Here is a 60,948-nt window from a genome sequence, read left to right as displayed (position 1 = left end):
CATTCTTTGCTAATATCGTTGGTTATCTCATAGAAAATAAATTTAGCGTCAAAAATGGTGACTTATACAGTTGGACAATATTTATTTGTGGACTGTTATCCTCATTTTCGTAGCTGTTGTTTCATCACACTTTGACTAACTATTTCTCTAGCCTTCTTTAGATGTTTAACCACAATGATAACATTCTCAATTGGTTCTATTATCCTTAATGCAATGCCTCTGTCTATGCTCTGCTTCACTTTCTTCTTCCAGTAATGAGGACCAGGCATTGGTATGTGAATTACTGTTGGTGTTACACTTGGGATGGACTTTATCTCTAAGGATTTATCTTTCACTGTTTGCAGTGGTTGATGTAGATATGTGTCGAACGCATTTGATTTAGAATGTTCCATTAGCTATAGTTTCAGTTCATGTCTGTTGGCTTCTGTTAGTTTGAATGGGATAGTTTCTGGTTTCTTCAGGAAAGACATTCTGTGTGGACATCCACAAAGGGCCAATTCCTTTATCTTTCTCAAGGAGCTATTCCACAATAGCAAGGTCAGGGAATTGGAAGGCAATAAGTGCATCCCCATCAAGGCTGCTTGTGACACATAAAACCCAGAGGTGTTTTCTAGCACATATATGACCTGTCATGTCTCTTTTGTTCCCACTGATATGTGTGCATAGTTGTCTGTTATGCACAATATCTGATGGGTAGTTGACATAAGGTACCCCTTTGGGTATCCAAGGAGTTTTTGAATTTCATGCCCACTCAAATAAGTTTGTGTCCTGTATCTGCAAAAGTAATAATCTGATTACTGCGCTGGCTCACTGTTTTTTTCAGTACGTGTTCAAATTTTGCACGAGTTTCAGGTATCATAGTCACCTCCACTGTCATTGAGGGGAGTAGCTCTGGGGTGCACACCTGAAATTTCCTCTCCATCCCACTCAAGGTGAGGTACGTTCACTGGCTGTATCTTGTGTTTGCGAGCAGAAAAATTATCTGGAATACTGCTAGTTAATATAAATCACTTCTCGATACTTTGCGTGTGGCTTCTGTTCTGGGCCTTTCAAATTTATGGCATACCTTTTTAAGGTGCCCCACCACTCCACAAAAGTGGCACTTGTTCAGCTGCTGTAACATCCTTTTGACTCATCGACCCTCTAATGTGTGATGTCTTTCCACACCTGTTACAACATTTGATGTATCATGGAGTCAAAGGAGGCTTGGTATCTTGGTTGTGCTGTTCTTAGTTTGACCTTTGTTTTCCAGATAGCACAAGAGAGTATGTGGAATCGTTAAAGTGAAGTGTTGACTTGTTTATTGCCTTTAGGCAAACCAACTGTGTAAACTTCTGCGTCAATGTAGCAAGTGAAGCTACCTCTGCCAGTACCCTCCTTTAGTGTTCTGTGTTTCTAAGTCCTTTTGTCATCTGCCTGGCAACCATGTCGTCTTAATAGCCTGCTTGCTACTGGCAAGTTTGTTCGTCCACAAAATTTGGCTTGGCTACATAGTCTTGACAAGCAATGCATTATTGACTCATCTTCATTCCACCTCATGGAGTGGAACTTCTTTGTGAAATCCTTTCACTGCCACCAGTCATATCGGGTCCATGTCCAAAAACAATGCTCATTTTCCGTCAGTGGTATCTAGTCCTATTAAGACCCATTCCATTTTTTTCACCCGCTACATGTTGAGATATGAAGCATCTCTTTTCTTAACTCAATGTTTTCTTTTTGAAGCTGCTTCAATAGATGCATGCTTTCTTGCTCCATGGTGTTTGGTAATGTGTATGTTCAATGTTTGCTATGGTGTTTACAAATTTCCATGCTTTACAATAGAGATTCTGTTCTTCGTGCCATGTACAGTGGAAAAATATGTTATTCTAGTTCGTTGGCAAGATCTACACCAAAAGCTAATGGCTACACCTATCTGTCTTCTATATATAGCTATCAGGGGAGATAACTCTTTTACTTGTACAGGTATAATGCGAATAACACTATGTTTTAAATCATTTTATTGTTCTAAGCAAAGAAAGGTTAGTTGGAGATGATTTATGTAAAATTCATCAAATATGATATTTTGGTAATCGTTCCTTAGCATGTACCTGTGTTTCGTGTTATATCTGGTTTCAACGTTATATAATAATATGACAAAATAAGCCGAGTGGGATGCGTAACAAAAGAAGGTTTATTAGTACTTCGTAATAATACAAATACAAAATGGCTACTTGCTTTTGAAGTTAGATAAATGTCAATGAAAGTAAAGAAAAGGAACTTAGCATGTGAGAGCTAAGCGCTCGTCCCTGAGAAGCTTGGTTAACTGGAGTACACTTGTAGAGTGTCCGACGAGAGACTGCAAAACAAAACAAGACGCCCCCACCTTAAAATGGTAGCTCTTTTATATTCTGTTTAATATCCGGTTCGATACGTAGTTATGTCCCTTATAACAGTAGCTATGTGCAAAAATGGTGGTAGCTTATACAGAGACAATGCTCATAAAAATTGACTTATCATAATTTTTGTATTAGTTTCAGGTTAATGTTTTGATTGTATTTGAAAGACAAAAGCCTAAAATTAATCTCTGCAAAGAAAAATTGTATTTTTACCTGTGAAAAAAAAGTTATAATAATTACATTTTGTACATACTTAGTATTTGGTGTCCATTTGTTTAGAGTTGCATCTGTGTGTGTGTGTGTGTGTGTGTGTGTGTGTTTACTTTTTTTGCTATCTCGTTATTTATTTATTGCTGAGGACCCATCTCCCCCCCCCCGCCTCATTTTCTATACAATACTTGATTAAAATTTTATATAAAGAATGGAGGTATATCCTTAAAATAATGTAGCATGAAGCCAAAAAGGAATGGGGTGGGGGGGCGTCGGAGGTCATCCACTTTGTCTATTTCCTAAGCTAGTTTTTCACTCACCTTAATACCTTATACATTCTGTGAGCCTCCTAAGCTATTTAAAATGTCCCCCACACGAACGAATGCTTTTACAAAACAGAACAAAATATTTTTATTTACAAACAAAAGAGACAAATTAAAAAATATTTTTTGCGATAGTTGTAACAGTAGTAATAGCAAGAGTAGTAATAGTCGTTAAGCTTCAATCTATGGTCCTTCCACGTAAAATATTTACAGCAAATACTCGCCTAGCTAAAACAACCGCCAACAATTTTCCTCACATCCTATCCGTGCTCCAAACTAAACGAAAATCTCATGAGAAGAGTTTCTGTCCCAGAACTCTCCGTCTTTGGAATGCAATACCGCTTGTCTACTTCCTAGCTGATTATAACATGGTTGTCTTTAAGTCTAATATGAATAATTCTTATTAAATCACTCATTTAGATTATATTATCTGACTCAAGTTTCCACCATGACTGATATTGTCACAACTTGTGTAGCCTCCAGGTAAAAAAAAGGGTTCTTCATAGAGGGATAAGTAGACATTCTTTGTTGCATCTTCTACCTTTATAGAGCATGTTGCTGTTCACTGTTTTTTTTTTTTTTTTTTTTTTTTTGCAGCATTTTGTCAAAGTAATGGTGACATGGATGTGTCAATCTATAAAAAAAATGAAACTCACTTTTTGGTTAATAAACGGCTGTTTGTAGTGTAACCAGCTGGATCTTCGAGGACTACAAACAGGCTGTTTCAAACAAGCGGAACTCATTTGCACCCATATATAAGCTAGTGTTCATTTCAGCTATTGTTGCTGTGATTGTGTTGATGCAGCACAGAGCAGTTGATTTAAGAATGTTTCATTTGCACCTGGGACAGAAAATGAAAAAATTTAAAAAGAAAGCAGAGAAAGGAATAAGGTGAACAAATGGAGAATGAAAGAGAGCAGCTTATACAAGCTAGTATCTCTTTCATATTTGCTTGTGTTTCGTGCTGATTTAGTAATATACCTCTTCCCTCTGTACATAATGAAACAGGTAAAAGCATAAAATGAGTCGGGTATAATAATACAGATGAGGGGAGGGTCAACAGTGTAAAACAATCTTTTTCTACTTTGCTGGTTCTAGTCGCTTACGCCCCACCCAACTCCCAAATGTTAGAAAATGACCTGGACAGTGCCGAATTTTGTGAGTTGCACGGCACTGGAAATCAAAGAAAAAGAAGAATTCAAGTAACGGAAAATACTGGAAAAATACCAGGTTCCCAGGAGTAGCAAATGGAACAAAAGAACAGGCCTGTGATACAAATATGTACCAGAATTTGACCAAGGTGCTGACGTCAGACGCTAGACAAAGAAATAAAAGAATTGGGTCAATATAAACAACAAGCGAGGGATACAAAGATAGGTTAAAGAGAGAAAGACAATCACACGAGTCACCTGCTAACCCCAATCCAAATCTCTCTCTCTCTCTCTCTCTCTCTCTCTCTCTCTCTCTCTCCACCAACATAAGCTTGGTTGTCAAAAATGTTTTCATATCAGCTAAATGATTTGTTCATTGTTATTAAACAAATATACATCCGAATGCATTTGAAAAAGTGAAGCTGATACATCTATACATACATTCTCTACATTCACTCATAATACAACACAATAAGTGCTCTCAGATTTGCTGAATATGAGAAGCAGCGATATCTAGCCCTGACATCTTTACTGCAAATGACAAAGTAGTGCCCATATTTTTCATTTACCTTGCTCTAGTCAGTAATATTTCATACTGTCTCATTCATCATTGTCATATGGTAAACAAAACTAAATAATCTGTTCAAACAGCATATATTCACAAAAGAGATATTCCATACATGTTTAAAATGGAAGTTTACAGCAATAAGAACAACATAGAATGTTCACGGACATTTTTAGAGTTCTTGTAAAAACAAGAGGGATTCATTAGCTGAGACATTGAAAAATCTGAATCGATTGATTAAGAGCCGTGAGTTTCAGGAGTTAGGAAAACATATTCAAAACTTCTCTGCTCATTTTTATGAATTATAATTCATTGAAAGTTGTTTATAAGAGTCAATGTTCATTTGATTTCGTTTTAGTAAGATAGTCAGTGAGAATGAATAAAGTTTATACAGATTGACAGATGATAATGTCGATAAGTTGTGTTTGTTTGTGCATGGGTGGAGAGATATTGCTGAGGGAAGTCCCCTTAGTGAGGCGCCTAATGACACCAATCAGTAGACTCGGGTCAACTGGATTTCATTGGTTTATTGAAAAAAAAAAAAACTTTTTAAAGGATTTAAGTGGCTCACAGAAAGACCGTTTTAAATAAATTCAGAATTATTATTAATAATTAAATTTTGGACCAATCAGAGGTCCAAAATTTAATTATTTGTTTTTATTCATGATAGTGTATGCACAGATGACGTGCGCACAAATGTGTTTACGCATTTTGATTTTGTACATCGATGTGTAAACATCAACTACTACACTTTATACTCTCTCGTTCAGATTGTCTTTTAACTTGATTAACTGCTGACAACTTTTTCATAAACTCTCGCTTCTATTTTGTCCCTCAGTCCTTATTTACAATAAGTAATGTTTCTGGCAAAGGGAGAAAAAACAGCTACATACTAGACTGGCAGTCTTTTTATTGAGCAGTCACTCAAAGTGCCTAGAAGTAAAAGTTTTAATTGGGCTGATGTTAACCGCCTGATAGTCAAGCACCTAATCCTTGGATGTTAATCCAAGGAGACCATCTTATCAGTTATCAGTAGGTGCAAAGTACTCGGGCTGCTGTATTGCCATTTGATAAATGGATTCTGGACCATACAGTAGTTTCTGATGGAAGCTCTCAATACCATATTAATGGGTAATGCTACGGATTGTCTTGTACATCATCTGCAAAAATCATTCTTCATTCCTTTTTTTCCTGTCTCTTCTCTGCTCTAACAATTCTGCTGATCTCTTCCACATATCACTATACTCAAAAATGAAAAACCTCAAAAACAATATTTTTTAACCTTTATCCTTGAGTGGCCTCCAGGCCTTAATAAGTATTAATTTTCTTACACCTGAGATTATTTTCTATTTCTATCTCTATGAATCTACCATCAGAACAAGTATATATTAGTATTCCTGTATATGGATTTTCGCTACTTTTTTGATATTCTGTTTGCATGGGTAAAATCCGAACCTAAACAGGTAATTTAGTCAACAGGGCTAATAAACGAAGAAAATCACAAAGATAAAAGTCCTGTACGCATCTTGATTTTCTCGTTTCAGTTTCCTTTGGTTATTCACAGAAACTATAGCATGAAACAATACTTTCTCCACATCATCTTGCATTAAGGAAATGTAATTTTACCCAGCACCATCTGATCATCCAGTAGTGATGAGGGATGACAAGTGCTGAATTGTGGAGCAAGGGTTGCACAATTCCTAGCCACTATTATCCTCAACCAGCACCGCTTGATTTCAATGGAAAGGAGAAGTGCTAAACAATGCCAAGATAAGCGGAGAGCACATACAGCACCTGGTATTCTCACATGGTCACCCATTTTAGCACTGACCAAGCTCAACAATGCTTAACTTCGATGATCTAACAGGAACCGGTGTGTCAATATGATTATGCCATATATAAATGATAATAAACTCCCCAAAAGAGGGGTGTAATGTCTGAGGGGAGAGATAACATCCACTAACTAAGCAGGTACTGCGCTTGTTTGTAGTGTAATGTTGTCCAGGAACCAACACATTGTAGCCTCAGTTGCAAAGTAGACAAATCTTGCTTTTTCCCATCGTAAAAACAACATTCATTTCCCCATTCTCTTGCCATGCATGACTTCTCATTATGGCTGTGACATCTCTAACATGATCGTCTTCACAAACATGCTCTCTCCTTTTTATACTCTTCTTTTTCCTTACCATGACGTCATGTCGCTAACAGCTCTGTATTTGCACATAGCCGTCTGCACTATGTTACAGAATAAATCGCTCTATTTTCCTTCGTATGTCTTTTTCACTCTGTTTTTAATCTTTTATCTATGAAGGTCGTTCCAAACCCAATCACAAAACCATTGAAGAGGTACAAAGACGGGAATGCGACAATTAAAACAGTCGACCTGTTGTGCCCTGGAATTTATTTTTCTACATAGTTATCACCATTCTCAATCCACTTTTGAACAATGGCTGTGCATGAGCGTCTGAAGAACGTTGGTTGTGCTTAAAAAAAAAAAAAAAAAAAATCCGCCTATTTTTAGTCAAAAAAAAATAAAAACATTGAATGTGACTGGTTAATTTTAATGCATCTAAAACCAAGCTTCTCTCTTTTCATCATAATCGCTCTGACCCCCATCTGGCTCTAACTGAAATGAATGAAAGACAAATGCAAGAAGTAGTATCTTCATATTAACATGAACCTGTATTTTGCTTTTATGGATCTGGAGAAAGCATTTGACAGAGTGCCATGAGAGATTGCCTGGTGGGCCTTGCATAAATTACTACTACTACTACTACTACTACTACTACTACTACTACTGCATGGTTTGACATCTTCTTTTCCCATCTACTGACGTTGGACGCCTTCTTATCATGTTACTATCAGAGTTGATGGCTGCTCTCCAGATTCAGATGCTCTCATTGGCCAGATGCTTTATGCTGTTAAGAACGTGGAGGTCAGGTATGATGTTGTCCAGTCATCGCTTCTTTGACCATTCTGTGTTGCCAAAGCCTGTCATCTATTCTTTTCACATGTTATTGTATTTGTACGGCAGGTTGAACCGGCTTGAAGGTGGAAATGTCAAGGGAATATCAAATTCACAGCCAGTCCTCAGTCGCCTGTAATGTTTGATGCTTTTTGGTCAGGAAACCTGTATCTTCAGACAGCCTGATCTGGTAGCACCAGATACCCTTAGAGGTATTACTAATCTGAGCCAAAGTGGACCTGAGAGCAATGGTAACTAAAGGGCAACTCTACATTCCCCCACAGTCTGCAAATTTCATCACTTGATATCTTTTAAAGTCATACTAAGGACCAATTGACAAACAATCTCAATATTCCATGCCCCCGGGTAACTTCCAAACTGAGGACAAATGAGTGGTTGGTGAAGGTGTTTTGAAGTAATGCTCCAAGCCAAGTGAAGATGAATAGTACATTTAGTGACTGCATTCATGTTACGATAGGAATGCATCACAGTTTTGTATTCAATGTGTTGCTTTTGATTTGTGCTTTTGAATTGAAAGCCATTTTGGGTTCCAAAAGACAAGAAAAAAAAAATCTTGTTCCAAACAAAATGGCAGTCATCAATCAGAGAAGCTTTGAATTGTAAAAGCCAAGATGACAACGAAGAATAGGGTTTTTTTGTTGGGTAGTTATACTGTACAAGTGTCAGATTGTAAAAGTTTGCAAACGGAGAGCAGATTCTTTCTCGTGATCTGCATGAAAAATAATGTGTGGGAATTATAAAATATCCCACATATTTCATTGAGTGAATCGTTTCAACAGATTATTACAAAAACATTGCATAATAATTGAACAATGATAAATTGCACAAAACTAATAATCAGACGAACTAATTAATCATGAATTATATTCAAACCATATTATCGCGTCATGTACACTTTGGCATTATAGTTATGTTGACGGATGCTGTAAGATATTCATCCATGTTGGTATGACGCTTAATTTTTGTGTGCATCTATTTTATTGTGATTTCATTGACGCGAGGTATTATTCACGCATCAACAGCAGCATACAAAAAAGCGTATATATATATATATATATATATATATATATATATGTGTGTGTGTGTGTGTGTGTGTGTGTGTCAGTAAGCACTAACTCTATTCAGGTTTAACTGGCTTCCTCCAAAGGAGGAAGCTTCATGGGAGTATGAAATTCACAAGTGATCCCCAGTCACATGTATATCTCCGGTCAGAGGAGATGACAGCGTTAGGTTTTTGCAACTCTTTCTCGGAGGTGTTGACGTCTTCCTACATACAGCGCCTGGAATTCCTAAATTGGTCACCTATTTTAGTAATAACCAGGCTCAACGTTGGTTAACTTCAGTGATCTAATAGGAACCGGTGTGTCAATGTGATTATGCTGTACACTATATATATAGTGCATAAACCTGAAGAATCCTAGAGTGGATGAAACGCGGAATATTCAGTGTAGCTTAATCGCCATATATATTTTATAACTAACTAGCTCTACCTACGTATTGAGCACTTTTGATGTAAATACTTAAAGTTTACGCATAAATTTATACTTTCGTATATTAATTTTATGTGAGTAAATGAAGTAGTTACGTATATATATATATATATAAGTCAACTGCTTCATTGCAAATTAGTAAAATATCAATATTTCACTAAATATATGTCAAAAAAGATAAAAATTGTATAATCAAATGACTACTTTAAGGTTAGTTATTTCCCAAAATTTTATTCAAATTCATGCGATATTCACAAAGTTATGACATTTTATTCTTTATCAAGGAATTTCCACTGTCCATCGTTTTATTGCAGGTCTTTTAAAATGCGAAAAAAAGAGGCGATTAATGGTTATTGAAAAGGAAAGGATTGTTGCTTGACTTGCAGAAGGATTGTTCATCAAAGATTTAGCTGTGGAGCTTCATTTGTGAACAATCCCAATTCCAAATCCAGAAAGGATAAGGGCACCAAGAGAAACCTTTCACATCATGATATTCGGAAAATTTGTAGAGAAGTCAACCAAAACCCAAACAGCACTAGTGCTTCCATTTTTCCAAGAGCTGGAATCACTCCAAGATCCAGGCAGACCAGATGTAATGTGTTGAACGAGATGGCAAGGAACATCAAAACTATTCCAAATCCTCCATTGAGCAAACAACATAGGGAAAAACAAATGGCTTGGGCACAGAATTACATGAAAATGGATTTCCAACATGTCCTATTTACAAATGAGACCCGTGCTACTTTTGACAGTCCAGATGGATGGGCCAAAGTTTGGAACTCGAACAGAACTCCAACCCCTTACAGAGTTCATCACCAACAAGGTGGAGGCATCATGTTTTGGGTGGGAATCATTGGGGATAAGTTGGTTGGATCATTCTGAGTTCCAGAGGGTATAAAACTTACCAGCAATGTGTACACGGCCATTTTGGATAAACATTTGTCACCATGGCTAGATGACGTACCATTGTTCACATCACTTTCAGATGATTTTTATACATGACAATGTACCATCCCACTCTGCTTGGGCGACTGCAGCCTTCCTTGAATCTATGGGCTTCTTTGGAGAAACCCTCATGAGCTGGCCACCATGTTCTCCGGATCTTAACCCCATTGAAGATCTCTGGCCAATATTTAAAGGAGGTGTTTATGAGGGAGGAGAGCAATTTACTTCCAAGGATGCCCTGTGGAGAAAAGTAGTTGATGTCACTGGAACCATAACTCCTTTCCAGACCAAACAATTGACTTCTTTAGTGGACAAGAGGTTGTTTAAAGTTATTTAAAAAATGATGGATAGGGCGATAAATAATTATTAATAATTAATAGGATGTTCTTTTGTTTATTAGTCTTTAACAGAAAAACATAATAAAAAGTAAAGTTTTCATGATTAGACATCGTATTTTTGCCCTAATACAACATTTTAAACATTTGTGAATATCGCTTGGATTTGAATAAAATTTTGGAAATAACTAATCTTGAAGCAGTCATTTGATGATACAATTTTCATTTTTGTTTTATGACGTATATTTAGTAAAATATTGATATTTTACTAATCTGCAATAAAGCGATTGATGCAGATGATATATATATATATATTTATATATATATATATATATATATATATATATATATATATACTAGCAGTTCAGCCCAGATTTGCTCGAGCCCTATGTACTGTTCATAACTTTATGTGCTTATGTATATATATATATATATATATATATATATATATATATATATATATATATATATATATATATATATATATATATTAAAAAGTTTGACTCATGTCCAGGTAATGTACATCTAAAATTTCAAGTGTTTAGACCCAAAATTGATGGAGGAGTTTGGTAGAGTCTGCAAAGGTCAACTCTTTCAACTTTGATCTCTTGGCAGTCAAATTTTCGCCCCAAAACTGATTAAATGTCTGAATACCCTTTATGTAAAATTTAGAATCTTTAGACCCAAAATTGGCTGCGAGTTTGTCCCTGCTTTATCGTTATTTTCATGGCAAGTGCTCGGCTGAGCTCCAATCTATGGTCCCCCCCTCACCAAACTTTCACAAGAAACACCCGTCTAGCAGAAAACACTATCAATAATCTTCCCCACTCTTTATCTGTGCCTAAACCTAAACGTAGATTCCATGAGCAAAGCTTCTTTCTTAGAACTGCATGCCTATAGAATTGTCTTCTGTTTTCCTGCTTTCCAGCTGACTACAATATGGTTGTCTTTAAGTCTAACATAAACAAGTTTTTGATGAGCCGTTCTATATAAGTTAACAAATTTACCGAATTTCTACTACTAACGATTACTATATTGTCTAATTTCTACTGTACACTCTTTAACCCTTATCCTCGAGTGGCCTCTTGTCCTTGATAAGTGGTGATGTCTATGTAAAAAAACCCAAAAAAAACATAGTTTGCTAGAGACCACAAAGGTAAAATCGTTTGAACTTTGACCCCTTGGTCGCAAAATTTTCGGCCAAAAACTGATTTAAAAGCTTGCCCTATGTCTGAATACACTTTATGTAAAATTTCACATGTTTAGACCAAGAATTGGCTGAGTAATTTAGTAGAGATTGCAGAGGTCAAATTTAAAAAGAAATTAACTCCAATTTTGACCCCTTAACATTTATTGTTTTGGGCTCAAATCAAGGTAAAAAGTTTGATCCATGTCCAAGTAACCTACATCTAAAATTTCAAGTATTTAGACCAAAAATTGACGGAGGAGTTTGGTAGAGTTTTCAAAGGTCAAATCGTTGAACTTTAACTCCTTGACAGCCAAATTTCTGGCCGAAAACCGATTAAAAAGATTTTCCCAAATTTCAATACCCCTTATGTAAAATCTCGAGTCTGTAGACTGAAAATTGACAGAGTAGTTTTGTAAAGAAATGTACACACACACACACACACAGAGACCTTTTCACTTTTGTAGATATAATAGATGAGTCCAACTGCTACTATAATTACTGGAATGATGGAGATCTTCCAAAGTTTCACGTCATATTGTACATAAGAACTTGGTATTTTGTTATGCTTTCCTTCTCAGTCTTATATAAATCAGCATTATTAGGGGCACTGACTTCAACTAGGGTTGCTACTTTCTCCCTAGTGTCCCATATCTCTATGTCAGATTTAACAGGTTCGATTTCTAGGTACGTAGCTATAGGAATTGCATAGACATAATGGATGGTGTATGACTTATTTCCAACTGTTCCTCCTGGTATATGTTCCCAAGACTTGCTGCTACACTAGATATTCAATTCTTTACAGATGGTCCAGTGGAGATATTTACACACTCCATTGTGTTGCATTGTGTAGTAGCCATCCCCTCAGCAGAACCTTAAAGGTGGATGTCAAGTGGCTCACACTCTCTACTTCAGTGTGGCAGAACATGTACTTGTTGTCATTGCTGAGATCACTCATCCTTTGAAATGCAATGGTCATCAAGCCTTGGTCTTGGGTGGCCATGATCATCTTTTCCTGATCATCCTGTAATGATCATGAGTGTGTGTATACTTTGTTGTTTTTCTGGGTGCTCTAGATTTAGTTGGCTGCACAGTTCCCAGTATACTGCTTTCCCCATTTGATCGGGTCTATTTTTTTTTTTGTATGACTAGTTTGCTGCATTTGTTTCTTATTGGGTTTATTGTTTAGTCTCTTTGTCCACAGAGTTTGCATTTGCTGTTTTCTTGTGTCTTGTTGATCCTTGCTTTGATATGGTTAGTTCTAATTGCATTATCTTGTACAGTTGTTATTAGAGATTCAGTGCCTTTGTTTACACTTCCATTTTGTCGCCATGTCCAAGTGTCTCATCTTTTGTCACTTTTATGGATTGTTCATGTAGCCGTGTCTCTTCCCATTTTTCTTTACTCGTCTAATCCCTCATCTCTTCTTTATCTGTCTTGTTTATTTCTTCAGTCTCTTTGCTGCAGTAATTATTCTTTCAGTGTTCTGCATTAGGTATTTTTCGAATTCTTTTTTGGTATTATTCACACAGTCTTCTATACAAACCAGTTCCCTTTGTAGGGGAAAAGAAGTTTAAGTGAAATTAAATCTCTCTGCCCCAAACAAAATAATAAAAAAAAGAATAAAACAAAACGACACCTCCTTCTCGTTTAAAATGCACCACATTTATTTTTCAACAAAAACAACAAGTTGAACAAGCAAAGGTCCGATCGGCGAAAGTTCTTGAAAAGTCATTATGATTAGAATGTTAGATGAAAGTCCTGCATTGAATTAATCAGGTTAAAAGGTGAAAGTCTTGCGTGAAAATAATGTCCTTATTTCAAGGTTTGTTTTTTAAATGGCAAAGTTCGCCTTATTCAAAAGTCCCATGAGGAAAGTAATTTGTGAGGAAAGTAATTCGTTGTTATAATTTAGAAAATGTGCGAATGGGTGCGTGTGTGCATAAGTGTGATTTTTGAATGCCTGCGTGGCGTGTGTAATTATGGTTTTAACAGCTTTGACAGCGATGATGTTCTGAAAATGAGAGGCATGTTCTCGTGTGATGTCAGAATGAGAAGAAAGGAAAAAGAAGGGGAGAAAGAATGTTTGATGCGGTTTTATACTTTTTGGACCGGCTCCAAAACAAGATTGCTACTGCTGATATTTTGGTTTTTGGAACAGCGTTAAAAAGACAATCTTCTAAATTTTCTCATTGGTCGCTTGTGTCACATGATACTGTTGTCACCTACGTCCGCCAGAAATATGTTCATTTTACTTTTGCTGTTGTGAGAAAAAGTGTGTGGGCATATTTGAAATTATGCCTTTGCTAAAAGAACTTATTTTTGTGCAAAATGCGCGGGGAAATTGAAATGAATAAACATTCGTTTATTTGCGCATGAGCGTGTGTGAGTGAGTGACTGCACACCTTCCTCCGTCTTTACTTTTCACATGGATCGATCAGCATCATCTTTTTAGTGTAGTGCATTGTGCATAGTCATGAGTTTCCTAGTCTTCTGGTTGAGATACCTCAGTATTATTATTATTATTATTGCCACCACCACCACCATCACTTGTCAGCGAAAATTTTAAATGTGATATATGTTCAAAACAGACCCAAATACCCCTAAACATCAACTTTTTAAAAATAAGTCTTTAGTTGGTCCTCTAGCGCATTTTGACCTCACTTATATACCTATTCTGATCAAAGTAGCCATCGCCATTTACACTTGCTTACGTTAAACAAGATGGTTACTTTGGTCACTCGGAATCATCAGTATTTACATAAACTTTAAGGCTCATAAGCTCTATTAAATATTTTAGAACGCAAATAGCTCACAAATGAGGTGATAACCAGAAAAGTTTAGAGGGGAATACAGCCGCTTTCCCCCACCCCCTGCAAAAAGAGGGTACTGGGTTGCTACAGACGTTGTCTCCTTTGAACACAATATGTGCGTCTCAGGTGACCAACGATAAACAAATTCCCCCTCTTGAAGAAGGATGTATTACCTGGGAGGAGGACCTCCTAAAACCGGGCAGAACCATATTTCACCGATGTAAGGGGTAAGGCCTATTTGACAAGACTAAATGGAACAAAGCGTAGTATCTGTTCTGATACTGTACCTCATCTTTTCTGTCCTCTTTGGTGAGTGAAGGTGAAATCCTTCTAGAGCGAGCCAGTTTTTATTGTTTGCCTCTTTTGATGAAGCCGCATTTTCTTCACATAAAAACACGAACTACACAAGGAGGCAAATAAAAGGTGTGTGTATGTGGGGAGGGGGATATTTAGTTCTCTCTCACTGCAAAGAACTGTGATACCAGGGTCGGAAAGTAGGGATTGAGAAGTCGCCGCCCTACTCCACTGAGGTGGGACACTGACCTGCTAAAAAGTGTACTGGACAGTCCCGTCGGTATTCCCCAGTAAGGGCGCCTCGGGCGATTAGCAATAAACTAAACCCCCTTCTCAAAGAGGAGATGGCGGATCTCCTAGAACTACACAGAACCAGCACTAAACTGCGATCAACTGGGACCAGGTCATTAAGAATGGTTAAATCTCTGTTGATTTTGGGGGGGGGGGGGCAAGGATAAAAATCCCTTGCGGGGAGGTAAAATGCGTGTACGTAACTTAACAGACTTCTAGAAATTCTTAATAGTATTTCGTGATGTGAAAATCTCTACAGAAGGTAGTGGTGATGATGGTGGTAGTAGTAGTAGTAGTAGTAGTTCTAACGGTCCAAACCAGTTAGTGTTCTCTAGACGGAGAGAGAGAGAGAGAGAGAGAGAGTTTTTTTTTGAAAAAAGCACGTGTTGGTCGGATTAGTTTTCGCGGAAAAAACGCTCTTCCTTTCTTTTTTCGGTTCTTGGAAACGCTTAACAATCAATATTCATTCTTTTTATGCTTAATTCTCAAGTTCTTATAATGAAGAAAATGAGAGGCAAAAAAACAAAAATGATTCATAACAAGTAATGTATACCCATCGTTGCCTGAGTGGGGAAGACTTAGACGAAAAAAAAATCGAGTCATAATTTATGGTAAATTTGTTACTTGTTAAGATAGAGTCGACAAATCGAGTTTTTAAATATGTCGTTTTAAACAAAAACAATATTACGTACGTAATAGTCATGTCGAAAATAGTAATATATCCGAAAATTACGAAAATTCATCGAGTAGAACTACTTTACTACTATAGTAAAAAAAAAAAATCTATCGTGTAGACAACAAATATTGCACGTGATGATAAGTAATCTTAAATATTCGTTCCAAGTTAACACTTCACTGTGACTTCAACGTCTAAGAAAAATGCAATTTTACCCAATATTCCGCAAAAATTACTTTTAGCTATAAATAACTTTCTACTCGATAATTTTTTGTAATTTTTGGGGTGTATTTCTATTTTCGACATAACAATTAAGTACGTAATATCGTTTTTGATTAGAACGACATATTAAAAAAAATGATATGTGGACTCTATCTTAAGCACGGTAAATTTAAATAGGAAAGCGACCCCCCCTCTAAAATATTCATTTTTAAAACAATCCCCCGTTTTTAGGACATTTTTACGCTGTTTATATGTAATCGCCTAAAAAAAGGTAGAATCTCATTTTTAGTCTAGATCACAATGGTAGTCGAAAATTACAAAGAATAAATATAATCCAATGCGTATTTAAAAGTTACGTATTAGCGAAAAACACGTACACAGATTAATACAGTTGTGTCTGTTTCTTTCTTTTTTTTTTTTACATAGGCATGGCATCACCACTTATCAAGGCCCAGAGACCACTCGACGATAAGGGTTAAAGAGTGTACAGTCTCGACTATACGTGTTTTAGCATGATTTTAAATATTGAAATTACGCGGACATGACAATTTTTTTTAATTACAAATTTGGGGGTTGTATTACTGTACAACACATCGATTCGAAAAAGTTGTCAAAAAACAAAACAAATATATAACAAATAAATGTTATCAAAGGCAAGATAAGTTACTTTTATATCAAACTGGATATATTTTTCGTATTTTTATTCAATGTAACATTCAGCTCGAAAACCATACATGTATTGGAAAATTCAAAATGGCGCCCGACACTCTCTTTAACACGGTACGTTCAGGAAAAGATGTTATAAATAATAAACTAGACAAAATACTGTTAGAAATTCGCTCATTATATGTTACCGTGACATAAGTTGACATATATTCAGTGTTTTTAAATAGTATTTTATCTAGTTTATTATTTATAACACCTTTTCCCAAACTTACCATGTTAAAGAGAGTGTCGGGCGCCATTTTGAATTTTCCAATACATCGGTAAACACTGCATGTTTTTCGAGCTGAATAAACATGTTACATTGAATAAAAACACAAAAATATATCCAGTTTGATATAAAAGTAACTTATCTTGCTTTTGATAATATTTATTTGTTATATATTTGGGGTTTTTTTTGACAACTTTTTCGAATCTATGTGTACAGTAATACAAACCCAGCTGAATGTTTCCTGGTTTGTTTCTCCCAACACCGTTTATTAAATAATTAGTGTTTATCCGGCGTTGTCCAATTGAAGATCTTTTGGTGCTTCTTCAGAATTTGAACCAAAAAATAAATTCGGTTCACATTCTGTAGAAGTGACGCCATTTTAAAAGAAAGTTTCTATTTACTTATCTTTCTCCACGAAAGCAAAGTTAGACACAAGGTCGGTTTTTATGTGAAAAATAAAAATTGCCCCAATCCATAAGTATTTTCGGTAAATTTTTAGATTAAGTTCACCTCACCTCCACAATTTTCTTTTAAATGGCTTTTATAGGTTTTTCGACTATACGGAAATCGCATTGAAATTTTGCAGAAATAAGTAGTTATCGAGATATAAAGTTTTATTATGCATTGTATTCTTTGGCGGCCATCTTTGTTACGCACGTAGATTTGTTTATGGTGCGCGCACGCGCGTAAAAAAGATGACCGCCAAAGAATACAATGCATAATACAACTATCTATATCTCGATAACTACTTATTTCTGCAAACTTTCAATGCGATTTCTGTATTCAGCATAGTCGAAAACCTATCTAAGTCGTCATTTAAAAGAAAATTTCGGAGGTGGACCTAAAAATACCGTTTTAGCATTGTTTATTTTGCCTTTCGTAGCTAAATCTGCCTAAGCTTAATCAAAATTAGATTTGCGAAAAAAAAAAAGGGTGAAGAAAAATGAATTCGAACACGAGAAGTGAAGTTACAAACTGGCGTAATTCAAAAGTTCTTGGATACGATAGGGGCACGTGAAAAAATTCAGGTGACCCTTTCGTTTAAAGCCTGAAATCGACATATTAATTTGAACTTGAAAATCAATTTCAAACGCCAACTGTCACGAAATAAATGGTACTTATGCAGATAAGGTACCGTGCTATTTTGTGATAATATTTTCCAATTAAATTAAGTTTTACGGTGTCTTCTGTTTATTAAATTGTTAGATGAAAGTAGAGAATACTTACAAAACCCCCTCTCCATGATTAGAATGGGTTTCTAACGTTATTTTTTCAGCACGGCACTTTCTCTTGCATAAGTACCAAATAAATATATGCGTGCCATATTTTGTCCTTTGTTAATATACGGGAAACCTTTAAGGCAATTTTTATTTCCCTACAGTCAGAATGTCCGTTTTTGGGGAGCATTAAAAATAACCATGTGTCTGTCTCATATTGCTCTCGTGGGGAAGAAATTAAATACAGGTAATAAGTACCACCCATCACCCCTAAAAATGGCCAGCATCTGTTTACACTTCGTAATGGTTTAAAAGTTGAAAGCATCAATTTCTAGCTCGAATCAAAGTGCAGTTGTGTAATTTATATATGATTAAGTTTTATGCACATTTTTGAAAGGGAACTTTTTAAAAAAAAAATAAAGACATTACTACTAATTAATACTGCAGCAGCAACAGTACTTTTTATTTTATGCTTTTTAAAAATAAAACCAGGTGTTTCTAACCGGAGTTATCTGGGAGTCTTTTTCTATTTTCATTTTGTACTGTTTTGTTTTCTGTTATTATTTATTTTACTTTATAGGATTTTGAATATCAAATTTGGTCATCAAATTATTAATTAAAACAAATCATTTTTAAGGTAATGTTTTAATCTTTATTTTATTCATGTTCTCCCAAGCTTTCAATCCTTTAATACATGAAGATCTGCTTAGAAGTTTAATGTCGGTTTAATTGATTTTCTATTTGATAGCTTTCAGGTTTCAAAGAGTATTCTCTTTTCATATATTAAAAGATTACAATGAGTGACTTATTTACTAAGAAACAGAAATGAGTTACGGTGAATTTAATTTTGCAATTAGATTTTTTTTTAAATCGTTTTAGCTTATTCTATTGTATTTATATTTCAATAGTCAATTAATAATTAAATATATGATTATCAAAGTTTCGTTGATACAAGAAACACATGGATACAAGCAGAGCAGCAGCACTATGTCATAGTGCTGCTTGTATCCATGTGTTTCTTGTATCAACGATAGTGCCACTATGATGTGGTAAAATTCATTTAGATAAAGATTGAAAGATGACTTTTTCTAACATGAGGACGGAGTGAAATCGAAAGTAGAAATTCAGAATAAAAAAGCACACGTGCTAAATACATGCATTGGTGTAAAAGAATCAGTTAGTATTGTTTATATATATAAACACTCTCTGTGTGTGTGTGTGTGTGTGTGTGTGTATATATATATGTATATACACACATATCAATAAATAAAGGACTGTTGCTTTAAGTTAGGGAGGTCAAAGGTAACAAGACACTGGTAAATTCGAGAAATATCGAGAAATTTACAACTTCCGGTATAAACCGGAACTGTAGTTCTTCGGTTACAAATAGTTCTAAATGAAACCACATTTAACAACAAAAATATAGAGAAAAATTCACAAAAGAGCATTAATAGAAATATTTCATATAAAATAGAACAAGTTTCAATGCTAATAATTTTCACAAAATTCTTATAAGCGGGAAAAAATTGGAGAATCCTCGAGAATGTTCTAGAATGTTCTCTGGATTTTGCTATATAAGCGTAGGAACGTTAACCAGTTATATAGTCGTTGCTGAGTACGCGTAGTATTCACTACTCTCTACAAGTGCTTTATTCTTGATAGATCTCATCTGACTAACCAAGGTAGGTTAAAAGTCGACTTTCAAGTGTTATATTTGTATTCTTTTGTCTAATTGTAGCAAATTTCTAGCACAAATTAATTATCTACACTGTTACTGTTCTACTGTGCATCTACCTAATTTAGCAATTATTTTAATCACTTAAATGTATAGGTTTTTTTCTTCCTATTTTAAAATACTGTCAAGTTTCGTAACCTAATGTTCATAAATGTTTCGTACATATAGCTTTTTTCTTTTCTTTTTTTTTTTTTTTTTTTTTTAGTGATCACTAACGCTGTAATTTGCAAAAAATGAAAAGTTAAAAGTAACCTTTCATGTTTGCAAAGTGCCACGCTATACGTGTTTATGAACATTGGGTGACGAAACTTGGAAGACCGCATTTTATAAAGGGAAGCAAATTAAACTAAATTGTCAGTTTTTCTGGTCGTTTGCTTGAATTACATTTGAAGAAAAAATGCTTGGTTTTGCAAAACGTGTAAGCACCGGGTGACGAAATTAATAACTTAACATGGTTAATAAAGCTTGATGTATAGAATTTGCATATTTAAAAAGATTATCTTTCCTCGTGATAATCGTTTTCGAATCTAGCGCAACACAAATCACCATGGCAACCATTTGAATGAAAATCTGCCTCGGAAAACTCAATTTTTACGACGTGCCCCAGCGTATAAGCACCTCAACCTCCCCATTTTAAGAACGGCTTTCACAATACTCCCCCCCCCAAAAAAAAGCCCTCGAAAGCCGTTCTTAACATGAAGGATGGGTGTTTATAATATACTGGAAGCACATCGTAAAAATTGACCAAAAATTACTTAGGGTTCTGAGCAGAAATAAAATTTAGAACGCTTACTAATCAAGTATAACAAAGTTTTTTTTTTTTTTTTTTTTTTTTTAATGGTATCCAGGCCACTCGGGATAAAGGTTATTGCGTGCACAGTAATCAATGGGATAATATCGTAATGGAGATTTGATAAAGTGTCTTAACCCAAGGGGGGGGGAATTGTAGTCGGGGTGGGGAAACCGGTAAACAGTTCCACAGGCGTGCACTTCTAAGAAAGCTTTGTTCATGGAATCTACGTTTTGATTTGGGCACAGGTAGTGGTGAAAATTGACAGTGGTTTCAGCTAGAATGGTGTTTTTCGTGAAATATTGAGGGACCAGAGCAAGAGCACTTGCCATAGAAATAACGATAAAACAAAGAGGTACTCCTGCAGTATTTTACCCACCGATTTCACGATCTTACTTTCGGCGTTAACGCCGACGAAAGCCGAGAATTCGTAGCTACGGTGCAAGAACGCTAAAAGTATGTGAATAGCAACAACATTACAAGGAAAAGATATTACACACACACACACAACAAAATGGATAAAATTAATACAAAAAATTTGGATAAAATAAATCACAAACACTTACCGTAAGTTTTTTTTAAAGTAAAATAAATTTATTTTGTTGAATATTTTTTTTTTTTTTTTTTTTTTTCCGATAGCTTTTTTTTTTTTTTTGGGGGGGGGGGGATAAGCAACAGTAATAAACACTTCAATGTTTTTTTTTTCTTGTTTTTAACAAAACGTTATTAAACAGTAACAATGTTTTTTTTTTTTTTTTTTTTTTCAGTAATGTTTGTAGGGGGGGGGGGACACAACAATTACTGTTTATCTTTAGTTCCGACTGGAAGATTTTCTACTGACTGTAGAGGCAAAGTAGGGAGCAAAGGGTTTTCAGAGGATGTGGAAAGAAGCTCCTTCCCAAACCGGGTAGCCTTCCGCGATTTGATTTATTATGGAGACAAAAGGGTTGTGTCCAAATTTTTGTCTCCACATAAATTCGCATAAATATGTTTCCAACAGCTCCCGGTTTTTTTTTTTATTTATTTATTTTTTTATCGTTAAATTAAATAGCTGAAATGAAAGGCTGTGTATTTTTACTTTGAACAATAAAATAACTGAAATGAAACGCTGTGTGTAATTTCAATGAAAATTATTCGTCTGCTGCGCGTTCGTTTGAAGTGCCCTGATTGGCTGATAGAGTATCGTACCGCTCGCCATGTTCCGGCGTTTTCCGGCGGATGTCGATCAACGCTCGGCTAAGATCGTGAAATCGGTGGGTAAAATACTGCAGGAGTACCAACAAAGACGTGGGAGAGAGGTTACAGGGCATCATCTCCCACGAAGTCTTTGTATTGTCAGGATAGGCCCAGATTTTGCAGCAATAGTCAGTACTCCATTATCAGAATTTTTGTAGGAATTTTTAACACCCCTAACACGAAACTGCGAATAAAATATAAAAAAAACTCGGTAAATTCTTCTTTATGGATTATACTTCCAAAATAATTATTAAAGTTGTTTAAAAAGTAATAGAAATATTTTATTTTAAACAGTAATGAAATTAATTGGATTTTAGAGTTCAGTATTTTTAAATTTTGATAGATTTTTTAAGTTTTTTTTATTGATTGTTTTTACGATATTTTCAATGTGAAATTTTATGTTCTTTCCAATAAACCGAATATAATTTAGACAAACTTTTATTATTCACGCCCCCCCCCTCCCCATTTTGAAATCTCTATTAAAAAGTAAATTAATTTGTGCCAAAGTTTATCACAAATTGAAGATAAAAGATCGATAAATATATTCTAATTTAAAACCAAGTTTAGAAAATTTACCTGTAAAGTGCGGAGTTGAAAACCCTTTATTTTTTTAAATGAAACTTTGCCCCTTAATTGGAGAGAAAAAAAATAGGGTTTGAATTATTTCGAGTAGTTATAAGCTTGGAAAGACAGGTCGAATTATTCAATATTTTCCAGTTTCTGACGCACCTAGTATTCAATCCTTGGACATACTTGGCTTTTATATAGAGAATTGCATCAGCAATGAGATCTTCTGGAGCGGTAGAAGGATCCCACCATTTTTCCAGCAACTTGGGCAACGGATTTGATGTACGTGTTCCATTTCAGATCAGGAGTAAAGATCAAACCTAGAAGCTTGTCAAAAACATGGAGCCTCCCCAAGACGAGAGCTATCCATTTCAATTGATGCCAGATGGGGATCAGAGCGTTGATGTAAAGATGGGAGCTTGGTTTTAGATGCATTAAAGTAACCAGCCACCTTCCTTCACGTTAGTGTACCAACCACGCGTTCAAGATTGAGAGAATCAGAACTTTGCCTTAGATGTATTGTCACATGTCGAATGATTTAAGTTTAAGAGACCCTCCCCCTCCCCTTAAAATACCTTAAATGACGAGAAAAGGATTTCCAAGGGAAAAGATTAAGAGACGAGAGGAAATACTAATCTTAAAAATGAATTTTTCATAACTTTAATTTTTTCCTGGTTTCCACCTGAACATTTTCCTTTAAAATGGCGATTTATATAATGTGTGTTTTCGATTTAAATTTTCCGCACGTAGTTTTCTGGATATTAAGCAATGTAGTTTCTCGGGTTGCGTTTTGTGAGAAATTCCATATAGTCGCCATCTTTCTTGTTTTTGTTTGGCCACCCACGCAGTTTGGTGGATGGCCGTCATTAGTTAATTTTGAATGTGTCAGGTGATTTGCTTGGCGCGCTTTTTCTATCATGCTTTTGCTTTCAGTCCACACAGGAACTCTGCATCGGATGGACTAAAAACTAGCGGCTTCTACACTGGAGGGAGCCACAATTCCTTCATTTTGTATCCCCAAACAGTTTGAACAAGGAACCACGCAAAAAAAAAAAAAAAAAAAAAAAAAAAGTATGAAAGTTTCTCACATCCCAATTTACTCCCTGCAGAGACAAGAATCAAAACAAAAGCCATACATTTTAAAACTCAAAATTTAACAGCAATGAAAGTTTATTGGTTCTCGTATTGTCCATTTGCAAAACGGTGGCCTGTTTTGCCTCCATACGCATGGAGCCAGTAGTATGAATTAGGCACCGCCAAAACTGGGGGGGGCAGGTCAGTACTTTTTGACGGACCGTCTTTTTAAAAATCTACCAAAAATCAGGTAATTATCCGATCAATACGAAATTTTCAGCGATTATTAGGAGAAGAATGAACTTTATAACAGTGTACTTATTTTTCATAAACGATATTTATATATATATTTTTTGCTTACAAAACCCCCCCTTGTTTTGAAGTGGGAACAAATATGCTTAAAATAATCATCTGAAACTGAACAAAACATATTGTGTTGTTGTAAGGGACAGAATTATAGATTAAAAAAAAAAAAAATTGTTTGCATACCTTATTTTGACGTCTGAATATCAGAACTTCGATAGTGTTTAATTATCCCGCTTTTGAGTTTTGAAGTGTGAAATTCGGTGAATATGTTAAGTAAAATAATTAATTTAAGTTAAGCAAAACAAAAAAATTTTTTTTATATTTATACGAAAAAAGCCATTTTAAAATTTTTGATAAATAAATTAACAATTTTTTTTAGCGAGCCGAATAATGCATGACCATTATTAAACAGAGCATGCTTTGAATAATCGATACAAAAAAAAAAAAATTCGATAAATATTGTGCCCTTTGTGTTAAAAATAGCATCATTTTTTTCGATCTCGTTTGAAAACGTTTGCCGCCTTTCGACTACGGTGGACCAAACGCGCTGAAATAATTTTTTTTTATTCTGCTTTAAATTGCCCCCTCCCCCCATTTTGGGGAGCCTGGCCCCCACACACATACACATTAAAAACCAAACTCATACAAATGGTCACCCATCTGGTACTGGCCAGCCTCAGCTTAATAATACATTGAAATTTTCGTCACTGAAAAATAAGTTTTTTTTGGCCTGTTTAGTCTTCCATAGTTTTCGTCTCATCGAAAGAAAACGTAAACAGAGTCGATCTGAACTCTTCGGCGACGCGAAATATCTGGTTACATATATGAATAAGTGGAATTATTTGAAATTCAGGTACTTATATTATAATATTTTTGCATATTCTCTTAGAAAATAATCCTAAATCTTAGTTAGACAATAAATGAATAAATAAATTATTTCAAAAACCCTTTTTTTTAAATATTTAAGTACGTTTTTTTGTGCAAGACAAAAAATAACAATTGTTAACTTTTTGGGAAAATTTAACATTTAAAATTGAATTAAAAATAGTAGAAAAAGTTTTACATTATTCTGTTTTCTATATGATAAAATTCAGGGTTTTATCTTTCTGGAAAAAAAAAGTTACTCAGAAATAATGGATTTTAATAAATGTAATTTAGTTTTAAAAAACAACTTGATTTTGCGGCCATTTTTGGCGGTGCCTAGAATTCCTTTTGTCGGAATGTTAGTTCTTTGTTCCTTTAAAGGATCCAGGAATGTTCATGGTGGACTTGGTCGGAATATTGGCTCCTATAATTAGGCATAATGTGAGTCACTTGGGACTCTGAGGTAAGATACTATATTTTGGTAAATAAACATACTTGAATGTCATCCTCAATTTGGATAGTTTCAGCAGTATGAAGTTCTCTGTAGAGATTGTGGTTCCTTTTTCACCAACTGTTTGATACAACAGCAAGGAATTGTCGTGGCTCCCGTGTAGGAGCCGCTGGGTTTGAGTCCATCCTATGCAGGGTTCCTGCGTGGACGAAAAGTGCACCAAGCAAATTGCCTGACACATTCAAAATTAACCAATGACGACCAACCACTAAACTGCATGGACGGCCAAAGAAAAGATGGCGACTGTATATGGAATTTATCAGTTTACATGCGCGTACCAATGTTGTCGCCAGCAATAACATAAATGACTTTGCTTAATATCTAATAAATAAAAAAAAAAAAAAGTACTTATTTGCGAAAGGATTTAAATGCGGCGTTTTTTTTTTTTTTTTTTTTTTTTTTTTTTCTTACTCAAATTTGTAAGTTGACATTTTAAAAGAAAATGTTAAGGTGGAAACCAGGTATAAATTTACTCTTGCTTGCTGGGTGACGAGTGCGTATTGGCTCTTGGGCTGGAGAGTCTCCAAAAAGTTAGTGGATGATCGCCTCTTCCTCCTGATCGAGAAACCACAGCATCTGACGACGAATAGCCAATCGGAAGGTTAAAAGTATTGCTATACAGGGTCGTGTGCGCTCTGACCATCAGAGCGTCTAGTCACAGGAAGGATTCATCACTCGAAGGTAAATTTCTAGCAATGAGGACTTGGGATTGGCTTGTTTTTGTGTTGGATATGGCCTAGCAGTGAAAGACAAAACTGCGAATAAAATATAAAAAACTTGTAATTTCTGTTTTTAAAGTGGTTTGTTTTCTTTATGGAATATACTTCCAAAATAAACTATTAAAGTTGTTTCAAACAAATATTTATTTGTTAAAACTGTGTTGGCAAAATCTCCGCTCGCGGTGATTGAGTCAATCACTGACTCAATCACCGCGAGCGGAGATTTTGCCAACAGTTTTAACAAATAAATATAAAAGATCAATAAATATATTCTAATTTAAAACCAAGTTTTTAGAAAATTTACCTGTAAAGTGCGGAGTTGAAAACCCTTTATTTTAATAAAAAAAATACTCAATCACTGAGTACGCGGACATTTTGTCTACACTCTTTTAACAAATAAATATTTTTATGTTTTAAGTAACTTTAATAGTTTATTTTGGAAGTATATTTCATAAAGAAAATAAACAACCTATTTTAAAAACAGAAATTACGAGTTTTGCAGTTTTGCAGTTTTTTTTTTATTATTATTATTTGCCCCCCCCCCCCCCCCCCCCCAAAAAAAAAATTTCTGACACTGCTAGCGATGGCCTAATTAACATCAGTTAGTTGAGTGGTGTAAGAGTGCTACCTCCCCCGACCTGATTACAATTGAGCTCTCTTGTATTGGGGCGGGGGATCAGGATCTTGAATGCTATTTATTTTATGTCTTAAATGTTAACTTTACAAAATTACATGTTTTTTGTCTTTTCTTTTCCAGATGCCAGCTGACACTGCAACTGAATCTGGTGATGGCGAAGTTTTTGCCTTCCAAGCTGAAATTGCTCAACTGATGAGCTTAATTATTAACACGTTCTATTCAAACAAGGAAATCTTTTTGCGAGAATTGATCTCTAATTCCTCTGATGCATTGGATAAGATTCGTTACGAATCGCTGACTGACCCTTCCAAGTTGGACAATGGCAAGGAGCTATTTATCAAGATAATTCCCAACACAGAGGACAACACGTTGACCATCATTGATACAGGCATTGGAATGACCAAGGCAGACATGGTGAATAATTTGGGCACAATTGCCAAATCTGGCACAAAAGCTTTTATGGAAGCTTTGCAGTCTGGTGCCGACATTTCGATGATTGGTCAGTTTGGGGTCGGTTTTTATTCCGCTTACCTTGTTGCTGATAGAGTTGTGGTTGAATCCAAACACAATGATGATGACCAACACACATGGGAGTCTTCGGCTGGGGGAACTTTTACCATCAAAAATTCTACCTGTGAGTAATTACTTCATCTTTTGAAATGATGCTGTGATTTTGGTTAACATTAAGTTTTGCGTGTTTTGTTTAATAAATGGAAAAACATCTTCGGATGTTTACTGGTTTTTAATATTGTTTCTTCAAATGACTTTTTTTTCTTTTTTTTTTTTTTTTTCTACTGGTAAACATTAATTGGGTGGCGTTTCCATTGGTAAGCAAAACGATACATGCGAAACTTGGCGATAACCGTCGATTTTACTTTGTGGTTCATTGAACGTGATTTAATTTTTTAAAAAAATTGACTTTTCAGCTGAACCGATGTCACGTGGCACGAAAATCACTCTTTATTTGAAAGAAGATCAATTGGATTATTTGAATGAGAAACGAATTAAGGAAGTTGTTAAGAAACACAGTCAATTTATTGGTTATCCCATTAAACTTTTGGTGGAGAAAGAACGAACCAAGGAAGTTTCGGATGATGAAGATGAGGAAGAAGAGAAGAAAGAGAAAAAAGAAGATGAAGAAGATGTAAGTTTTTTGGGGTTTTTTTTTTTCTTCTTTCTTGAACTTTTGAAAATTTACTTTTTCTTTTTTTTTTTTTCTCTTTGTAAAACAATTTTTTTGTTTTTTTTTGTGTTTTTGTAGGAAGACAAAATCAAGATTGAAGATGTTGAGGATGAAGAGGAAGGCAAAGATAAAAAGAAGAAAAAGAAAAGTATAAAAGAAAAATATACGGAAGATGAAGAATTAAACAAGACGAAACCAATTTGGAGTCGAAATCCTGATGATGTGAAGAATGAGGAATATGGTGAATTTTATAAATCGCTTACCAATGATTGGGAAGAACATTTGGCTGTGAAGGTAAACACTTTTTTTTTTTTTTTTTTTTTTTTGTTTAGTCCCCCTCCTCCTCCTAGGTTTTATTTTATTTATTATGTATGTAATGATACCTCTGTCGAACGTTTTGGTGATTGAACAACTCTGTTTTTGAACCAAAAGTTGGACATTTTTCTAGTGCAACGAAATTCCAGAGTTTGAACCACTGGCTTCACTTCAAATGTAAACGAGCAGTGACGTTCCTCAATGGAACGTTATTTCATAATGGTCATGATACTTTTGAAGTGTCGTGTGACTAACCAATGAACTTTGTAATGAGTTCTATTTGAAACGGTGCTTTGTAACCCCTTCAACAGTCTGGATGGAGTTATTTTTCAGCACATCAGTGTGGCACCAGAACCACACAATTCGATTGGTCGACCTCTTGTGTGGGATGACAAATGACCTTGAAGTGTCCAAAAAAAAAAAAAAACACTTCAATACAACGAACAAAGCAAGTGTATGTCTGGACACCTTCCTTTGAAAGCCTTTATACAAAGCTAAACCAATTATTTGAACAAAGATGGAATGGACATTCTTTTACCATTAAATGAATAAAATCCTCAAAGTTCAGATAAAAAAGTGACTTAAATTTGGAACCAATTATTGTTTTGGTGTCTAACAAACATCTGGAACGAATTTTGGTTGAATACCCAGGTACTGTGTATATTTTAATACATTTTCCTTAAATTTATTTTATTTATTTTTTTTTTTTTCAGCATTTTTCTGTTGAAGGTCAACTTGAATTCCGTGCTCTTCTCTTCATCCCAAAAAGAGCTCCATTCGACATGTTTGAAAATAAGAAAAAGAAGAATAATATAAAACTGTATGTGCGCCGAGTTTTTATTATGGACAATTGTGAGGATTTGATTCCAGAATATTTGAATTTCATCAAAGGAGTTGTCGACTCTGAAGATTTGCCTTTGAATATTTCCCGTGAAACTCTGCAACAGAGCAAGATCCTGAAAGTCATCCGCAAACATTTGGTCAAGAAGAGTATTGAGTTGTTTGAATCTCTCACAGAAAACAAGGAAGATTACAATAAATTCTATGAACAATTCTCAAAGAACCTCAAACTTGGAATTCATGAAGATCACACAAACAGGAAGAAACTGGCCGAATTTTTGAGGTACCACACATCAAGTTCTGGTGATGAAATGGTTTCGCTGAAGGAATATGTGTCCCGAATGAAGCCGGAACAAAAGAGCATTTATTATATAACTGGTGAGTCCTTCCTTCGACAACTTTTATATTTTAAAGATTTCTTTTGTGGATGTATTTAATGTAATTGTTATCCAACTTTTTATCCACTTTTTTTTGTTTTTATAGGTGAAAGCAAGGAAGCTGTTAAGAATTCTGCTTTTGTTGAACGAGTCAAGAAATCTGGCTGTGAAGTTCTTTACATGGTGGATCCAATTGATGAGTATGCTGCTCAACAATTGAAGGAGTTTGATGGCAAAACTTTGGTCTGCGTTACCAAGGAAGGCTTGGAATTGCCTGAAGATGAGGAGGCCAAGAAGAAATTCGAAGAGGCTAAAACAGAATATGAAGGCTTGTGCAAAGTAATTAAGGATATTCTAGAAAAGAAAGTTGAAAAGGTAAATGTCGTTTATATATTTTTCCTGTTAAAAGCTTTACTTAACTTAAAAAATTTTTTTTTTTTTTTTTTTTTTTTCCAAAATACTAATAATTTTAATTAATTTTCCAGGTTGTTGTGTCAAATCGTCTTGTGGAATCTCCCTGCTGTATTGTTACTAGTCAGTATGGTTGGTCCGCTAACATGGAACGCATCATGAAGGCCCAGGCTCTCCGAGACACATCCACGATGGGTTATATGGCTGCCAAGAAACACTTAGAAATAAACCACGAACATTCTATCATCAAAGCTTTGAAACAGAAAGTTGATGCTGATAAGAACGACAAAACTGTTAAAGACTTTATTAATTTAATGTATGAAACTTCGTTGTTGTCTTCTGGTTTTAATCTTGAAAATCCACAATCTCATGCTAAGCGAATTAATCGCATGATTAAATATGGGCTTGGTTTAGATGATGATGAAGAATCAGTTGAACCTGCTGAAACTCCCGATGCTGCTGATGCTGAGATGCCTCCATTGGAGGATGATGATGAATCCAAGATGGAAGAAGTTGATTAAATAATTGAATTCCTTTATAATCATAAAAACATTAACTCCTTTTCATTTTCCTCTTCTTTAGAATAAGATTATTTCTGTTGAAGCTTAAGACTAAATGTTTAAACTGCAAATTAAAAAATTTTTTTTTACTAAAATATTTAATAACTTAAATCCATGCAGTATTTTTTGTCTATAATCTTTTTTCTTTAGTTGAGAATTTCATCATCCACATTTGTGCCATGAACTCTTTTGCTCTGATGCTTTTATGTTTTCTATGAAAACAATTCATTGTTAATATTCATTCTTATCAAACATCATTGCTGACCTGTAATGGGCACTTTTTGTTTTTTCTATTAATAAAATTTGTTGAAATAATTTTGGGTTTTTCCTCTCTTGCATTAATTTAAATTTAATATTAAACATTGTCATTTGATTAAATCGTTAGTAGGTTAATTTTGCTGTAAGGCCTATGACCTTAGGTCTAGAAATTCAAGTTTCAGCTTGTTGCCACAAGTTATTACATATGTTCGACTCTGACAACTGAGAATGTTCCCTGACCTGACAAATTATAAGAATCTCTTCCTCCCGGAAAGATGAAAATGCCCTCCTAAAGGTTTTCTTTTTATGGATTTTATTGGAAATCTCGAGTTGAAAAAAAATTTTGTAATCGTGGCTAATATATTGGGTACAATATAATGAAATAATCAATAGAGAATTCGCTCTGATAATAAATATGAAGTCTGTATAAATTAATATCCTTTAAGCATATTTTATTACTAGGTGTTCCCTGCTAGTATTCCTATAAAGTAATGTGGGGAGATGGAAATCCAAAATTGAAATCTTATGTCTGCCAGACAAATCTACTTGCTGTCTTATATTTTTTTTTTTTTTTTACTAACTTAGGGCTCTTATTTTTTGTACAAAACTTAAATAAGTTGATTTATTTGTATTAATCTGAGTAATGTTATTTGCACAATGTTTCAGTTGATGTGACCTCCAACCTTCAAGTATATATACATTTAGAAATATCCCCTACAGTAGTTTTTTTTTTTACTTTACTTTCAACTAGAACCTAAATACAAAGCATCAGAAGTGTTAACCACGGCCACCAAGAGGAAGACTTAAAAAAAATGTAGGTAAGAGTTATCGGCCTGTCAGTACTATATCAGGGTCATTCGAAAAAGAGCAATAAAACATTTTTGAAAAGAAATAGGAACACAGTTCGATTAATACTGAAACTGAACTTTATTATGTATTCATTTTAAAGCGATATACAATACTGATAAGTGAATTATGAATTTAGGAAACAGGATTAAATAACGTTAAATTGCTAACCATGAATAATTTTAAGTGAAAGAAAACGATAAATAATTTTTAGAATGAAAACAAATGATAAAATACAAAATTGAAATAAAACAAATTCAAATACAAACAAGTTACTAGTGCAGAAATATTTAATTTAGAGAAAAATCATGGGTTGAATGTATGATTCTAGCTGTTCTCATCTTGCATGTTTATTTCACGGTGTATCATCGAATCTTGACGTCTCCTTTATTACATCCTCAGGTTGAAAATGATGTTCACATACCTAAAAACAGTAAACAAACATTTACAATAATCAGTGTATCTGTTCTGATGCTACACTTCATTTGTTCTGTCCTCAGTCAGTGGAGGAAAAATCCTTATATTTTTGTTCCTATCCAGAGAGCCCCTTTTTGGGAGCTAGATTTTCCCCACATTAAAAACCGACCTTGTGTCTGTGCCCTTGTTTGTAGGCAAGTAAATAAATTTAAAAAACAATATTTTTGACAATTCTCATGCAAGAATTGTTTATAATTCTAAAAAGAAACAATTTTAATAACGCTCAGTGACTGGTAATTTCATTAATAGTCGCATGAATAATTTTCAAAGCGACTTTAGAAAAAAAATAAAGAACTTCTAAATAATTTGGAAGTACTCAATGAAAGGTTTTCTTCATTACTAAAGACATTTTGACAATTATGTAAAAATTGTTTATAATTTTCAAAACTAAAACAATTTTCAACCTTCCTGATACTTTTTAGCCTTATAAGAAAATAGTTAAAAATATCAACATAATATTTGCTGTATTAGCAATAAATAGTATTGTTTCTTTAATTTATATTAATGTTATCAAACGATATGGAAGTATTTGAATACAGTTCTAATTGAATACACATTTAATTAACAAATAACATTAGTTACTTTACTATATTTGGTTGGAATAAAAAAAATTTTCCTTCTAATGGTACGTATTCAAATGAAATTGAGGAAAAGAAAATGTATGCACTTTGGGGCCTTTTCCGGTAATTTGGAACAACGCAAGAATACACCATGTTAGCAAACTGAAAACTAGAGGAAACTGCTGCTGATAGCCTAGACTATATACCTACAACTGAATCTGATAATGACGTCATGCTGTCCTGTGCATCGGCCTTCTTTACTCTCTGTAGCCACGAGTTAACTCCCTTTTTCTTTCATTGGTATGAAACAAGACCGAAGAAGAAAAAAAAAAAACTATGCTTGTTGATGTCACTGTCCCAAATAACTATGGCTTTAGAGATGAACAGGAAAAGATAACCAACTATCTTAACCTCAAGAATATGGTCTCTGAAAGATAAGACATACCGGTTGTAATTGGAGCAACTAGCCTAGTGAAAATTAAGTACCTGAAAGACCAAACTATTAAATACAGATTGCAGCCATAAAGGGCCAAATCCTAATGAAATCCTTAAGGTGTTAAGTTTTGGGAGGAGTTAGCTCTCTTGAAAATGTATTGAGTAAAACTAAAGTCTGGTTACATTGACTGAAATGTTGTAAAGAAACCACTCAAGATGAGATTAGTCTGAATAATACATGCCATCATCCCTAACCTAAAAAATTCAGAACTGTAAAGATATTCCTGCATCTCGAGCAAGACCAGTAATATTAATACAGAGGGTACTACAAAATGGCTAAGAAATAATTAACCACTCCTTTTCCTTTCCCAAAATCAAAGATGGCATAAATCTCATAAAATAATGCAACTACACTTAGGATTTCTTTGTTTAAATGCCCAAATCGGAACTCGTTTACATTGAACTTGAAGATGACCAGATTGTAGCCATCAGACTTCTGCAGGCGAGCAGCTTTAGGAAAGAATCTTTTCATGGAATCTGCGTTTAGATTTAGGCAAAGATAGAAAGTGGGGGAAATTGATAGTTGTTGTAGTTAATCGAGTGTTGTTTGGCAAAGGGATCATAGATTGGAGATCAGATGAGCACTTTCCATGACGATAGAGCAGAGGCAGGCTTGCAATGTCTCTTCTGTGGGATTACAAAGCAGTTTGATTACCATTTCTATTACTCTCGCATTTAAATATAAACCAAAAGTAACGATAATAGCAATGAAAGAAATGTATTGGGTACTCAAGTTAATAAGGAGTAAATAAGGGGCATCACTTAAAACAAAAAAACCTATACTAGGTGGTTTTATCACATATTTGCAATAAACTAATTTGATTTCAATAGTTTGTGCATATTGCTTTCACATAAACTGCAAGAATTATTTGTCTCCAAGCTATAATAAAATTATATTGAAGAATTAAATCAAAACTAAATTCTATGGTTGGCAGGATTAGGGTTAAATTTAAAAATTAAAGACCACACACGCACGAGGAATTGATTAATAAGGCCTTGAAATTTTTAATTTTGCACAAACATTAGCAATGGTGAAAGTAAATTTTTACCAAAACGGATTTTCCGTAATTCTGGTTGTCCCCCCCCCCCTCCTAGGGGCATTTTTCTCAATAACCACGCCTTGGATTTTTAAATTTTGCACAGGTATTAGTCATGGTCAAAATAAATTGTTCACTTGTGGAGGACTCCACATGCTCGGCTTAAACTAGTAGGGTGACGTGCCGTTGCCTGGAATGGAATTTTCATAAAATGTTTCTCTCCCATATTTTTATTTTCATCAAAATCGATAAAATTGCCCATTTTTCAAATTGATTGCGTATAGTTTAAGATCCAGTGTGGTGTACCAGGAGGAAGCTTTACATGTCTTCCTGCAGTGATTTTAGTCCACATTACATTGTAATCTACATTGCACTGTAGAGAACTTACTTTTTTTTATAAAAAAAACATTCTTTATATAATGGTTTGAATTAAAGTTTAAAATGCAAAAGTCAAGTATCATGTTCAATTGTGCTCTAAGCAGAAACATTAAATTTGAATGCACCTGTCTTATCAAAAAATCTACTGTTGATTTTTTTTTTTTTTTTTTTTCTTTTTTTTTATATTCCTGGCCTTACTGCTTGTGTGATAACGTTGGTTTTAATTTAAGTTGGCCGGTTTGGAGGTGTAAAAGAAAAAATAGTTTTAGTATAAAGGTAGGCTTGAACCTCGAACGTTTAACGCGGAGGTTGAAAGGAAATGGAAAAAAAAACCCTGCGACCTAACCATCTCAACCACGGGAACAGATGAATTTATAAGTGTGTTAAGTTGACATTTATAAACCGAAATTAGCAGGTGCGACAACGTCAAGTTGCGGAAGCCAGTTTCTGTTTTCCCCGCTACGCGGCGATCAAACAATAAAAAAAAAAAAAACACAAAAACTAACGTAACGCAAACGAATGATGAAAACAGAAAAATGAACACGTGAAAAATGGCTTAAATAACACTGGTTCAATATTTAAATTTAAAACATCAAAAAAAAAAAAAACATCTCACACAACGATTTCAACCCAAAACGTTTCGATAATGAACCAAGGCCTTAACCAACTGAGCTAATGCGACATGCATGAAATTTGTTCAGTTTTTCAACTATTTAAGGTAAATCAGGTCACGACGTCATCTGACGCATGCGTAGAATCAATCATGGTCACAAAAGGACCGTTTTTGTTGATCCCCCCCCCCCTGTCGAAAATTGTCTATTTCGGAGTGAAAAAGTTAACATTTTTGGTCAATTTTTCGAGCAAAGGATGGAGCTTCGATGTGATACCGAGTTTGTGAATTTTCGTCGCGTCTGTTGAAAGTTTTTAGCAGACATCCAAACATACATACATACATTTTCGCTTTTATATATATAGATATGTGGTTTATTCCAAAGATTAATTTTTGGCATTTGTAATTCAAATACAATTTCTGACATGGTCTACAGGTCCAATTTTCACAAACTCTATGCATTAAATTAGACTGTATTTGGACAACATGTCAAATGTCTCCCAAGTGGGATATTGTATCTGATTTATCAGCGTAGACATGGGACTTTAATTATCTCTAAAGAAAATTATTTAATGGGATTAAATCGTATGAATAAGGTGGTCAGTTAACAGGCCCACTTTGTGAAATTATTCGTGTCTGATGTATTCTATTTCAGAAGGTCAGTCCCAGAAGTTTGTCAAAGCAAGGTATTTTCTTGAGACGAGAGCTGTTATTTTAATGGAAAGTGCTCTGACCCTCTCAACGTAAATACCCCCCAAATGACCCGAAAAACAGCAAAATCCCACCCCTACATAGATATCCCTAGATGTCAGAAAGCCTTCTACCCAAATAGTTTCTTCCTTCGAACTGCGAAACTTTGGGATTCCCCTCTGTTTCCTGCTTCCCTGACTGTAATGACATGTAGAAGTTCAAGTATAATGCAAACAGGCATCTTGTTGCTCAACTCCCTACAAATTTTTTTTCCAAATAGTAGCCCCTTATATCCAAGTGGCACTACTTTTTGGGGGGTGTATCGGATGAATTATTGCTTAAATTAACACAAGGCCAAACGAAATTTATTTAGAAAAGGCGAGATTGTATCTTGGACTGGAAAGAAAGAAAGTATAAAATGTCTGTTTTAAAGTGTCGTTTGCCATCAGACTGCAGTTCTCAACAAGTGGGAGGAGTGAGTGAGAGAGGTCTGTATAGGTGGCTTGCTGCCGTCCCTCTGGCAATAGCAGCTGAGATCCCAAGGGGCTAAAAATAGTTCTTAAGGGGACAGCTCAAATCAATGCGCCTGCCAACCGATTGGTCAGTGCAGCCAAATCACTTTGGCACCGGGCATTGATCCGCTTACAGTAAATAATTTAACTCCTACATCACCCCCTGCTTAGGCGAAAAGTCGATGAAGAAAAATAAAAAGGTAGCAGCCTTTAGAAAAATACAGAACACACAAGGCAACATAATTTCTGGAAGTGTATGCTGCCGAAGAAAGTATATATAAAGGGGTAATGAGAACAGAAAGTTCCAGCAAAAATTTTTTTAAAATCAAAAAAAAAATTTTTTTTTGTTATTAAAAAATAAACCGAATTTACAGGGGTTTAAATATACAAAGTTTTGCATAATTCTTTGAGCTAATGTACACGGCGACCACTACGTGTAGTAGTGACATAGTTGTAATTTTCAGTATTCACTTCAGATGTAAGCTGTGTGAATGTAGGTGGGATATGTGTGTCTTGTGTTTCTGAGTCAAGAAAAGCTTTTTTCACTTTGTCAACAAATACTGTTTCTTTTTTGCCCCTAATATCCAGGGTGAAAAGTTTAGAAGTGCGTGATAACACGCGATAAGGACCAGTATAAGACGGTGTTAAAGGGGCTTTCACACAGTCTTTTCTAAGAAACACGTGTGTCCATGAAGAAATGTCTTTTCCCTAGGTTTCATGGGTGGGAGCTTACTAAAATAAGCTTGCAGTCTGTTTATAAACAGAGCTGGATCTGACAATCCTAGTTCTATTGTGATCAGCATCTGACCTGGCAGTGATAGAGGTACTCCATAGACCAGTTCGGCTGGAAAGTATCCCAGGTCCTCTTTGATAGCTGCACGACAGCCAAGAAGGACAACAGATATGTATTCGTTCCATCGCTGTTGGTCAGGGTAAGTGCGTAAGGCAGCTTTCAATTGTCGATGGAAGCGTTCTATCATCCTGTTTGAAGCTGGGTGATAGCTTGTTGTTTGAATACGTTTGATCCCTAAAATCCTGGAAAGTTCCTGGAACAGGTGGGATTCAAACTGCTCCATGGTCAGTGGTGATGGTGGTGGGAACTCTGTAACGCAATATTCAGCCTGATATAAGGGCTCGCGCTATGGACTCAGCCAAAATGTCTGTGAGGGGAATGACTTCAGGCCACCATGTGAAATAGTCTATACAGGTCAGGAGATAAGTAAATCCCTAACTGACCGGCCAAGGTCCAACCAGGTCGATGTGCACATGGCTAAACCGAGTGTCTGGGGTGATGAATGTTCCAAGGGGTGCACGGATATGCTTGTGCACCTTTGACTTTTGGCAGGATACACAGGAACGTGTCCAGGCAATGATATCACACCTCATATTTGGCCAGAAGAATCTAGCTGTAATCAGCTTCACTGTGGCTCTGCACCCGGGGTGTGCCAGGTTGTGTAGGGTGTCAAAAACAACTCTACGATAATACAATGGAACAAATGGTCAAGGTGAATCCGTTGAAGTGTCACAAATGATCTGCGTGTCTGAGGTAGGCACGGGCAGGTATGCGAATTTGCAAGTTGCAAATTAAGGTGACGACAGATCCAACGTCTCCAAACTTGGCTGGTCTAAGGCCATCTCCTGTAAGTCAATATCCGATGGTGAGGACAAAGAATTAATGGGAAGGTGGGACAAAGCATCTGTCGCAGCATTCTGTTCACCTGATATATATCGGATATTGCTGGTAAATTGTAAAACAAAATCCAAGTGATGAGTTTCGTGAGGTGAATATTTGTCCGGCTTAGCACGCAGTGCGAATGTAAGCGGACGACGATCAGTGTAGATCACAAATTGTTGGCCCTCGAGTGAATGCTGAAAGTGTTTCAATGCAAGGTACATAGCCAGGAGTTCGTGGCCAAATGTGCTGTAACGTTGTTCTGCCGGTTGGTTTCAATAAAAAGCAGGGCAATGTTGCCTGCCCCATACCCAGCCTTACAATCTTCAAAGGAAGAAAATTAAAAAAAACAGAAAAACTCAATTAATCTATACTGTATAATATTAGTCCCCCGATTTATCGGAGAGGGACCTATGTTTTCAGTGGCGTCCGTGCATCCGTTAATCCGGACAATTGCCGGATAACCATCCATTAGTTTTTCCTGAAATTTTGCCACAAATTGTATTTCATTAAATAGATATGTACAGAAAAAAATTTTTTTTGCAAAAATTCCCGTTGCATCCCCAGGGGCTAAAAATTTGCCCAAAATTACCAAAAATGACATGTTTTACCCCATAACTTTTGATTCATCCATTAGATTTTTTTCTGAAACTTGGCCAAAATGTGGAGGCCATTATTTTTAATATAAATCCAGTATGGGTGACCCTGGCCAAATTCTGGTTTGTGTCCCCAGGGACTTTTAGTGCTAAAAACGCTCCTTTTTTGTGGCTCTTTTTTCATATTTCTCAACAAAAACTTTATGTCTAACTATATAGCAGTTTTACATGGTGGTCAACTCAAATATACATGTGTTAAGGCCTGAAACTGCACCGTTATCCATTTACACTGGGATTCGGTATCCCCATGGGCTCAAAAGCAAAAATGACACTTTTTTGCCCCATAGTGTTTGATCCATCCATTAGATTTTCCTGAAACTTGGCCGAAATGTGGAAGCCATTATTCTTAATATAAATTCAGTATGGGTGACTCGTGCAAAATTCTGGTTCGCATCCCTCTGGGACTTTTAAGGCTAAAAAAACATGTCTTTTTGGAGCTCTTTTTTCATGTTACTTAAAAACTTGATATGTATGTCTATATAGTGGTTTTCCATGGTGCTGAATTCAAATATACATGTCTTAAGCATGAAACTGCATCGTTTGTTCATTTTCACTCCAATTCGGCGTTCCCAGGAGCTGAAAAGGGGTCATAAGAAAAGTTTTGCATTGCAGAATTGAAGAAACAGGTGTTCCCAATGTTGACAAGTTCAACAGGGGAAAGCGTATCCTGTTGCTTGGGACGATTGAATTGCAATTGTGAGAAGTGGTTGGGAAAGAACCCCGAAAGCACCGTAATTTCTTAGGACGCCCTGGCACCATGATAGAGCCAAAAAGAGCGAAAAAATGTGATAAATTCAAATCAAATTACTCAATTTTTAACTATGACAGAAGTAATATTTATTATTAGGACTAACTCAACCTTCACACTTCTCACATTCATCATATCTTCACTATTTTTTTGTGGCGTCATCTCACATGCAACCCCAGAGGGGGACCATGCATGTGTGGCTTGTTACTTCCTTAGTAATGCATTACGTTTTGAAAAAAAATACCAAATACAATTTTTGAAGGCCAAACTGCTTAAAAAAAAGCCAAATTTGTGAAATCTGGCTTAAAAAATAGCCAATCTGGAAATGCTGGACAAGAATACAAGAATGACTTCTTTTTCATGTGGCCTCGTTTTCGAATATCACCTATATATGATCATTGTTATGATGGTGTGAGAAGGAACTCAGTAATTTTGATATGCAGCGATTCTTCAGCGAGTAAATTAAAGATTATCTCTTAACAACGTGATTTTATTATTTGTATTGAACTATGTAGCACAATTCGCATTATTTGGACTATTGTTCTCATCTTAAATCATTTTTGTTATTTTCACAACATTTCGGTTCATGTAATCTCCAACCTTCTTCATATATATCTTGTTGAACACTGGAATGTTTCTGTCAAACTCGAGAATTTGGATGGAACCCTTTATTTACTTCTTAGCATGCTCTCATTCCACCATCCATGACTAGATAGAGGTTTTAAATAATTCGCAATTGCATTTTTCAGTCACCCACACTAAAAATCGAACCTTCAGGAGAATATCACTTTTCCAATTGATTTTTCCAAGTATTCTAACCACTGCATCACAGTTCTTTGTGGGCATATCTAGTACGGATTTTAATTCTAGTTATAAATATCACTATTTATTACTAATTATTATTACTATATCTATATATATATATAAAAGTGAACGTGTCTGTGTGTGTGTGTCTGTGTACATTTCCCTACGCAATAACTCTGTCAATTTTTAGTCTACAGACTCGAAATTTGATATACAGGGTACTGAGATTTGGGAAAATCGATGTGATCGGTTTTTGGCCAGAAATTTGGCGATTAAGGGGTCAAAGTTCAACGATTTGACCTTTGAGAATTCTACCAAACTCCTCCGACAATTTTGGGTCTACGTACTTGAAATTTTAAATATTGGACATGGATCTAACTTAATAACTTGATTTGAGCCCAAAACAATAAATTTTAAGGGGTCATAATAGGGGTCAAAGTTTTTAAAAAATTGACCTCTGCGGTCTCTTTCAAATTACTCAGACAATTTCTGGTCAAAATATTTGAAATTTTACATAAAGGGTATTCACAGATAGGGCAAGCTTTTTCATCAGTTTGGGTCGAAAATTTTTAGTTACCAATATATAAATGTATGTATGCATGTCTGTTTGCATGTCTGCCTTAAACTTTCAATAGAGGCGACGGATTTGACCATACTTTCCCTTAATAAAAGTCCAACAGACGTGTTTAAGTACAATACTTAATAGTTTTTTTTTTTTTTTTTTTTTTTTTTTTTTTTTTTAATGGAGAGTAGAAAACGCATTGTGGATGCGTTATCGGCAGCTCCTGTTACTCTCGCTTCTTCTTATTTGTCCCTCAGTCTTCATTTTTTAAATGAGTGATTTTTCGGACAAAGGGAGAAGAAAAAGCTGTTTTCTAGGTTGGCAGTATTTTTGCGAACAGTTTGCTGAGATGGCGGAAATTCTTCTGTTTCTATGTCTATCCTTGTAGCCATGTCACTAGTAAGGGTGCTGGAGGTAAACGTTTTGTCTGGGCTGACGTTATCCGCCTGATAGTCAGGGACCCGAACCTTGGATTAACCACTAAGGAGGCTGTCCTATCAGCAGGTGCAAAGTACTGGGGCTGCTGTATTGCCATTTGGTGAATGGATTCTGGACCATGCAGTAGCTTCTGGTGGGGCCTCTCGATGCCATACTAGTGGGTAATTGTTACGGCTTTACCTTATCATTAGCTACAAATAAAAAACATTCTTCGTTTCTTTTTCTCTCTTAATTTCCCCTCTCTGTCCTGCTCTAAGTAAATCTGTCGACCTAGTCCACAAATTCCAAAATTTCATCATGACAAGTTTCAAGAAAAAATACACGATTAAACCCGGTTCTCCAACTTCCAACGTAGACCCCTACTACCATGTCTCCTTCTCCAACATCAGGGGTCTTCGTTCTAACCTTCCAGAGGTTGAAACCCAATTACAGGAGACTAAACCAGACCTTTTATTTTTAAGTGAAACTGGCATTGGACAGGCTATTTCCCTAGATGAGTTTGCAATTTCAGGATACTCTAACTTAACTTCTAAAACTGACCCCCAAGATCGTCATGGGCATGGAATATGTGCCTATATTAAAGATAGCTTTCCATGTGGGAGGGACATCTCCAGGGAAGATCCTAACTTACCCTATATGTGCTTCCGGGTTGCTTTAGCTCACACTACTGCATTTATATTTACTCTCTATCGCCCCCACAACAGCGGAGTTACTATCTTTCAAAGCATATCTGAGAAAATTGACCAAGTCCTTTCTACTTATCCTTCAGCTAACATTCACATATGTGGAGACTTCAATGTTCACAACGTCGAATGGTTGACCCATTCAAACAAGACCGATGATGAGGGGAGGTTCTGTCATGATTTCTCCATTGCCTATGACCTCACTCAGATTGTTCAGGAACCTACCCGTGTGCCCGATAATGACGGCCAGTATGCGAGCCTACTAGACCTTTTTCTCACAACTTGCCCTGAACTATGTTCAGTTTCTGTTCTGTCGCCTCTTGGATCTTCCGACCACTCTGTTGTATCAATCAAGATAAAAATGAAATGTAATAAGTCCCCAGACGTACCTCTTCATCGTACAGTATATCGATACACTAAGGCTGACTGGGATAGCTTCCGTACATTTATATCTGATCTACCTCTGCATTCCATGTTTAAAAAGGATGTGTCCTCTATAGTATTAGACCTAACTGAATGGTTAATTGTAGGTATTGACCATTTCATACCCTCTAAAAAGTTTCAGCAAAAACCTAACAGCCAGCCATGGTTCTCTCCAGAATGTGCTGCTGCCATTGCGCACAGAAATCACTTTTTCCACTGCTTCAAACGTAATAGATGTATGGAAACTAAAGCCGTTTTTAGGACTGCCAGCAACCATTGTAAGAAAGTAATAAGGAACGCAAGAGTGTTGTATGCTCAATCTGTTAAGTCCAAAGTAGCTGAGCAACGGCTTGGTTCCCACCAGTTTTGGCAAATTGCAAACAGAATCCTGAACAGAAGCGTGTGCTCCATCCCAACTATTATCAATGGACCTGAGGTAATCTCGTCAGCATCTGACAAAGCCAAACTCTTTGTCAAGAACTTTGCAGCTAATTCTACTCTTTGCGACCAAGACCGCCAACCCCCAATATTTCCTCTTGTATCAGAAAACACGCTATGTGATATACGTATATCTGTATGTGATGTTGCGAAGCTAATCAAAAACCTTGATTCGAGTAAAGCAACTGGCCCGGACGGTATTCCAATTATAGTACTCAAAAAACTTCAACCTGAATTAGCGCCCATACTTACAAAACTGTTTAAACGTTGTCTTAAGGAGAATAGTTTCCCATCTCCCTGGAAAATCTCATCAGTATGCCCTGTATTTAAGAATTCAGGTGATCGCTCATCCCCCTCTCAGTACAGGCCAATAAGTCTCCTGTGCGTCATGAGTAAGTTGCTAGAATCTGTGTTAAATACAGAAGTAATCAAACATCTCAACAAAAATAACCTTCTTAGTGACACTCAATATGGTTTCCGTTCTGCTAGATCTACAGCAGATGTCCTTACAGTTATATCGCATAGGATTAGCAAATCTCTCGACGGTGGCAATCTTTCTAGGGCAATTGCTCTTGACATATCTAAAGCCTTTGATAGGGTATGGCATAAAGGTTTACTTCATAAGATCGCTAGCTATGGTATAGCTGGAAAAGTCTTCTCAATTATTAAATCATTTCTTTCTGATAGGTTCATAAGAGTAGTAGTTGAGGGGCAAAAATCAGAAGCTCACAGTATTAATGCCGGTGTCCCTCAGGGATCCATCCTGGGCCCAACTCTTTTCCTGATCTACATTAATGATCTTCCAAATCATATCCTTACATCATTTGTAGACATTTATGCTGACGACACTACCATTTATGGTAGCACATCTATGACAGTAAACGACCAAGTTCTCTCCAATTCTCTCTCCTCTGATCTTGAGCACGTAGTACAATGGGGAAAGGAGTGGCTGGTTACTTTTAATGCATCTAAAACCAAGCTTCTCTCTTTACATCATCAACATTCTAATTCACATTTGTCATCAATTGAAATGAATGGCTCTCGTCTTCAGGAGGCCTCAAGTTTTGACAAGCTTCTGGGCTTGACCATTACTCCTGATCTTAAATGGAACACGTATATCAAATCTGTTGCCAAGGCCGCTGGAAAAATGGTGGGATCTTTCTATCGATTCAGTAGATATCTCACTGCTGATGCTATTCTCTACCTATATAAGAGCCAGGTACGTCCAAGGATGGAATACTGTTGCCACATCTGGGCAGGAGCTGCTAGAAAGGACTTGTCCTGCCTTGATAGAGTTCAAAATAGACTTCGTAGCCTCGTAGGAGATGTCCTTTTCTCCTCCTTGCAACCTCTATCTCACAGAAGAGATGTTGCGAGTTTGTCTCTGATGTATCGTTATTTTCATGGAAAGTGTTCAACTGAGCTTCAATCTATGGTCCCCCCTCGCCAAACTTTCACAAGAAACACTCGTCTAGCTGTAAACACTATCAATAATTTCCCCCACTCTTTATCTGTGCCTAAACCTAAACGTAGATTCCATGAACAAAGCTTCTTTCTTAGAACTGCACGCCTGTGGAATTGTCTTCCGTTTTCCTGCTTTCCGGCTGACTACAATATGGTTGTGTTCAAGTCTAAAGTAAATAAGTTCTTGATGAGCCGTTCCATATAAGTTATCAAATTTACCAAATTTTCATTACTAATGATTACTATATTGACCAATTTCTACTGTACACTCTTTAACCCTTATCCTTGAGTGGCCTCTGGGCCTTGATAATGTGGTGACGCCTTTGTAAAAAAAAAAAAAAAAAAAAAAAAAAAAAGATCAGTATCGTTTTTAAGTTCGACCTTTCATATGACAAATATCGAAAAATTGGCTAAAAACATTAATATCTTCCCCTTCAACTAGGCACTTTTCTACGGGGGGGGGGGGTCACTTTTTTCGCCGATATTTTCGAAAGTTATTCTCTCCTTTAGATTGTCTAGCTTTAATTTTAAAAATGTCGCTTCCGGTTTGGCGGTGGTCGTAACAGCATAAACGTTAGGTTTTACCCTGTTCTTTTCCTCCTTTGTAGTATGGGTTCGAGCCTGCCTTCCTACTACCACTTGTTTTTTTTTTGCTCAACATACACATCCAAACACCTGGGCAACACCGGGCTGAAATGCTAGTATATATAATTATTGCTGTTTACTTATTACTGAATATATTATCTATAATTAACGGTTCCCATATCATGTTAAATTCTATACTGGGTCTATATCATGAAAATGCCACTCATGATGAGAACGGTCGTCCGAAAAATCACAATAATATGCATAACTAATCCTCATCTAAAAAAATTCAGAAACATAATATGTAGCACAATTTTACTTTTGGGGCATTTATTAGTACTTATTAATTTATCTCATCTGGATCAGTCCTATATTTAAAATACAATGGACACTATTTTCATAGAAATGTTAATAAACTCATACTTGCTGTATTTTTTTTTTTTTTGTGTACAAAAAAACTAATTTTTTATGCTTTCCGGTAAAATATCAGCTTTATCAAAACTTATTTGCTGATTCAATATTTTTCTAATTCCGTGGAATTTTCATAGGTACTGCAAGTATTTTTTAACTCATCAAATATTAAAAATAAAAAGTAATACAAAAGGTTTTTTTTTTCTTAATTCTTATTTTCAATAGTTGATAAATTAATAAATATTGTAATTTACTCGATTGTTCGTTTGGATGGATTAATAGCACGCACAGAAATATGCCAGCAAGTTGAAATGCAAACTGTTCATTTCAACTTGTCGACATATTTCTATTAATTTTGCGTATGCGCAAATTCATTCATAGCTTGAAGCAGTTTAATTTTAAATCGTCAATTTCTCAAACAGTAAGGTTGGTTGGTTGTTTTTGTTTTACGGCATATCAACCCTTTTCGGGTTATTTAATGCCGAATCCAAAGATTTTGAAGACAAAATTTTTTTAATAGAATATATTTGTTGTTTTCACTTCGGTTTCTATTTAACCCATAGTTGGGACCCTAACAGGTACTACCACTCCGGGTCAGAGTGGACCTGGAAGCAATGGTAATTAAAGAGTGGCTCCACACTCCCCAAAGCCCACAAGCTGGGGCCTCACCACTGGATATAGTTTAAGGTCATATCCAGGACCCCCATTGAGGGACTTTTACCCTCTGCAAGGGGGCAGTCGGCGTATTCTAATGCCCCACCGACAGGGCCCAAACAGTAAGGAATGCGGCTGAGGGGCTAAATGTTTTGATTTCGGTTCTTGCTGATAGCATTTAAGTCATTTTTTAAAAAATCTTTTGAAATCAGTAATATACATTCTTCTTCAAGAAGTTTGTTATTGCAGACATTAATGATCACGGTTCTCCAGTTCCCTCTGCATTCGGTCTTTCTGATGAGATCTATAGTTGTATTTTAAACGACTGTGTTGAAACTGTCAGTGAACTTTGTTCGTTGTTTTCCTCTGCTCTTTTTTTTTTTTTTTTTTTTTTTTTTTTTTCCCTAACATCAAGCTTTGGCCTTCGGGACAAGATCAAAGTGTAGTATCTGTCCGGCAGATACTGCAAGTAAAGACCATATGCGGGGGCAACCCCACATATAAGACCTTGGTCAATGTAGAGGAAACCCTTCATACCAATTGTCACTATCCAGCTCCCCTACTCCCCGGGGAGTTGGTCCCCATTTCCTCTTCACTCCTCACATTAAAAATCGGCCTTGTGCCTAATTTGCTCAGTGGGGGAGCAAATAAATACCTCAAAGTGTAGTATCTGTTCTTCAGATGCTGCACTTCAATTTCTTGTTCTCTGTCAGTGGAGAAGAAATCCTTCACGACTGAGACAATTTTTATTTTTGTTCCTTTCCTCCACGTTAAAAAACGACCCTGGTGTCTAACTCTGTCCTGTGGGGAGGCATTGTAAATAGGAATATCAAGCTTTTTTCCAAGCCGTCCACCTTCCTTAAATTTAACTGTCTTAAATTTAATTTAACTGTCTGGTGTTGAGACGGTATTGAGTAGTGATCTGATGTACTCTGCCTAACGCATGACTTCTACGTTAGTCTTCCTTTTTATCCATGAGATTCATAGAATTCTCCTTAAAAACCATGAACTGTTTGTATTCTCGTCCACCTGGGGCCAAAGGTCCAGACAAAGTTGTGCCCCAACAGATGAGTGTGTTGTTAGTGAGAGCCGGGAAGAAAGAAAGAGAATTGCAGCGAGTTTAACCTTTTATAAACTCAGTCACATGATCAACAAGCTTGAGTGATAATCCTTGATTGGACAAGTCAGAAAGGAAGTTGACTGCTACAACCAATCAGCAATGATGTTATAAAACAAATATATTCAAAATCTTAAGCTGTGAGTATATGCTGTTTTTTCAGGGTTAATATTGGAAAGGAGTTGATATGTATAGATGTAGATTAAAGATTAGACAGATGCGGGTTAAAAAAGAGTTCCTGGATGTGTGTTGAAGTTAGTAGTAGAAGTGTGCGTCATGAAAGAAGATTAGAAAGTTCTGCAAAAGACGTAAGAGTTCATGTATTTACCGTTTCGAGGCCCGTGCACCAGTAGCTGTGTTAGCTTCTTTGTTTTCTTGTCTACCCAGGACCAAATAACCCGGCCGAAGTTATGTCCCAACAGAAGAGTGAGAGCTGAGGAGAAAGAGAAAAGCCTAGTGGGGAGGTGCCCTTTTCTCTTTCCTGCAACCTCTTTCTCACAGAAGAGACATTGCAAGCCTGTCTCTCTTTTATTGTCATTTTCATGGCAAGTGCTCGTCTGAGCTCCAATCTATGGTCCCTCCTCGCCAAACATTCACAAGGAACATTCGTTTGGCTGTAAACACTATTAATAATTACCCCCAATCTTTATCTGTGCCTAAACCTAAACGTAGATTCAATGAACAAAGCTTCTTTCTAAGAACTGCACGCCTGTGGAACTCTCTTCTGTTTACCTACTTTCCAACTGATTACAATATAGTCGTCTTCAAGTCCAATGTAAACAAGTTCTTGATGAGCCATTCCTCTTAAGTAATCTAATTTACCAAATTTACACTTCTAACGATTACTATGATATTGTCCTTTTGACCAATCTACACTCTTTAACCCTTATCCTCGAGTGACTTCTGGGCCTTGATAAGTGGTGATTCCTTTGTAAAAAAAAAAAATTGCCGTGTGTTTAACCTTTTATAAACTCAGTCATGTGGTCAGATCGCCTTTGATTGGACAAGCCCAGAAAGGAAGTTGACTGCTACAACCAATCAGTAATGATGTAATAAAACAAATATATTCAAAATCTTAAGCTGTGAGTATATATGCTGCTACAGTCTCTTCATTCTACAATTCTTTCATTCTTGATGAACCGCCCCCCCCAAGTAATCCAATTTACAAAATTTCCACTACTAACGATTGCTATGCTATAATCCCATTGACTACTGTACACCCATTAGTCCTTATCCTAGAGTGGCCTCCGGGCCTTGATAAGTGTTGACTCCTATGTAAAAAAAAAAAAAAAAAAAAAATGAAAAAACAAGATAATAATAAAAATAAAACAACAACAACAACACAGATTCGAAACAAGATTAAACGAAGCAGATCCTGGCAGTATTTCAAACTAATTCAAAAAAGTGCTGCATGTCACTTTTTATTTCCCAAAACAAGGCACGTAAATAATTTAAAACAAAAAACTTATTTGCATTATTTGTATTCTTTGGACTAGTCTTCTCATCTTAAGTGTTATTCCCACAACGTTCCAGCCGATGTAACCTCCTACCTTCTTCAGGTGTATTTTGTTGAACTCAGAGATATTTCTGTGGCACAGTGGATAGAATTCTTGGTAAAATTCAGTTGTAAATGTTACACTCTTCTGCAGGTTGTAATTATTTGCACAACGTTTCGGCCGATGTAACCTCTGACCTTCTTCAGGTGTATTTTGTTGAACTCTGAAATGATTCAATCTGGTTTTGTTAACATTAAAAAAAAGTGCCGAATGCTGCTTTTATTTCCCAAAACAAGGTACATAAATAATTTAAATAAAAGAAGTATTAAAAACTATTTGAATTCTTTGGATTACTGTTCTCATCTTGAGCGTTATTCACACAACGTTTTGGCTGAACCTCTAAACTTCTTCAGTTGCATCGTGTCAAACTTGGGAATATTTCTGTGGAAACATTTGTGGTGCAGCAGATAGATTATTTGGTAAAATTCAGTTGTAAATGTTACACTCCCCTGGAAGTTGAAGTTATTTGTTTAATGTTTCAGTCGATGTGGTCTCCGACCTTCTTCAGGTGTATCTTGCTGAACTCAAAAATGTTTCTGTCGAACTCGAGTATCGGCACAGAATTTTGAACAGAACTCTTTATTTAATTCAAAGGAGTAGCATGCTCTCGTTCCATCAGTCATAACTTGCTACAAACCAAATTGAATCTGTTTCACATATCTAAATCTCATATATATCGTTTCAAGTCTGTAGACAAAAAATCGACAGAGTAGTTTGATAGAGACCGTTCCGCACACAGAAGCACACACAAGATCACATTATATATCTATATATCTATATATCTATCTATATATATATATATATATATATATATTGGAACTTCCAGTTACGAAATTAATTGGTTTCGGCTTGCCTTTCATATTTTGAAAATTTTGTATCAAGAAAGCCATTTGTCACATTAATCGTTTATACCTTTCCAAGCCCTATGAAAACACTCATTAAAGTTTATAATAAAGGTAAAACTAGAATGAAATAAGAGCCAATTAGTACCTAACCATTAATACTTTCGCTTACTATTTATTTATTTATTTTTTTTTTTACTTTTCTTTGGCATCCAAATATAAAATTCTATTTAATAGAAAACCACCGAGAGATATGACATCATTATGTTAATCATCTCGCATAAGGTCATGACCTCAATCAAATCTATGTGCACACAGGGGATTTTTAACAATGATTTTCAAAGAATTAAGTACCCCAAAAATAATCTTTCTGTCACTTGTATCTTTCCTGAAAATTATTTCATGTACAGGGGCAAGAAAATTTTTGCACATATTTCATAAGCAGAGTTTTTTGTATCTAGAAGTTCCACTATATATATATATTATCTGTATCCTGCCATATGTTGCTATGGCTTAATTTGGCGCAATGGAAAAAATTCAAAAATGAGAAAACGCATGCTTCTTATATGCTTAATTTCCCAGTACTTGTGGGTACACAATTTTTTGTTGTTCCGTTTTCTAAGCTAATGTATGAATTTTCTGGTTTGCTGACTCTTGAACACGCAACATAAATTGTCCATGTGAGAAACAGTCAGTGTGTAGCAGTAAGCCACACAATTGCAAAGATTGTCCTTGAGCTTTGTAGATGGTGATTGCGACAACTGAATTGGAAAGTGCAATTTCCTAAAGTGAAGTGGCATATCCAGTGGAATCATAGGAATGCATGGAATGAACATATCTTCACCTGTGAAATGCCCTGTTAAGATTGTTGCTTCTATGATGTTGTTCATTAATTTTTATTTCTGCAAGCCATGTGCCATTGCAAAGCTTGGGTTGGTTTATAGATCGCAACATGATAATTAGTACGCCAATTATCAATTGCAGTACATGTGGTGGTATCCCTCGCAAATCTACTGAATTAAAAAATTCTGTTGCATAATTCACCACTTCATCTGCTTCCACAACAGTATCGACAGACTTGTATGTTACTACCTCATTTGGAATTTTAAGCTGAATAATATCATTAAGTTCATGGACGTCTTTGTATTGAGCTGCAAAAATAGCCCGTTCACTCAGCCAAGTGAAATGCTTATAGTTAATTTGAATATCTGGAAAAACCTTTCTACAATATTTTTCCCATGCTGGATGTTTTGGAGATATTGAACATGGGATTTTTAAAAATTGAATGTTTAATAGTAATTTCAAAGCAGAATGAGTAGTTCTTCTATCTGATAGTAAGGTCACAGCTATTCCGCATGCAGCAAGAGCTAAGGCTATGTCATTTTGTCATCAAATGGCTACCAAAATCAATTTAATTAGAAAGGTTTTACCAGTCCCTCCTGTTGCTGTTCAAAGTAGCAGCAATTTCCAAATAACTTCTATTTTCACGGTAAGTAAATTAGGTGACTAAAACAGGATTTATCCATGTTTTGACAATGCCTTATTCATTGTAATTAATTTAGGAGATTAAAATAGGATGAAGAATTAGAGATGGATAGATAGAGAGGAAGATAGAGAGATAGAGATAAAAAAGAGAAAGAAAGAGGGAAGTAGGAAAAGAGATAGAGGGATTGAGAGATAGAGACAGAGAGGGGGGGAGGGAGAGTAAGAGACAGAGAGGGAGAGAGACAGAGGAAGAGAGAGAAAGAGAGAGGGGGAGAGAGATATAGAGGGAGTGAGAGAAAGAAAGGGGCTCAAAGAGAGATGGAGAGGGTGATAGAGAGAGAAAGATAGAAAGAGAGAGGGAGAGATGGATAGAAAGATATATATATATATATATATATATATATATATATATATATATATATAGAGAGAGAGAGAGAGAGAGAGAAACAGAGGGTGAACTACACTTTATAATTTTTTTCCTTGATAAGTGGGGGAGAAATCCTTCTAAACTGAGGTGATTCTTATTTTTGTTACCATCCAGAATACCCCTTTTTCGGGAGCTGGATTTTCCACAGATTAAAAACCGACTGGTACTTGTGCAGAATTGGAATCAGACGTAACTAACTGGCCGCTTGGCTTTGCTCAAAACATCAACCGCTGGCTTTTACCGAACGTCGCTGATTATTAAAGCGTGACAACGCTACTCAAGGAAAATACTGAAGAAAACATGTAAATAAAATAAAATCATGAGAAAAAAATAATAAAAATATAACAAAATTAAAAAGAAACAATGATTTACTGTAACAATTTCTGTTTTATTCTTGTAATGATTGGTAAAATAGTTTTTTTTCTACGCACGTATAAAGTCACAATAGTTATTTTCATTTTAAAACGGTCGACTGTTGTTGAAATGTTGAAAAGAAACGATGTCAGAAAAAAGTTTTTTTTAATATTGTAATATTTTTTGATTTTAAATATATAAAAACACGCTTGGATTAGATAAAAATACTATCACAAAATGTTGGGACAATTGCTTCACATATATATATATATATATATATATATATATATATATATATATATATATATATATATATATATATGAACATGTTTTTAAAGTAACATAAGTTGTTTGAAAACAATGAAACTCTGCCGAAAGCCATGTTATTGTAAATAATAGTCAGCCATACGTTAGGACATTATCATCTTCTAAAAGTGTTGTGTATGGAACGATGGTCTCCTAAGACGGAACTATAGGGGATCATCCTAATCGGAGGATCAGACAAAAATGTAACTTTGTCTAGTCATGTCAGAATCAATGCAATGAAGAGTGTCGAGGAAGCATGGCTATTTTTGCCTCATTCTCACTATCCTGATATGCATGAAGGTCTTGATTTTCAACTTCATATATTGTATTGTCAATGTCATAGCTGTGGCATTCCCCCTGGATCAGTTGGGCTGGCTCTTTCCAACAAGTTCACCACATTCTGAACACTAGCTTGAGCAGGCATGGCAATTCAAGGCTGCTTCTGTTATGAGTGCAAGCCATTTGCGGTTCCAGTGACGGACTCCATAAATACGAGGACCCAGAATCAATTCAGGATCCTGCTTCACTGTACTGAGACAGGTTTTGAGTTGATCACTGCGATGTTTATTTCAACTTGGTGGTACTGCTGGGTCGATGACTTCACAGATGAAGTCACCTGGGTGTTGTCGAAGGGCAATGAAGTCACCTGGATATTGTCGAAGGGGTGACTGAACCAATGAAATCATGTGGATGTTGTCGAAGGGCGTGGCTGAACCAATTTTTAGAGGGAGTGGATCTTGCAGTGAGCGCAAATTGTACTGTTGGGAATAAACTGTTGCCAGCAGACACACAGGATGCGACAAAGGCAGTAATGGTCGAATACCACCTGTTTGCCTCGGTCACATGCGCACATAGGCCAAGTCTCACAGCCATAAATGAGGATGGTGTGAATGAAACCTTGGTAGATCCAGACTTTGGTGGTCAGCCTTATTTCTTTTCAAGACCAGAGCTGGGATCGAAGTCAACAGAAGGCAGTGTGAGCATTGCTGATGTGGTTGAAGATGTCTCTCCCATCCCCCTTAGCCTGTTGTTGTGAGGATGGCGCCAAGATATTCAAATCAATCGACCTATTTAAGGGTTTCCGTGTTAAGGACAACCAGTTGTTTTTCATTTAGAAGAAGGTCTACTGTCAGTAACTTTGTCTTATTGACATTAATCTTTATTCTGGTCTTTGAAGCATGAGATTGCATCTCGTCAATGGCTGATTGAAAGTCAGAAAAGCTTTCATTCAATATGGCCATATCATCAGCATAGTCGAGATCCTATATTTGTAGACTTTCGTAACAACTTACTGTTACATCATGAAAGTTTGCAAGGACGTTTGATGTGATCCAGTTTATGGTGTAATCGAAGAGCTTAGGCAAAAGAACGCATCCTTGTCGGATGCTAGAGTGAATATCAAAGAAGTATGACTCCTGACCATGCACACAAGCTTTAGTGTAAATGGAGAGATAATAGGCTTTGATTAAGTCAAGCAGCTTTTGCGATATGCCATCAGCATACATGATCTTCCAAAGAGTCGCATGGTCAACAGAGTCAAATGTAACAAAGTCAATGAAGCAAACGATAGTCTTTTGCTGGTAGCTCTAGTGATGCTCGCGTATTCTTTAGAGTGTAAAAATTTAGTTATTACATCGTCAGTCTAGGTGAAATCCACATTGGTTTGGCCTTATCTGTGTGTCTTTTTGTTTTCGAAACCACTTCAATAGGATGGTAGCAAAGATTTTCGAACTGATATCGATAAGGCCGAGACTGCGATAATTACTGCAATAGCGTTTATTAACTTTCTTGTAAAAAGGGAGCAGGACGGTATCACTCCAGTCCTAAGGGAGGTTTTTGGTTTTCAAACATGGGTGAAGATTTGGTGGAGGGTTGGAACTAATATGTCTGAAGAATATTTAAAGATTTTAGATGAAAGGCAATCTTCCCCTGCCACCTTATTATTTTTCAGTTTTTTGATGGTGCACAGTATTTTATTTTTCTTTTGCTTCAGTCAAAGTTCTCAGAAATCAAGGGGCCCTCTACCTTGGGCTAGCACTTGTACTCTATATGAGATATACTCTCCCCAGGATGCGTTTGTTTAGAAACATACGATCCTTAAACAGTTAGCATAAACGTGTACTAGCAATCAAAACTCTGAAGACAGGAAATCCCATAAGCAGGTTTATTGAAGGTAGATACGGTAAAAAACTGAAAGAAACAAAAAAAACATTGTTCAGAATATGAAGAGAAAAAGTCCAGAACGAAAAGTTATAAAAGGGCTGAATCAGGGAGTCGTATGCGTAAGGAAATTGACGACAGCTAGAAATAAGGGGGCTGAACATGTGGATAAAGAAAATAAACAAAGTTTGTAGTTAAAATGAAATAATATAAAAAATAACATTAAGGTATTAAAAAGTGTCTTTAAGAAGGGGATAATTAATGTTTCTTACCGGAGATGGCTTAACACGGCGAAGGATAATGAGAGATGAAAAACCAAGCCATGCGGCTAGAAAGAAGCTGAGTGAGGGGACAAAACACCAATCCATCTGCCGGTGTCGAGTCAGGGGAAACTATAAGAAAAATGTCCGGCCAAGGAAGATAACTGTTTAAGGGACAAAACTGAGAGACATAATATGACATATATAAATATTTGAATATTCCATTAAAGTGCTCTTACTAACAAACACTGAGTTTGTAAAGAAGTCGAAAACATAATTTTCCTCTCCCTAATTGACAATTTAAATATGTTATAGTATATATTTCTTTTTGGTTTCTTCATCTTACTGGATTCCAAGACAAGAATTCACCTTGTCTAGTGGAATATCCAGCTTTGTATTACTACTTGAGGTAACATCACTCGGAAAAGAACTGCACCATACCTTGTAAAAGCTGTATGGGTTAGCCATACTGAGAAGATCGTATTTGGGCCACGAATACTATGTGATTTGGAATATTTGGTCAGGGTTTACTTGTACAGAAAAGTATCCTTATGGCAGGTTATCTTGACAAACTCCTGTACAGAGAGATCTTAGACACTCGAGGATAGTGTCTGGTAGGCATTCAAGTTCTCTCCAGCATTATTTCGTCAGTGGTGTAGGGGTGGGGGGAATCGGTGAGGTTATGACCCAGTCATAAACCGCAGAAGGATCTGATGGGATCTGAAGGGATTGATAGGAATGGTTAAGCGCTGAGGTGAAATGATCACTCCAACATTAGAAGTGCTCATCAAGATCTGTGTTAGGTTCACCTTGTTGATTGAAGGTTACTTCATTGCTACTTCCAAATGGTCTTATAGTCGATCGAAGAATACTGCGCAGCTTTTTTGTATCACATACTGACGATGCTTGCTCCATGTTTTCAGCAACTTTCTGCCAATAAATGTTGCGAGTGGGCGGTTTCGCAATGCAGTTGGTGGAAAATCATCAGAGCTGAAACATCAAGTTTGTTTTGTTCAGCTTGCAAGCTCTATTTTACGACCTGATATCCAGTCTTTCTCACGTCTTTTGGTGGTGCCAAAAACCTGATGTGTTACTTTGTTGACATTGCTTTTGAAAGATTGCTACAGGTCCTTGAGATTTGTGTCAGTCGATTGAAGTGCTTCAAGACTGTTAAAACGGTTGAAGAAATAAATTTGAAAGGAGTTTCGAGTAGCTTCACAATTGAGCTGTGATACATTGTATTTTTCGCAGCCAATGGATCTTCTTATTTACATTTAATCATAAACGTAGTTTTAGACAGACCATGACATGATCAAAGTTATTGCCATAGCTCATTTCTGTCCAGCGATATGCATGACTATCGAGCATGCTAAACATACAGGTAGACTTGATGAGGATGCGGTTGATTTAGTTCTGAGTGACATCGTCACTGGAGTATAAAGTTGCAAGGTGGCGTTTGGGATGTTGAAAATAGGGTTTTGAGTTTGAATGTTGATTGGTTGCTGCAAAATCAATCAGACGCTTTCCGTTTAAACAGTGATTCCCAATGACAAATTGGGTGACGATGTGCCTCATATTAGTGGCTCCAACACCCATATGGCCGTTGAAATCACCTATGGATACCAATACTGTCGTGATAAATTAATTCGGTTCTTATTCAGAATTCAACCTAATTAAAAAAAAACACTATAGAAAATAGAATGAAAATGTCATATTCCAAAAATCATATAAATTGATCAAGTATTTTTTTTTATGTTTACAGAAAATCATTTTTTTACGATTTTGTCGATTAATAGTATATTGTTGCTATTACAAGGCTGATTTAAAAATATAGGTAGTTCGAATTGAGTTGTCTTTTATTTAATGTGGCGGATCAAAACACTATATCTCGTTTAGTCATAAAATTTGATTTTCTTAGAAAAGAGTACTTGATCAGTAATATGATTTTTGGAATATGACATTTTTGCTTTGTGACAAGTACGTACATCATAAAGATTTTTAGTGCTTATTTAGAATTACACCTAATCAAAAACAAAAAATACAGAGAATACAGACAAATCTTTACAACTCGTATTCATCATGGAGCGAAGATGTCATATTCCAAAACTCACATAAATTGATCAAGTAGTTAATAAGAAAATTATGAGTAAGCAAGGAAAGGGCTGAGAGACGCCATGTTTTTTGGAATGTGTTAAAATTCAAAGGCTGATAACTCAATTTGATTATCAAGATTTTATTATTAATCGCTAAAAATCGTAAAATTTGGTTTTCTTAATTAAGAAAACAAAAGCAAAAAAAAAAAGAACTACATGATCAATTTATGTGATTTTTGGAATATGACATCTTTATTCAGTGACAAGTACATACATCATAAAGATTTTTCTATAATTTTTTTTTAAATTAAGTATAAGGTGCTTGTTAATATAGACTTGACAGATCGATTTTTTTAAAAATAAGTTCTAAGCAAAAACAACACTACTCACTAAATTGTCATGTCGAAAATAGTTATACATCTAAAAATTACGAAAATTCATCTAGTAGAAAATTATTTATAGCTAAAAGTAATTTTTTCGGAAAATGTGGGGGAAATTGTATTTTCCCTACATGTGAACACCTTGAAGATTGCGAATAAGGGCACGTTTCTATTTCCCTCTTCGCCACTGGCTGACATACTGTTTAGGACCTTAGCGATAGACGTTTTCTTTTACTAATAACACAATAACAGTTGTTCTACTCAATGAATTTTCGTAATTTTCGGATATCTTACTATTTCGACATGACAAATAAGTAAGTACTGTTGTTTTTGCTTAAAACCACATTAAAAAAAAAAGCGATCCGTCGACTATCTAAACAAGCACCCAAGTGTAATTCTAAATAAGCACCACCGTTTATTCTTTTATATATATATATATATATATATATATATATATATATATATATATATATATATATATATATATATATATATATATATATATCTTTTTCTAATTGGGTTAAATTCTGCACTTGCACCGTTAATTCTTATTATACATGGAAGAATTTCTAATACAAGGGAAGTAACTCTATTAAAAAATAAATTCCTTACCGATGTTACGTCATAAACAACATTGCGGCTTACTTTTTTTTTTTAAACTTAATAATACATCAGACAGATGGACAAGATCAAAGTGTAGTATCTGTTCCGGCAGATACTGCAAGCTATGACTAGCTATGACTAGCAAAGACCAGATGTGGGGGCAACCCCACATGCCTGACCTTTAACCAGCTCCCATTTCCCACCTCTCGGAAGCTGGTCCCCTTTTTCCCTTCCCCCTCCCTTCACTCCTCACATTAAAAATTGGCCTTGTGCCTAATTTGCTCGGTGGGGGAGCAAATAAATACCATCTGTTCCGGCAGATGCTGCAAGCTATGACTAGCTATGACTAGCAAAGACCAGATGTGGGGGCAACCCCACATGCCTGACCATTAACCAGCTCCCATTTCCCACCTCTCGGGAGCTGGTCCCCTTTTTCCCTCCCCCCTCCCTTCACTCCTCACATTAAAAATCGGCCTTGTGCCTAATTTGCTCGGTGGGGGAGCAAATAAATACCATCTGTTCTTCAGATGTAGCACTTCCATTTCTCATTCTCTTTCAGTGGAGGAGAAATCCTTCACGACTGAGCCAATTTTTATTTTTGTACCTTTTCTCCACGTTAAAAAAACGACCCTGGTGTCTAACTCTGTACCGTGGGGAGACATTGTAAATAGGTACATCAGACGGATGTATCCATTGAAAGCCGATTTTGATTTCGATAGTTCTAATTTAGTTGCCCCCCCCCTCTTTATAAATCATAGCCGATCAAAGCACTACGTCTCGCTTAGTCATAAAATCTGAGTAGTGCAATGTTGCATATGCACTTATGTTACCGTACGATTTTTAAAAATAATATTTTCGAGTTAAATTCAAGTTTTGCGATATCTTTTTCTTTGTTAAATTAGGTTAAATTGAAGGGCCTCTTGAGTCAGTATGGATAGTTATAAAGTCCTAGTTGGATGTAGAATGCTATTCGAACTTTATAAAGAATATATTTTTAAAATTTGAATAATTAATTTACTAACAGTTCAACCCGGCTTTGCTCAGGCCCTATGTACTGTTCATAACTTTATATGCATATGTATATATTAAAAAATGTGAATATGTACGGTAATGCCTTTCTATATAATAGGCTTCCTTAACTACCATAGAGAAAAGTTGGTAGAGACCGTCGAGGTCGCATTTTTTAAAACTTTGATCCCAATTTTGACCCGTTAACATTTAATATTTTGGGCCCATATTAAATTAAAATGTTTGACCCATGTCCAAGTAACCTACATCTAAAATTTCAAGTGTTTAGACCCAAAATTAACGGAGGAGTTTGGCAGAGTCTGCAAAAGTTAACTCTGTAAACTTTGACCTCTTGGCTGGGAAATGTTCGCCCAAAAGCTGATTAAAAAGGTTGCTGCATGTCTGAATACCCTTTATGTAAAATTTCAAACGTTTGACCAAAAATTGGCCGAGTAATTTGGTAGAAACCGCAGAGATCAATTTTTAAAAAATTTTGACCCCAATTATAACCCCTTAACATTTACTGTTTTGGGCTCAAATCAAATTAATAAATTAGATCCATGTCCAAGTAACCTATATCTAAAATTTCAAGTGTTTAGACCCAAAATTGGCGGAGGAGTTTGGTAGAGTTCTTAAAGTCAACTCTTTCAACTTTGACCCCTTAACAGCCAAATTTCTGGCCAAAATCTAATTAAATTTTTTTTTCCCAAATCTCAATACCCCTTATGCCAAATCTCGAGTCTGTAGACCGAAAATTGATAGAGTTATTTGTGTAGGGAAATGTGTGTGTGTACACACACACACACACACACACACACACACACACACACACACATTTTCACTTTTATAGATATATAGATTATCAATGTTTAAAAAAAGTTTTTTACTACAATAAAAATCTATAAAAAAAATGGTGCTTCTACAGTATATAGACGAAAAATATTGAATTGAAAGTAAAACAAATGGTATCTACGTAATTGTTAGGTATTAAATAGTAAAATATCCAAATATTACTGTTATACTGTGAAATAGATCTCCATCGATCCTATAGCTACATGTAAACAAAAGACAGATTGCATCAGCAGGAGCAGAGACACCCAAATATCAGAAGCAGCCACTGATACAATAGCATCGATTCATAAACAACAATGGCGCCGACCGATGCTTCGATTGTTAACCATGCATTAAGTTGTCTGAAACTTTGCTTTTTGTACCCATCCTTCCACTACGACTGTTCGTTATAGCAAAGAATTATCTGGCAAAACACACTGCCCAAAGAAATAGCTATACTAAGAGATTTCGACAGATGGAATACGAATATATGTGATAAAAAATATTTATAAAACGGTCACAAATGACAAACTTAGTTTAAATTTATTCATAGACAATAGGTTTAAATAGAAATAAAACAAACGCGGAATCAGGGAAAGGAACATATGCTAAGCATATCATTACGAAACATCTGACAGCAAAAGTTTTCCACTGTTCACACCTGAACTATTAGTATTTATTTGCTTTCCCACCAAAGCAAAATGTGACATGAGGTCGTTTTTATGTGGGGTTAAACCAGCTCCCCGAAAAAAAGGCAAAAGGGGCACTCTGGTTGGGTCCAAAAATGGTAATTGTCCCAGTATAGAGGGTTTCCCCTCCATTGACCGGGACAAATTACTTTAAGTGCAGCAGTGCAGCACTGCAGCAGTATCTGCAGAACAGATACTAAACTTTGATCCCCGCCCGATTGTCTACAACTACATCCGCGTGCACAATATATAAGGGCAGAGGTTGACATGACGGCATATACTTTACTTTTCTCTAACAGCAGCGGCAGCTAACTTGAACGTCTTCGCCCTTTCCTTCTCATAGTAGCAGAGGCTGTTTGCTCACTGACAGCAACAATAAACTTTAATATCAAGGACTTTGATACTTTTTTCTTCTTAGAAATCCTAAAACAAGAGACATTTCTAATTATTCTCACCTTAAACAAACTTTAATAACAAGGACTTTGATATTTTCTTCATCTTGGAACGTTCTATCAACAAGAGACATTTCTAATTATTTTCCCTTGAATAACAAGCTTTAATAACAAGGGCTTTGTTATTTCCTTCTCGGAACCTTCTTAACTACAAGAGACATTGTCAACCACTTTGTTTATTTTCAATAAATATTTAACGTAATACTTTGTCTTTCTTGCTACCATACGCTAATTTGTTATTATGACAGTCATTATCAGGTACTGAGATACAGTACCTTGTGACGACGATATAACATAACAATAAACGATAAGGTAGAAAAATAATCATTCATGGAAAACAGTTTCGAATAAACTTATGACATTTCTGACAGGGGAGGTAAATATGTTTTTTTTTTTTTAAATTTATGTAGTGAAAAGCGGGTTTTTACAAAATTCTTTTTTCATCCCTATCGTTTTTCGTAATACTTGAATATTTTTCTGTTTGATAACTGACAATAATATAGGCGCTATTTGTTTTACTTGAAATTCAATATGTTTTCGTCTTTATCCTGTAGAGGCACAAAAAAAAAAAAAAAAAAAAATTGAAACGAGATTTAAAAAAATGATGTTGAAAAAGAGATTTTCTTTTTAATACAAATTCTTTTTCTAATCAGATTTTTTTTTCGACTTCAACGAGTAAAGCAAATTTTAATGGTCATCTGCAAGAATTTCTCTGGCGGTGGCGAATGAAACAACATTATTTTAAAAATATTTTGTTTGGGATATTTTTTTTTATTATGACCTTATATTTAAAAAATATATACCATTATTAAAATTTAGGCACCGCCAAAAATGGCCGCAAAATCA

The 60,948-nt window shown here is 35.7% G+C and overlaps 1 protein-coding gene and 1 pseudogene across 1 annotated transcript; one reads left to right on the top strand and one right to left on the bottom strand.

The window, feature by feature from the left end:
* Positions 1 to 6,406: 6,406 nt before the first annotated feature.
* On the bottom strand, positions 6,407 to 6,524 carry LOC145293408 (5S ribosomal RNA; annotated as a pseudogene).
* Positions 6,525 to 19,389: 12,865 nt separating this feature from the next.
* Positions 19,390 to 30,453, top strand: LOC145293078 (heat shock protein HSP 90-alpha-like). Its single transcript, XM_080139428.1, has 7 exons — positions 19,390 to 19,695; positions 26,573 to 27,086; positions 27,379 to 27,596; positions 27,714 to 27,929; positions 28,664 to 29,168; positions 29,274 to 29,542; positions 29,653 to 30,453. The coding sequence occupies exons 2-7, from the start codon at positions 26,573 to 26,575 to the stop codon at positions 30,097 to 30,099; spliced, it is 2,169 nt and encodes a 722-aa protein (XP_079995554.1). The 5' UTR covers positions 19,390 to 19,695; the 3' UTR covers positions 30,100 to 30,453.
* Positions 30,454 to 60,948: the final 30,495 nt, after the last annotated feature.

This window comes from Euprymna scolopes, chromosome 14 (assembly GCF_053919585.1).
Source record: "Euprymna scolopes isolate OS-2025 chromosome 14, ASM5391958v1, whole genome shotgun sequence".
Taxonomy (NCBI): domain Eukaryota; kingdom Metazoa; phylum Mollusca; class Cephalopoda; order Sepiida; family Sepiolidae; genus Euprymna; species Euprymna scolopes.
This window is presented reverse-complemented; position numbering and strand designations above follow the sequence as displayed.

Bases quoted from the DNA above. Each gene is read 5' to 3' on its own strand.
- LOC145293078 (XM_080139428.1), top strand. From the start codon at position 26,573: ATGCCAGCTGACACTGCAACTGAATCTGGTGATGGCGAAGTTTTTGCC. The intron at 27,087-27,378 runs GTGAGTAATTAC...TTGACTTTTCAG, and splicing joins TACCATCAAAAATTCTACCT to CTGAACCGATGTCACGTGGC. The intron at 29,169-29,273 runs GTGAGTCCTTCC...TTGTTTTTATAG, and splicing joins GAGCATTTATTATATAACTG to GTGAAAGCAAGGAAGCTGTT.